This window comes from Heptranchias perlo, unplaced genomic scaffold, assembly GCF_035084215.1.
Source record: "Heptranchias perlo isolate sHepPer1 unplaced genomic scaffold, sHepPer1.hap1 HAP1_SCAFFOLD_53, whole genome shotgun sequence".
NCBI classification, from domain to species: Eukaryota; Metazoa; Chordata; class Chondrichthyes; order Hexanchiformes; family Hexanchidae; genus Heptranchias; species Heptranchias perlo.
The window spans coordinates 5247597-5319685 of record NW_027139548.1 but is presented as its reverse complement, the minus strand read 5'-3'; the positions used below and the strand labels follow the sequence as shown (position 1 = coordinate 5319685).

General features: G+C 43.0%; 1 pseudogene; it reads left to right on the top strand.

The window, feature by feature from the left end:
• Nucleotides 1-24097: 24097 nt before the first annotated feature.
• On the top strand, nucleotides 24098-58723 carry LOC137315041 (beta-1,3-galactosyl-O-glycosyl-glycoprotein beta-1,6-N-acetylglucosaminyltransferase 3-like; annotated as a pseudogene).
• Nucleotides 58724-72089: the final 13366 nt, after the last annotated feature.

Here is a 72089-nt window from a genome sequence, read left to right as displayed (position 1 = left end):
GATGGGATGAACATAGTGAGAGAGGAAGTATTAAGGGGATTAGCATCTTTGATCGTGGATAAATCACCAGGGCCGGATGAAATGTATCACAGGCTGTTAAAAGTAACCAGGGAGGAAATAGCGGAGGCTTTAACAATCATTTTCCAAACTTTACTGGATACAGGCGTAGTGCCGGAGGATTGGAGGACTGCTAACGTTGCACCGCTGTTTAAAATGGGAGCAAAGGATAGACCAAGTAATTACAGGCCAGTCAGCCTAACATCGGTGGTGGGCAAATTATTGGAATCAATTCGGAGGGACGGGATAAACTGTAACTTCGAAAGGTGCGGACTTATAAAGGACAGTCAGCGTAGATTTTTTAAGGGGAGGTCGTGTCTGACAAACTTGATTGAATTTTTCAAGGTGGTGACAAGGAGGATCGACGAGGGTAGCGTAACTGATGTAGTCTACATAGATTTTCCCAAGCCGTTTGTCAAGGTCCTACATGGCAGATTGGTCGAAAAACTAAAGGCCCATTTGATCCATGGGAATGTGGCAAATTGGATCCAAAATTGACTCAGTGGCAGGAAGCAAAGGGTCATGGTCGACGGGTGTTCTTGTGACTGGAAGGCTGATTCCAATGGAGGGCCGCAGGGCTCGGCACCAGGTCCTTTGCTTTTTGTGGTATACATAAACAATTTGATCTTAAACGTAAGGGGCATGATTGAGAAATTTGCAGATGACACAAAGATAGGCCGTGTGGTTGAAAGTGCGCAGGAAAGCTGTAGACTACAGGAAGATATCAATGGACTGATCAGATGGGCAGAAAAGTGGCAAAAGGAATTCAATCCTGAGAAGTGTGAGGTAATGCATTTTGGGAGAGCAAACAAGGCGAGGGAGTACACAATAAATGGGAGGATACTGAGAGGTGTAGAGGAAGTGAGGGACGTTGGCATGAATGTCCACAGATCCCTGAAGGTTGCAGGACAGGTAGATAACAAAGTGGTTAAGAAGGCATATGGAATGCTTTCCTTTATTAGCTGAGGCTTAGAATATAAAAGCAGGGATGTTATGCTAGAAGTGCATAAAACACTAGTTAGGCTGCAGCTTGAATACTGCGAACAGTTCAGGTCACCACATTACAGGAAGGATGTAATTGCACTCGAGAGGGTGCAGAGGAGATTTATGAGGATGTGACCAGGACTGGAGAATTTTAGCTATGATGACAAATTGGATAGGCTGATATTGTTTTCCTTGGAACAGAGGAGGCTGAGGAGTGATTTGATTGAGTTGTACAAAATTATGAGGGGCCGAGATAGGATGGATAGGAAGGACCTATTTCCCTTTGTGGAGTGGTCAGTAACCAGGAGGCATAGATTTAAAGTGATTGGGAGAAGGATTAGAGTGGAAAAGAGGACTTTGTTTTTACCCAGAGTGTGGTGGGGGTTTGGAACTCGTTGCCTGAGAGGGTGTTAGATGCAGAAACCCTCAACTCATTTAAAATACCTGGATGTGCACCTGAAGAGCCGTGACCTGCAGGGCTGAGGACCAAATGCGGGAAAGTGGGATGAGGCTGGGTGGCTCGATTCTCAGCCGGCACAGACACAATGGGACGAGTGACCTCCTTCTGTGCCGTTAATTTTCTATGATTCTATGATTCTATATTATGAAAATCAGTTAAGGTGACAGTGGAGATGAAGCAAAGCTGGAGAATATGGAAATGAAAATCAGGTTACGAGGAATCAGAGAGTGGGGAATAAGAAAAGTTGGGTAATTAGAGATTGAAAGTCAGTTAATGAGGAATCAGACAGTGAGAAATGATAACAACTGGGTAATTAGAGAATAAAAATCAGGAACTGAGGAATCAGACATTGGGGAAAAAGAACATTTGGAGAATTAGAGAATGAAAATTAGAGGATGAAATCAGAACAATAGTGAGAAAGGATATTGGCTCAGAAAATCGAGATGTCGAATTAGTCTGGGTGAAGTTAAGAAGCGCCAAGGGTCAGAAAACACTGGTGGGAGTTGTCTATCGGCCTCCAAACAGTAGTGGTAATATAGGGGATTGGATCAAACAGGAAATTAAAGATGAAAGTAACAAGGGTACCACAATAATCATGGGTGACTTTAATCTACAAAGAGACTGGTCAAACCAAATTAATAATAATACTGTGGAGCATGAATTCCTGAAGTGTGTACGAGATTTTTTTAGACCAGTACGAGGAGCCAACTCGGGAATAGGCTATCCTAGATTGGGTATTGTGCAATGAGTAGGTGTTAATTAATAATCTTGTTATGCGGGGTCCTTTATGGAAGAGTGACAATAACATGACAGAATTCATTATTCAGACTGAAAGTGAAGTATTCCAATCCGCAACTAGGGACCTAAATCTAAACAAAGGAAACTACGAAGGTGGGAGGAGTGAGTTGGCTGTGATAGATTGGGAAACTTCATTAAAAGGCATGACGGTGGATATTCAATGACTAACATTTAAGAAACGAATGCATGAATTGCACCAATGCAGGTAGACAGAGTTAAAGTGCACTCAGGCACGATCTAAGTCAATGACGGAACAGGCTCCATGGACTGAATGGCCTACTCCAATTCCTATTTCATTTGTTCCTCATTTTGACCCGTTCTCCGCAATCTGACCCATTTCCCGCAATCTGATCCACCTCCCCAGTGTGTCCCTCATCGCCACAATCTTTCCACTTCTCAATCTAACCACTTCTCCCCAATCTGGCCACTTCTCCTCAATCTGACGCATCATCCTCAACCTGACACGTTCTCCCCATTCTCTGTCAAAGAGCTGGCACAGTCAAGACGGAACGAATTGCCTCCTTCCGTGCCATAAGTTTCTATGATTTGGCAAGGCCTCGGCAGCTTTTCCCCTCAACCTCGAGGACTGTAACTTGTGAATTCTCCGGTCTTGTATTGTACGTGTGACTTTCTGTATACTTCGGATTGGTATTAATAATAGTTATCATTATAGTTGTGTAATTATTGGTAATGACAGTTATCATTGTATAAATATTTCCTATGAAGGCTAATACATGCCTTTGAAGCCGATTATGTTGTGTAGCTTCCCAGTTGCGGTAGATTTTTCTATATGACTATGAATAATAAGAAATAAATTCTGGTTCGTTCTTTGGCCTTGTTCAACTTTTGACATGAGAGAATATTAAAGTTAATGCTTTTTCCCAACATTTCTCTTCTTCCCCGAGATCACACTTTGCCGAAGCAGATTGAATTGTTTCTCAAAGGAACCTTGAGCCTTTATTGTCCGCTGTGTTTTGGATTGTGCCGTTGTTAAAGTGCTTGAAGTTGTTGGGAGGAAGAGTATTTTTGAAGTGAGGCCTGTGGCAGGCAGGGAGTGTGGGGAGTGGGTGAGAAATGAACTGCACAGGCGGAATTACTGCAAAAGGAAATGAAGAATGGGAAAGGGAATGTTCCATGTCAGCCAGTGAAGGTCGCTGTCCGAAACAGAACGAGAGCTCAGTCGGAAAAGCTTCATACTTTTAATCTGAGGGTCCAGAATTTAAATGCTTGTCCGAGATCTGCTTTCAAATCAAGTTTCTCAATTTTTACGAATTCTTGCAGCCGCATGAAACACAAACAATTTACATTGATCTTGCCAGCCGTCTCAATACAATGCATCAATATATTTTAAACATTTGCCACAAAACCTGATGTTTTTTTAAAAATAGAAGTTATTTTCTAATACTGGCACATTAAGGTGTAAAATGATTGGTGTTTTCATTGATAAAAGCAACGCCTAAAAAGGGACTTAAACTCTGGAGGGTCAGATTAAAAGTCTAACACACTACGGACTGAATAATCGGGGATCTGGAACGTGAGCAGGACAGCGACCCTATTCTTCAACATCCACTTACAGCCGCCCTGTGAACACACGCCCTGTCAGAAAATTGCTTCAGATCAACACCCCCTCTCAATTCAGATCAGCCACGATCTCATTGAATGACGAAGCAGTTTCGAGGGGAGAAATGATCGACGACTGTTCAGATGTTCCTGTGAAACTCAAACCGCACTGCAACCGGCGTCAATCCGCCCAAGTCGACTCCAACCTGACCCGTTCTCCTCAATCTGACCCGTTCTCCTCAATCTGATCCCTTCTCCTCGATCTCACCCATTCTCCTCAAGCTCACCACTTCTCTTAATCTGAACCCATTCTTCACAATCTGACCCTTTTGATGCATGGGATCACAGAATCTTAGAATCTTACTGTACAGAAGGAGAACATTTGGCCCGTTGTGCCTGTGCCGGCTCTTTGAAAGAGCTGTCCAATTTAGTTCCCTTCTCCACAATCTGACCCCTGATCCTCATTCTGACACCATCACCTTAATCTCACCGCCTCTTATTCCAGGAGGAGGCCATTCAACCATTCAACCCTGTGCCGCCATTCAATTAGATCACGGCTGATCTTCAGCATGACTCCATTTACCAGCCTTGTTTCCGTGACGTTTAATGTCCTGGCTGAACAAAAATCTCTCAAGGCCAGTTTTGAAATTTTCAATTGACCCCCAGCCTCAATAGCATTTTGGGGAAGAGAGTTCCAGCTTTCCACTGCCCTTTGTGTGAAGAAGTGTTTCGTGACATCAGCCCTGAATGGCCTTGTTCGAATTGTAAGTCTCTGCTCCCTTGTTCTGGACTCCCCCATCGTAGGAAATAGTTTCTCTCCATCAACCCTACAGAATCCTTTAATCATCTTAAACACCGGGATTGGATCAGCCCTTCATCTCCCATACTCGAGAGAATACAAGCCTTACTCTGTGCAAACTGTCCTTGTAATTTAACCCTTTTACCCCCGGTATCATTCTGGTGAATCAGCTCTGTGCCACCTTCAACGCCAATATGTACTTCCTGAGGTCCGGTGCTCAGAGCTGAACACAGTTACTCCAGATGGGGGTCTAACCAGAGCCCTGTACAGCTGCAACAAAGCTTCCATCCTTTTATATTCCAGCCCGCTTCAGATAAAGGTCGTCATTCCATGAGCCTTTTTGAATTACACTTTGTACATGTCCACTAGCTTCTAGTAATTTCTGTACTTTATTCCCTAAATCTCTCTGCTCCTCCACAGTTCCTAGCTTCTCGTCACATAGAAAATACTCTGATCTATCTTTCTTAGATCCAAAGTCAATGAATGTACACTTCCCAACATTGAACTCCCTCATCGAGTTTTTTCAATGAGGTAATAGAGAGATTAGATGAGGGCAATACAGTTGATGTGGTGTATATGGACTTTCAAAAGGCATTTCATAAAGTGCCGCGTGGTACGCTTATCATCAGATTTGCGGCCCGTGGAACAAAGGTGGCAGCAGCAACATGAATACAGAATTGGCGAAGGGACCGGAAACAGATAGCAGTGGTGAACGGTTGTTTTTCGGACTGGAGGGTGGTGTACAGTGCGGTTCCCCAGAGGTCACCATGAAACCCCACTATTTAAAAAATGGAGGGAGAGGGAAAATAGTGAACGACAGACTGGTTAGCCTGACATCAGTAGCAGGGAAAATGCTGGAATCTATTATAAAGGACGTGGTAACAGGACACTGAGAAAGTATCAACGGAATTAGACAAAGTCAACATGGATTCATGAACGGGAAATCATTTTTTACGAACCTACTAGAGTTTTTTGAGGATGTATCTGGTAGAATAAATAAGGGAGAAGCAGTGTATATGGTTTATTGGGATTTTCAGAAGGCCTTTGATAAAGTCCCACAAAAGAGGTTAGTGTAAAAATTAACGAACATGGGATTGGAGGTAATATACTGGCATGGATTGAAAATTGGTTAACAGACAGGAAACAGAGAATAGGAATAAATGGGTCTTTTTCGGGGTGGCAGGCAGTGACTAGTGGCGTAACGCGGGAATCAGCGATTGGGCCTCAGCTATTCACAATATATATCAATGATTTGGATGAGGGAACCAAATGTAATATTTCCAAGTTTGCTGACGACACAAAACTAGGTGGGATCGTGAGATCTCAGGAGGATGCAAAGTGGCTTCAAGGCGATTTAGATAAGTTGAGTGTGTGGGCAAATACATGGCAGATGCAGTATAATGTGGATAAATGTGAATGTATCGACTTCTGAAGGAAAAACAGAAAGGCAGATTGTTATTTAAATGGTGATAGATTTGGAAATGTTGATGTACAAAGGGACTGGGTGTCCTTGTAAAGCAGTCACTGAAAGCAAACATGCAGGTGCAGCAAGCAGTCAGGAAAGCAAATGGCGTGTTTGCCTTCATTGCAAGAGGATTTGAGTTCAGGAGCAAGGATGTCTCACTGCAGTTTTTTTATTATTATTATTCGTTCATGGGATGTGGGCGTCACTGGCGAGGACGCCATTAATTGCCCATCCCTAATTGCCCTTGAGAAGGTGGTGGTGAGCTGCCTTCTTGAACCGCTGCAGTCCGTATGGTGACGGTTCTCCCACAGTGCTGTTAGGAAGGGAGTCGCAGGATTTTGACCCAGCGACGATGAAGGAACGGCGATATATTTCCAAGTCGGGATGGTGTGTGACTTGGAGGGGAACCTACAGGTGGTGTTGTTCCCATGTGCCTGCTGTTTTGCCTTCTAGGTGGTCGAGGTCGCGGGTTTGAGTGGGGCTGTCGAAGAAGCCTTGGCGAGTTGCTGCAGTGCAGCCTGTGGATGGTAAACACTGCAGCCACTCTGCACCGGTGGTGAAGGGAGTGAATGTTTATTGTGGTGGATGGGGTGCCAATCAAGCGGGCTGCTTTATCTTGGATGGTGTCGAGCTTCTTGAGTGTTGTTGGAGCGGCACTCATCCAAGCAAGTGGAGAGCATTCCATCACACTCCATACAAGGTCTTGGTGAGACCATACCTGCAGTATTGTGTGCCATTTTGGTCTCCAAACCTAAGAAAGGATATACTTGCCGCAGATTGAGTACAGCGAAGAATCACCAGACTGATGCCTGAGATTGCAGGACTGTCGTATGAGGAGAGATTGGGTTGGCTTGGCCTGCATTCACTCGAGTTTAGAAGAATGAGAGGGGATCTCATTGAAATGTATCACATTCTGACAGGGCAAGACAGACTGGATGCAGGGAGGGTGTTTTCACTGGCTGAGAGGTTCAGAACGAGAGGTCACAGTCTCTGGACACGGCGCAGGATATTTAGGACTGAGATAAGGAGAAATTTCTTCACTCAGAGAAGGTGAACCTGTTAAATTCTTTTCCACAGAAGGCTGTGAATGGCAATTCACTGAATATATTTGAGAAGGAGCAAGATGGATTTCTAGATACAAAAGGCATCAAGGGGCATGAGGAGAAACGGGAATATGGTATTGAGATAAAGCTTCAACCATGATCGTATTGAATAGCGGAGCAGCCTCGAAGGGCCAAATTGCCTACTCCACAACGTACTTTCTATGTTTCCATGCTTCTATCTCAGTTTTGGTACCACTGCTTTTCTTGATATATACTGATGACTTGGGCCTGAGTGTACAGGGCACAATTTCAAAATTTGCAGATGAGTCAAAACTTGGAAGGGCAACAAACAGTGAGGAGAGCGATCGACTTCAAAAGGATATAGACAGGCTGGTGGACTGGGCGTACTCGTGGCATGGGAAATTTAACGCCGAAAAATGCGAAGTAATACATTTTGGTAGGAAGAACAAGCAGAGGCAATTTTCCACGCTCAAGGAACGGTTGCTGAATTGACAGAAGTTTGAAAGATTATAGTTAGGGCATCTGCAATGTTGTCACCAACGGACTTTACAACCCTGGGATGGACATCATCTGGTCCTGGGGATGGTCATGCTTTAGTGCCATTATTTTCTACATTACTGTTAATTTGCTTACTTTAATTACGGTGATTCCCCGTCCGTCATTCAAAATTTTTTTCCGTCTTGCTGTCCTCTTCCTCTACTTTAAATACAGATTCTGTATTATTCCCAATAATCAGTCACAACTTTATCTATCTGCCGCTATTGGTGTCTCTCTGTGTCACTGTACTCAGTCTCATCTTTATCCATCTCCCTCTGCTGTTGTCATTCTGTATCGTAGTACACAGTCACACTTTCATCTCTCTCCCACTGTTGGTGTCTCTCTGTGTCACGGACTGTACCAAGTTTCATATTTAAGCATCTCCCTCTGTTGGTGTCTCTCTGTCACTGTACTCAGTCTCACCTTCATCTGTCTCCCTTTGTTGTTGTCTCTCTGTATCACTCACTATCCTCAGTCTCACCTTATTCTATCTCCCTTTGTTTGTGTCTGTCTGTATAAACTGTACTCAGTCACATATTTATCTGTCTGCTTCTGCAGGTGTATCTCGGTCTCACTGTACTCAGCCAAACTTTCATCTATCTCTCACTGTTGGTTTCTCTGTATCACACACTTTACTTTTTCACACCTTTACCTATCTCCCTCTGGAGAAGAGAAATGATAGCGTAAACGTAGAGAGGATGTTTCAACTTGTTGACGAATCCAAAACTTGAGGTCATAAATAAAATCAATAATAGATCCAATGAGGAATTTAGGAGAAACTTCTTTACCCAGAGAGTAGTGAAAATGTGGAACTTGCTACCACATGCAATAGTTGAGATGAATGAAATAGATGCATTCATGAGAAGCCAGATAACTACATGAAGAAGAAAGGAATAGAGGGCTATTTCGTAAGGGTGAGATTACGTGAGTTGGGAGGAGGCTCGAGTGGAATATAAGTACCAGCGTAGATCAGTTGAGTCGAATGGCCTGTTTCTGTGCTGTAAATTCTATCTAATTCTGTGTCATTTTTTTTAGAATCTCTCTCCCTATCACTGTACTCAGTCACATCTTTACCTATCGCCCTTTGTTGTTGTCCCTCTATCTCTGTACTCATTTACACCTTTATCTTAGAATCACAGAATGATACAGCACCGCAGGCCATTCGGCCCATCGTGTCTGTGCCGGCTCTTTGAAAGAACGATCCAATTAGTCCCGCTCACCTACCCTTTCCCCAAACCCTGCAATTTTTCCCTTTCAATTGTTTTTTTCAATTCCCTTTTGAGAGTTATAATTGAATCTGCTTCCACCGCCGTTTCAGGCAGTGAATTCCGGATCATAACAACTCGTTTTATAGCCAGTGGAAACAGTTTCTCATCATTTACTCTGTCAAAACCCCTCATCATTTTAACCTTATTTGTTCTAAAGAAACCAACCCCAGCTTCTCTAGTTTTTCCACGTAACTGAAGTCCCCCCTTCGTGGTGTCATTCCAGTACATCTCCTGTGCACGCTGTCCAAGGCCTAGAACTCCTTCCTTGCATGTTAGGAAAGCACATCCACTGGTTCTCCCCTATCTACTCTACCAGGTACCTCCTAAAAAAAAACAGTGAATTTGTTAAGCATGGTTTCCCTTTCATAAACCCATGCTGACATTGTCCAATCCAATTCATGCCTTCCAAGTGCTCTGTTATCTCATCCTTTACAATAGACTCTAACATTTTGCCCACTACTGATGTTAGGCTAACTGGTCTGCAATTTCCTGTTTTTTCTCTCCCTCCTTTTTTGAATAGTGGCGTTACATTTTCCACCCGGCAGTCTTTAGGAACTGTTCCAGATTCTATGGAATTTTGGAAGATGACCACCAATGCATCCATTATTTCCAGGGCACTTCCTTTTGTGCACTGGGATGTAAATTATCAGGCTCTGGGGATTTGTCAGCCTATAGCCACATTAATTTCCCGAACACTATTTTTTTTACGAACACTGATTTCCTTTAGTTCCTCCTTCTCTCTGGACCCTTGGTTCCCTAATATGTCCGGGAGGTTATTTGTCCTCCTTTGTGAAGACAAAACCAAAGTAAGTGTTCAATTGTTCTACCATTTCTTTGTTCCCCATTAAAATTTTCCACATTTCTGACTTTTTTCTTCACTAATCAGGACCCCAGTTTCTGATTCAACGACTTCACTCTCCATCATAATGAGCAATTACATCATGTCATGGGCGCTCTTCCGTAAGGGACCCCGCACAACAAGATTGTTAATTAATTCTTTCTCATTGCACAATACCCAGTCGAGGATCGCCTGTTCTCGAATTGGTTCCTCAACATATTGGTCTTGAAATCCATCACGTACACACTCCAGGAATTCCTCCCCCAGAGCATTATTGCACATTTGGTTTGACCAATCTACATGAAAATTAAAGTCACCCATGATTATAATTGTACCCTTCTTGCTTGCGTCTCTAATTCCTAGTTTAATGCCCTCCCCTACATCTCCACTTCTGTTTGGTGGCCTATTGAAAACCCCCACCAACGTTATCTGCCGCTTGGTATTTCTTAGATCCACCCATACAGATTCCACATTGTGATTTTCCGAGCCAATATCCTTCCTCACTGTTGCATTGATTTCCTCCTTTACGAGCAACGCTACCCCACATCCTTTCCATTTTTGACTGTCCTTCATAAATATTGAATACCCCTGGATGATCAGTTACCATCCTTGGTCACCCTGCAGCCATGTATCCGTAATCGAAACTATATCATACCCATTAGTATCTATCTGCGTTTTTAATTCATCGACTTTATTGTGAATGCTCTGCGCATTAAGACACAATGCCTTTAGACTTGTCATTTTAAGATTGCTATTCATCTTAGTGTTGTTTTGCACCATGGGCCTATTTGTTCATCGTCCTTGTTTTCTCTGTCTTCCACTATTGCTTCTTTCCACTCTGTCTGTTGTTTCCTTCAATTGTTCCCCATCCGCCGTCTCCCTGCTCAAGTTCCCAACCCCCTGCCATTCGAGTTTAAACCTTCCCGAACATCATGAGCAAACACACCCCGCGAGAACATCAGTCGCGGTCCTGCTCGGGTGTAAACCGTCCCGCTTATACAGGTCCCACCTTCCCCAGAACCGGTCCCAATATCCCAGGAATTTAAATCCCTCCCTCTTACACCATCCCTGCAGCCACGCATTCATCTTGTCTATTCTCCTGTTCTATACTCACTAGCACGTGGCACTGGTAGTAATCCTGAGATCACGACTTTTGAGGTCCTGCTTTTTAATTTATCTCCTAACACCTTAAGTTCACATTGCATTGATATATCCCAATCCACAGTGGTTCCCAATCCATTGGTACGTCCCAGTCCATTGTGTTTCCCAATCCATTGATACATACCAGTCCATTGACTTTCACGTTCCATTGATATATCCCAGTCCACTGACTTTGACAAAGCATTGATATATCCCAGTCCATTGTGTTTCCCAATCCATTGATATATCCCAGTCCCCTCTGTTTCCCATTCCATTGATATATCCCAGTCCATTAACTTTCCCAATCCATTAATATATTCCAGCAAATGCTGTTTCCCAATCCATTGATACATCCCTGTCTAAAGTGTTTCCCAATCCATTGATATATTCCAGTCTCCTCTGTTTCCCAACCCATTGATATATCCCAGTCAATTCTTTTTCCCAAACCATTGATATATCCCTGTCTACAATGTTTCCAAATCCATTTACATATCCTAGTCCACAGTGCTTCGCATATCCATTGATATATTTCAGTCCATTAACTTTCCCAATCTATTGATATATCCCAATCCATTGCCTTTCCCAATTCATTGATATATACCAGCCCATTGTGTTTCCCAATCCGTTGATATATCCCAGTCCATTGACTTTCCCAATGCATTGATATATCCCAGTCCATTCTGTTTCCAAATCCATTGATATATCCCAGTCTACTGAGTTTCCCAATCTATTGATGTATCCCAATCCATTGACTTTCTCAATCCATTGACATGTCCCAGTCCAATGACTTTCCTAGTGCAGTGAACTTTCAAAAGGACTTTGATAAGTTACCACTTAGAATACTCGTGACTAAGGTCAGAGCATTTGGAGTCAGGGGACAAGCAGCAGATTGAATAGCAAACTGGCTACAAAACAGAAAACAGAGTGTAGGGATCAAAGGTCGTTGCTCAAACTGGTGGAAGGTGGAAAGTGGTGTTACACAAGGATCCGTGCTGGTAACACAGTTGTTCACCATTTTCACAAATTATTTGGACTTGATAATCGTTGGAACAGAATAAAAATGTGCGGCTGACACCACGTTGGGCGATAGATTGGGAGATAGTTAATACTGAGGAAGACTGCAACAAAATACAAGAAGTGGTTAAGAAACTTGCAGAAGGGAAACGTAAATGGCCAATGAATTTCAACATATTGTGCGGTGTTGTGTTTTGGTAGGATTACTAACGAGACCACCGACTCCTCCAGAGAAGTTACGTTAAATTTGTATAGAACCTTAGTTAGACCACACTTAGTGTATTGTGCACAGTTGTGGACTCCATATTGCAAAAAGGATAGAGAGACACTGGCTGTGGTGCAAAAAAATATTTAGGAGGATGATACCAGGACTGAGAGATTATAACTAGCAGGAAGGACTGAAGAGGCTGCGGTTCTCTTCTCCAGAAAAGAGAAGGCTGAGGGGTGACCTAATAGTGGTCTTCAGGAAAGCGAATGAGTTTGAGCGGGTAGACATAGAGAAAATGTTTCCGTTTTTCGGGGCATCCAAAACTAGGGGCCGTAAACTTAAGATAGTCACTAATAAATCCAATATGGAATTTAGGAGAAACTTCTTTGGAAGTACAAATGTAGAACTTGCTACCACATGGAGTAGTTGAGGCAAATAGCATAGATGCATTTAAGGAGACGCTAGGAAAGTACCGACGAGCCGTCAGGACCCCGGCTCCGTGAGGGGGAGGTCAATTCAGATATTAACATTGAAAAATGTTTGACATCTGAGGCCATGTCTGGAGTAACCAAAAGTACGTGGAGACAGAGCAGTGTCCAAGCGGTACATCCTCAACATTGAAAAGTTAAGAGCGTGGGTTCACCCCTGATTTGGGCCTCTGTTCGTCTTTGAATATTTGAAGCGATGTTTACGCTACACCCTTTCCATGTATATTTTTCTTGAGGTGCAGTTCCCAAACCGAATGAAGTGCTCCTGATGGGGTCTGACCAAGGCTCTATACAACTGAAGCATGAATTGTTCCCCATTGTGTTCCAGACCGCTTGAGATAAAGGTCAACATTCCATTAGCCTTTTTGACTGGACCACTAGCAAATTATTTAACAAACATTAAATCGAATGTGTTCCGACAGGCCACTCGCAGCGTTTATTTTTAGCGATTTGTCGAGAAGTAGAGTGTGTCAGTATTTGAGATTTACATGGTGAGATTTCATTAACAGGACAAATCTGCTTTTAATTATATGCAGGGCTAAGATCGCAACTGATAGATTCTGAATTAAAATATCATCTAAACTACTGAAACTGTTGAATTGTAGCTGACATTAGCACCAGCAATTTAATTACCCTTTTCATGTTAATAATCTTCTGACAAACATACAGAGGCCCCAGGAACACACAGGACCTGAGTTTGATCGAGACATTACGGTTACTCCATTAAATAATGTAAAAAAAAGGACAAGCTGTTTCAGAGGACACAGGCTGGGCTTGAAGCGGGTAAATTCTCAACTAATCTGCGGAAACATTATTTCAGTGAGCGAGTGGCCGATCGATGGAACAGGCTCTTTTCCCAATCGATATAATTGACAATAGATGATAGTGGGATTTAGAGGAACACAGTAACTGCATGATCAGAAATAGACGCAGAGTAATTTAGGGGAAAACGAGCTGCTTAATTAGAAATACAATGAATGGCAATTTAGGAGGTTGAGTAAAGGTTTAGCAAGAAATACAGAACAGGGGAATTTAACGGAACACAGTAACTGATTAATAAGAAATGGACAACAGGTGAAATTAGGGGAACACAGCAATAATTTAATTGGTAATAGAGGTTAGCGGAATATAAATGAATATGACAAATTTTGATTTTGAAATAGAGGAAAGAGGAATATGAAGGAACGCAGCAACTGTTCAAAGAGAAACAGAATAAAGTGGAATATAGGGCAAACACAATAAATGTTCAATTTAGGATTGAGAACGGGGAAAATTGGGAGAATACAGCAAATCTTAAATTAGTAATGGTGACCACCTGAACACAGCCATTTTTTTAGAACGAGGCGACCCGGGAACATATTAACTGTTCAATTATGTATAGAAGAGACAGGAATGTCAGGGAAATACAATAACTGTTCAATTCGAAATCGAGCAACTCAAGCGAAAAGAACAGCAGTTTGATTCGGAACAGGGGGCGGGGAATCACCACCTTATGTGATTGAATTTGACACGGTAATGCAATGGTTTCCTTGATCATGACTTTGCTTATATATTACCTGTTGATTTTGGATGATGTGTTTGAATGCACATCGGCTTGTTCTGATTGTGACTGAGTGCAGATACGTCGCTGACTGATGGAATTAAAACCTCTGCCTGCTGCTGGACTCGTGCCTTAATTACTGTTGGTCGTCTGTATCCGGTTGAATGGAAAGGTGCCTATTACACTAAAATGCCCATAAGACACGGCCATTTCCCCACGACATCGATGCTAGTCTGATAGGCACAGACTGGGATCCAAGGGGACCTGCAACCATGTGGAGATTGGATTTTGGACAAGCTCAGGATCAACTGGAACGTTAAGAATTGAAGTGTAAAGGGGGCACTGATTAATAATTAATAAATGAAGTCCGTTCACAATGAAGGTACTAAGGCTATTGTAAGGGAAATGTTAAAAATAAGGTTCTTGAAAATTGAAGGGAGTTGTTATTGGTTTATTAAGCACACGGTGCATGCGATGGCATTTAAACATACACTTAAAAAGTTGCACTTACATCCACACCTGATGATAGTTAGTTGGGGATTCAACCGTGTTACTGTTCTGAGCTCAGTATCTTAGAATTTACCAATCCGAATACTCATTACAAACAGACAGTTTTTATATATTTTCTCACTGCCTGCAACTGGAAATACACACAATTACGGATCACATAATTATATGGGACTCCCGGCGGATAAATCCCCTGGACCTGATGGCTTACATCCTCGTGTCTTGAGGGAAGTGGCAGTAGGGATTGTGGATGCTTTGGTAATAATTTTCCAAAATTCTCTGGACTCGGCAAAGGTCCCGGCAGATTGGAAAACTGCTAATGTAACACCCTTATTTAAAAAGGGTAGTAGGCAGAAGGCTGGAAATTATAGACCAGTTAGCCTAACATCTGTGGTGGGTAACATTTTGGAGTCGATTATTAAGGAGACAGTATCGGAACATTTGGACAAAAATAATTTAATAGGACAAAGTCAGCATGGCATTATGAAGTGGAAGTCATGTCTGACAAATTTGCTTGAGTTCTTTGAGGACATAACGTACAGGGTGGGTAAAGTGGAACCAGTGGACGTAGTGTATTTCGACTTCCAGAAGGCATTCGACAAGGTGCCACATAAAAGATTATTGATCAAGATAAAGAATCACTGGATTGGGGGTAATATTCTGGCATGAGTGGAGGATTGGTTATCTAACAGGAAGCAGAGAGTTGGGATAAATGGTTCATTCTCGGACTGGCACCCAACAGCCAGTGGTGTTCCGCAGGGGTCGGTGCTGGTTCCCCAACTCTTTACAATCCATATTAACGATTTGGAGGAGGGGACCAAGTGTAACATATCTATGTTTGCAGATGATACAAAGATGGGAGGGAAAGTAGAGAGTGAGGAGGACATAAAAAACCTGCAAGGGGCGATAGACAGGCTGGGTGAGTGGGCGGAGATTTGGCAGATGCAATACAATATTGGAAAATGTGAGGTTATGCACTTTGGCGGGAAAAAGTAGAGAGCAAGTTTTTATCTTAATGGCGAGAAACTGGAAAGTACTGCAGTACAAAGGGACCTGGGGGTCCGAGTGCAAGAAAATCAAAAAAGTTAGTGTGCAGGTGCAGCAGGTGATCAAGAAGGCCAAATGAATGTTGGCTTTTATTGCTCGGGGTATAGAATATAAAAACAGGGAGGTATTGCTGCAGTTATATAAGGTATTGATGAGACCGCAACTGGAATACTGCATACAGTTTTAGTGCCCATATTTAAGAAAAGACAAACTTGCTCTCGAGGCAGTACAAAGAAGGTTCACTCGGTTAATCCCGGTGATGAGGGGGTGGACATATGAGGAGAGGTTGAGCAGATTGGGACTCTACTCATTGGAGTAAACAAGAATGAGAGGCGATCTTATTGAAACATATAAGATTGTAAAGGGGCTTGATCGGGTGGATGCGGTAAGGATCTTCCCAAGGATGGGTGAAACTAGAACTAGGGGGCATAATCTTCAAATAAGGGGCTGCTCTTTCAAAACTGAGATGAGGAGAAAATTCTTCACTCAGAGGACAGCGGGTCTGTGGAATTTGCTGCCACAGGAAGCTGTGGAAGCTGCATCATTAAACAAATTTAAAACAGAAATAGACAGTTACCTCGAAGTAAAGGGAATTAGGGGTTACTGGGAGTGGGCAGGAAATTGGACATGAATTTAGATTTGAGGTTCGGATCAGATCAGCCATGATCTTATTGAATGGCGGAGCAGGCTCGAGGGGCCGATTGTCCGACTCCTGCTCCTTTTTCTTATGTTCTTATGTTCTTCTAATCTAACTCCACATAATGAGAATGGAATTGTCTTATCCTTTATCAATAACGGTAGTTATATTTTCAAACCGAGCTCTTTTTCTTTTCGGCTAACAAGTTTAATTCCCTTACTTCGTTATATCATCGATAGTTTCTCCCTTCATCCATAAACATGTAATTCTGCCTCTATTAATAAGTCCATTCTTGTTTCTGTATCACTCACACCAATTCAATTGGTTATGTATGCCTAGATGTTTTTGTTGAAGAACTAACTGCTTTTCCACACTGTTATCAAATGATTAAAATTCACTGAAATTATGAATCAGTCTGTAATGATCACTCTTTAATGAAGTCTCTTATTATTTCATCCTGAAACTGTCCATTGCTGCAGGGTCAGCCCTGGCCCAACAGCCCAGTGAGACTTTACATTGACGTATACTTCCCTGCTTCAGAAGCAGAGGCTAAAAGTTAACATTACTACAACAGAAGGAGAAACCAATACAGTATGACATTAGCACACTTGAGGACAGTGTGAATTACCATTTCCTTGCAGTGCCCCCTTTGTTGGCGTTACCGTATTTGAGGCCAACACTGAACAATATCTCATCAGCATTATTTATCTGTCTCGATCTATTCTATTGCACAGATCTCTACCCATTGGTTTTACATACCGTCCAGTGCCACATTAACCATTTCATGTCGTGGTGTTGTCAGCGTGACTGACCATGTCTTGGGCCCGTTCTTCAGTGCAGCTTCATCACAGAATTACATGGAATTATATCGAAAGTACAGCACAGAAACAGGCCATTCAGCTCAACTGGCAGATACCGGTCTTTATGCCTTACACGATCCTCATAGAGTCATAGAGTTATACAGCACGGATCGAGGCCCTTCGGCCCATCGTGTCCACGCCGGCCATCAAGCCCTGTCTAATCTAACCCCATATTCCAGCATTTGGTCCGTAGCCTTGTATGCTATGGCATTTCAAGTGCTCATCCAAATGCTTCTTGAATGTTGTGAGGGTTCCTGCCTCCACAACCCTCTCAGGCAGTGAGTTACAGACTCCAACCACCCTCTGTGTGAAAAAGTTCTTTCTCAAATCCCCTCTAAACCTCCCGCCTTCTACCTTGAATCTATGCCCCCTTGTGATAGAACCCTCAACGAAGGGAAAAAGCTCCTTAGTATCCATCCTATCTATGCCGCTCATAATTTTGTACACCTCAATCATGTCCCCCCTCAGCCTCCTCTGCTCCAAGGAAAACAAACCCAATCTTCGCAGTCTCTCTTCATAGCTGAAGCGCTCCAGCCCTGGTAACATCCTGGTGAATCTCCTCTGCACCCTCTCCAAAGCGATCACATCCTTCCTGTAGTGCGGCGACCAGAACTGCACACAGTACTCCAGCTGTGGCCTAACCAGTGTTTTATACAGCTCCATCATAAACTCTTTGCTCTTATATTCTATGCCTCGGCTAATAAAGGCAAGTATCCCATATGCCTTCAGCCCTCTTCATCTAACCCTCTCAGCATAACCTTCTATTATTTTCCCCCTCATGTGTTTATCCAGCTTCCACTTCCATGCATCGCATGCTGGTTGCTTCACGGCCAACACGTCACTTCTGTAAACGCAGCGATATCCGAAGATCAGGCAGCAGGAGGAATCCGAGACAAGCCATTCCTGCCCTTTCCGGCTCTCTCTCAACAGTTCAGGGCGTCCGGAGGCGTTTGATTGGAATCTCTCCCTGCACGGTCCCAATGTTTCGGGCAGTGGCGAAGCTCTCAAATCCATTCTTCTCATTGTTCAGTTTAAGCAAGGACACCACCATCTCCAAGAGAAATATGTCAATTAACTGTCTTAACTACACGTTCTGAATTTTCACCAGATTGTGTATTGATACCAGATTGATATCTTGTGGCGAGACGTTTCCAGGTGATTTAAGATAAGAATGGACGGGACAGGATATATAGAAGAAGAAAGCTTCCATCAGTTGAGGGATCAAGACATAACGGTTATGGATTACAAAATAAATATAAGAGATTTCGGACTGAGGGTGGGAGAAACCTCTTTACATGGAGAGATGCGAAGATGCAGACATTTTAGAAGCAGAAATCATGTCCATTTTCAAGATTGAATTGTACAGATGTGTGAAAAAAATAGGTTGAAGGGATTTTGAGGCTGGGCGGATAAAGTGGTTGGAACTATTTTCTCGAGTGGACGGAAAACGCCGACAACGACTGGTTGGGCCAAATGGTCTGTTATAACATTCCAACATTTTGATGATCAATTGATATTTTAATAAATATCTGTTAACAGAGATGCCTAACGTCACATTGACGCGTCAATTTCCTGAATCACTTATCAGGATACAGGGGTCACATTCCATTGGGCCAGGAGAAAATGGGGAGCGGTGTCTGATGGGGGACCAGCGCCTGCAACATTCACACCAAGATTACAGATTAATTACAATTAACCATGAATCTAACACCCTTCAATGTTTCTACACTAACAAAAACTTTAACTATTAATTAAACTGGCGCGTCCTATTCCAGTACCAAGACTGTAAGACAGTTAACGCTTCCGCCTACATGCTCTGCCCACATGCTGAAGCCCGATGATGACTGCTCTCTTTGAATCTTGAGCAGGAACTGCGCTTTATTATAAGGAAACTATTCTGATCACCCTAATGAAGCAACAGATGTCAAACTCAGGGCATAAAATAGAAGAAATATTTTCTGATCCATGATCACTTTCACAGCAAAGAAAGACGTCCTTTCTAAAATGGAACACGGACTGTAATTGAGCAACAGTTAGGACAGGAAGCTTTGGTTTGACTTTTCATTGCTTCTACCAAAATCAGAATAAATGTCCAAGGAGATTTCACCACCTTCTTCAGCTCTTCCCTGAATTTCGTTTGGGTAGCTGCATAAATGCACGTGTTTGTACATGAACTCAAATACATGAGCATATACCCGGTTTCAGTGGCGATATAGGCAGGCGCTGTATCATCGGGTCGGAACTGCTTGACCAGACCGATTGCTAAATAATTCACCGCAGCTGTCAGCCACAACAGTAGAAAACTACCAGATACAGTGAACAGTAAAATAATAGATTTCCTTCGGTTCGCCACCTCTGGATCGCTCTTATTCTGACTAATGTGACTCCGGAGGCCCCTGCGGGCTCTGCTGGCCACTAAAATGCGTCTGACTGTCAAACAATTAAACAGAAAAATTAAAGCAAAAGGAATCCATGGAATTAAAATACTTTCTAACCATGTGAACATTACACCTGCAGGCGATGAAAAAAAGGCCAATCTGGGGCGGAGACCCCACTGAACATTGTTAATTATTTGTGCATGTTGATATGAAAACCAATAGGGGATGTTTTCTAAACAGATCAGGAAAGAGAGCGTTGTTAAAACCGCAGCCGCAGTTCTCACTGTGCAATATTTTGTTTGAAACTTTTGACAACATTTTGATACAAATCGGTCAAATGTGAACGAGACTGTGAACCACACCGACAGATCCAGGTTGGTACAATTAATGTAGACCATGAACTTACGAATGACAGTGTAGGACAGGAATGGAAGTGGAAAGATTATAGTGAACATTTGATACTCTATTGCATTGAAGATGATGACCAGTAGATCTGCTGTTGCCATGGCCACCATATATATAGAGATACATTTGGAAAGACCGCAATTTCCTCTGGAGAGAATCACGATTGTCACTAGGTTCGCTGTAAGAAAGAGGGACAAGAGGTAAGTAACGGGGATGCTCATAAATCTCACAGCATATTGGGGGGAAATGTTCCTTTGTTTTCCTACTCAGGGTAATGCACGTGGATTTTTTTTAATATAGGCGAGCGATGACGACACTTTATTGAAAAGAAAGAAAATATGAAACACTCAATATCGAGGGACTGACAATCCGCCGTCCTTCCAGCTTATTTCAGTCAGACTTTGTCAAGGCAGCGGGGAGAGTGTCTCTCGGAATCAGTCTGGGGATTGGTAACGGAGAGCGTCCGAACTACTACCGACTCCCAGGCACTGAAGAGTCAACGGGGGGATTTGGACTTTGAGCGATAGTGTAAAACAGGCGACATCGGATCATCCGTCCGTCATACATCTGTCCCGAATTTTATTTCCATCGCTATCGCCACTAACACTAGATTGAGGTTCCACTCACACTTTTACTGTGCGGTCCAGGCTAAACTGGAGCACCTCGCAGGGACGGGACAGGTGTAAAAAAAGCGCCCAGAAGGGAAACATTGGATGGTTCTCTAAGTTGTTAATTTTCGGCAGCCAATAAGTAAACGGATTTCCTTACATACGTCCAAACACATAATTCAATGCAGTGTTGAGCGCTAAAAGCATTCCGCCATGAGGTTTATACCCAAGTGATGTACCGACCCGATTTTATAATTTACTGCTGCGGCCCCATGGGAGAATAGATCGAAATTTACATTTAGTTCCTTCAGTTTCATTGGCGAGCGGGGTCTCGGGAGATGCCAGCAGTTTTCAACAGTTTTCAATATAATTTCACAGCGATTACTGGAAAGATATGAATTCAAGTAAAACATTCAGCAGAGAGAAAAGCTTCAATTTCTGTCGAAACTCTGGGCTTTTTCTCTTTACATTCGCCCCGAGGGAGCTGCTCGGTTAAAAAGCAGGAGCTGGTGGAACCGTGAAGGATCTTTGCAGCCGAGGGAAGGGGAACAGTTCCCGGAGCGGCAATTAGTTCTCAAATTATTTTTCAAAGTTTCCATTGGGTGGAGGTGGCTGCAGACCGAGGAATTTACAACTTAAAGTATACAGGAACCACGGTACAAATAAAATGATTATCAGGGGCATTGGGCAACACATTCTTTAATGATCTTTGTACTGTTAGTTGGGCAGGGGAATCACCCTGGTCCTCCCTCGCATAGGGAAGAAAGTTGATCGCCCGGTGCCCACGATCTACCGATCAGAGCAGCGCCTCTTCGGCGTCGCGGACTGCTCGGATTCCCACTGATATTCACCAAATTATCCCGGTGGATAAGTGACTCTGAAGTGAGGACATTCTCGGAATTTTTTACATCATCATTAACAGTGAAATAGTGAACAGCTTTGAAACAACAGGTTATATTGACTTACCGGGAATACCAAAGGATGCGAGAATCGGGTAGTAAATCTCCTTTATTTGAAGAAGTGTTGGCCTTTCCATTTTCTAGAAGAATGTGTGAATTCTGTCCGTCTTTACTCTTCCGATTGGAGTGTAAGTGAGATCCGTAAATACTCCCCCTTTATAGAACAATCGGTGCCCCGGTGAGTAAATCAGGTTGCACAATAATTGGCGTTAGTTACAGTCACTTAACAAACAAGGTGCGATTTTCCTCTCCTGGGCGCCCGGGACGTCAGTGGGGAAATTGTGCACCTCAGTCCATGAAACTCATTCCATTAACATCAATGAACGGAAAGTAATCCCTGACGAAATGCGAACCGTGATGGAACATCCCTCCTGGAAACTGCACTCGCTTCTTGATGCCTCAAGAATTCATTAAAATCTTCAAATCCATTACATAATTAAACGTGTTTTATGCTGTGATGATCATTGGCGATGCCTTGGCTCAAACATCAGGTGACCCTACTCTAACATTACTGGGGGTGGAGACTATAATCTAACATTATTGATAGTGACCCGAGTGTAACATTACTGATGGTGACCCTACTCCAACATTACTGATGGTGACGCCATCATAACATTACTGGTGGTGACCCTACTCTAACATTACTGGTGGTGACACTGCTCTAACATTACTGGTGGTGACCCTACTCTAACATTACTGGTGGTGACACTGCTCTAACATTACTGGTGGTGACCCTGCTCTAATATTACTGGTGGTGACACTGCTCTAACATTACTGGTGGTGACACTGCTCTAACATTACTGATGGTGACCCCATTCTAACATTATTGTGGTGACCCCATTCTAACATTACTGGTGGTGACACTGCTCTAACATTACTGGTGGTGACACTGCTCTAACATTACTGGTGGTGACACTGCTCTAACATTACTGGTGGTGACACTGCTCTAACATTACTGGTGGTGACACTGCTCTAACATTACTGGTGGTGACACTGCTCTAACATTACTGGTGGTGACACTGCTCTAACATTACTGGTGGTGACCCCATTCTAACATTATTGTGGTGACCCCATTCTAACATTACTGGTGGTGACACTGCTCTAAAATTACTGGTGGTGAACCTACTCTGACCGTGCTCCTTCTCTACTTTTGGTGTCCCGACAATTAGACTGGAGGTGTCCGTTCTCCTTCGGTACTAATGGAACGCTACACTTAAACTACGGGTGACCTTGCTCCTTCTCTACTAGTGGTGCCCCGACAGTTAAACTATTGGTGATCGTGCTGCTCCGGTTCTAGTGTTACCTCTACACGGAAACTAGAGGTGACCGGTCTCCTCCGCTACTACAACTAGTGGTGACCTTGTTCCTCCGGCACTGCTGCTACCCTTACACTTATACTAGATGTGACCGCACTCCTCCGGTACTCGTGGAACTTCTACACTTAGATTACCCGTGACTTGCTCGTCCGATATTCGTGGCACCATGAACTTACACGAGAGGTGACTGAGTTCTTTCGGTGTTATTGATATCTTACACTTATACTAGATGTGACCGCACTCCTCCTGTTCTTGTGGTACCCTACATTTCCAGTAGAGCTGACCGTTCTCCTCCAGTACGAGATTAGAGGTGCCCCTACATTTAAACCAGTGGAGACCTTGTTCCTCCGGTACTGGTGTTACCCCTACACTTACACTACAGGTTACATTCCTCCTCCGGTACAAGTTGCACCCGACACTTACACCAGATGTGACCGTCTACCTTCTGCAGGGAAACCCTACATATACACTAGAAGTGACTTTGCTCCTCAGGTACAATTGATACACTACACTTACACTGCAGGTGTCGATCCTCCTCTGGGACTAATGGTACACGCAGAATTATACAAGAGGTGACTGTGCTGCTCCGGTAGAAGAGGAACCCTCCAGTTACACTGCAGTTGACTGCTCTTCTGGTACTATGGGTAAACCTGCACTTTCACTGGAGGTGACGGTTCTCCTCCGGTACTAGTGGTACCGTAAACTTGCACCAGAGGTGACAGTGTTCCTTGGTTCCTAGAGGTGATCACATTCCTCCAGTACTAATGGCATACCGACACGTAAACTAGAGACGACCGTGCTTCTCAGGTACATTCGTTAGCCCTGCTCTTACACTAATCGGGACTGTGCTCCTTCTCTGCTAGTGATGTCTCGAAACTTACATTAGAGCTAACAATTCTGCTCCGGTACTTGTGGTACACTGCGCTTACACGAGGGGTGACCGTGTTCCTCTGCCATTAGTGGTATATACTACACTTACACCAATGTTGACCCTGGTCATCCGGTAGTAGTGTTAACTCTACACTTACATTTTGCGGTGACCTTATAGCTGTAGTGCTATTGGCACCCATTCGCTGAAATAAGAATTGATCGTGCTCCTCCAGTATTAAAGGTACCCCTACACTTGCACTAGTTGTGAACATGTTCACCTGGCAGTGGTGATGAACTTACCGGACGGACCACCCGGCATCGGACCACAAGGCACCGGACACAACAACGTCACAACAAGCCCACTCGACCCTGCAAGGTACTCCTTAATAACATCTGGGGACTTGTGCCAAAATTGGGAGAGCTGTCCCACAGACTAGTCAAGCAACAGACTGACACAGCCAAACTCACAGAATCGTAACTTTCAGCCAACGTCCCAGACTCTTCCATCACCATCCCTGGGGATGTCCTGTCCCACCGGCAGAACAGACCGACCAGAGGTGGCGGTACAGTGATATACAGTCAGGAGGGAGTGGCCCTGGGAGTCCTCAACATTGACTCCGGACCCCATGAAATCTCATGGCATCAGGTCAAACATGGGCAAGGAAACCTCCTGCTGATTACCACCTACCGTCCTCCCTCAGCTGATGAATCAGTCCTCCTCCATGTTGAGCACCACTTGGAAGAAGCACTGAGGGTAGCAAGAGCACAGAGTATACTCTGGGTGGGGGACTTCAATGTCCATCACCAAGAGTGGCTCGGTAGCACCACTACTGACCGAGCTGGCCGAGTCCTGAAGGACATAGCTGCCAGACTGGGCCTGCGGGAGGTGGTGAGCGAACCAACAAGAGGGAAAAACTTACTTGACCTCGTCCTCACCAATCTACCTGTCGCAAATGCATCTGTCCATGACAGTATTGGTAGGAGTGACCAACGCACAGTCCTCGTGGAGATGAAGTCCCGTCTTCGCACTGAGGACATCATCCAACGTGTTGTGTGGCACTATCACCATGCTAAATGGGATAGATTCAGAACAGATCTAGCAGCTCAAAACTGGGCATCCATGAGGCGCTGTGGGCCATCAGCAGCAGCAGAATTGTATTCCAGCACAATCCATAACCTCATGGCCCAGCATATTCCTCACTCTACCATTATCAACAAGCCAGGGGATCAACCCTGGTTCAATCAGGAGTGTAGAAGAGCATGCCAGGAGCAGCACCAGGCGTACCTAAAAATGAGGTGCAAACCTGGTGAAGCTACAACTCAGGACGACATGCGTGCTAAACAGCGGAAGCAACATGCCATAGACAGAGCTAAGCGATTCCACAAACAACGGATCAGATCCAAGCTCTGCAGTCCTGCCACATCCAGTCGTGAATAGTGGTGGACAATGAAACAACTAACGGGAGGAGGAGGCTCTGCAAACATCCCCATCCTCAATGATGGCGGAGTCCAGCACGTGAGTGCAAAAGACAAGGCTGAAGCGTTTGCAACCATCTTCAGCCAGAAATGCCGAGTGGATGATCCATCTCGGCCACCTCCCGATAACCCCACCATCACAGAAGCCAGTCTTCAGCCAATTCGATTCACTCCACGTGATATCAAGAAACGGCTGAGTGCACTGGATACAGCAAAGGCTATGGGCCCCGACAACATCCCAGCTGCAGTGGTGAAGTCTTGTGCTCCAGAACTATCTGCGCCTCTAGCCAAGCTGTTCCAGTACAGCTACAACACTGGTATCTACCCGACAATGTGGAAAATTGCCCAGGTATGTCCTGTCCACAAAAAGCAGGACAAATCCAATCCGGCCAATTACCGCCCCATCAGTCTACTCTCAATCATCAGCAAAGTGATGGAAGGTGTCGTTGACAGTGCTATCAAGCGGCACTTACTCACCAATAACCTGCTCACCGATGCTCAGTTTGGGTTTCGCCAGGACCACTCGGCTCCAGACCTCATTACAGCCTTGGTCCAAACATGGACAAAATAGCTGAATTCCAGAGGTGAGGTGAGAGTGACTGCCCTTGACATCAAGGCGGCATTTGATCGAGTGTGGCACCAAGGAGCCCTCGTAAAACTGAAGTCAATGCGAATCAGGGGGAAAACTCTCCAGTGGCTGGAGTCATACATAGCACAAAGGAAGATGGTAGTGGTTGGTGGAGACCAATCATCTCAGCCCCAGGACATTGCTGCAGGAGTTCCTCAGGGCAGTGTCCTGGGCCCAACCATCTTCAGCTGCTTCATCAATGAACTTCCCTCCACCATAAGGACAGACATGGGGATGTTCGCTGATGATTGAACAGTGTTCAGTTCCATTCGAAACCCCTCAGATAATGAAGCATTGCGAGCCCGCATGCAGCAAGACCTGGACAACATCCAGGCTTGGGCTCATCAGTGGAAAGGAACATTCGCGACAGATAAGTGCCAGGCAATGACAATCTCCAACAACAGAGAGTCTAACCACCTCCCCTTGTCATTCAACGGAATTACCATCGCTGAACCCCCACGATCAAAATCCTGGGGGTCACCATTGACGAGAAACTTAACTGGACCAGCCATATAAATACCGTGGCTACGAGAGCAGGTCAGAGGCTGGGTATTCTGCGGCGAGTGACTCATTTCCTGACTCCCCAAAGCCTTTTACCATCTACAAGGCACAAGTCAGGAGTGTGATGGAATACTCTCCACTTGCCTGGATGAGTGCAGCTCCAACAACACTCAAGAAGCTCGACACCATCCAAGATAAAGCAGCCCACTTGATTGGCACCCCATCCACCACCCTAAACATTCACTCCCTTCACCCCCGGCGCACTGTGGCTGCAGTGTGGACCATCCACAGGATGCACTGCAGTAACTCGCCAAGGCTTCTTCGACAGCACCTCCCAAACCCGCGACCTCTACCACCTGGAAGGACAAGAGCAGCAGGCACATGGGAACTACATCACCTGCACGTTCCCCTCCAAGTCACACACAATCCCGACTTGGAAATATATCGCCGGTCCTTCATCGTCGCTGGGTCAAAATCCTGGAACTCCCTACCTAACAGCACTGTGGGAGAACCGTCACCACACGGACTGCAACGGTTCAAGAAGTCGGCTCACCACCACCTTCTCAAGGGGCAATTAGAGATGGGCAATAAATGCCGGCCTCGCCAGCGACGCCCACATCCCATGAACGAATAAAAAAATATTACACTTGAGATGACAGTCCTCCTCCATTCCCAGTACTACCACCACACTTACACGAGAGATATCCCACCTCCTCCGATACAAGTTGTAGCTTATACTTACACTCGAGGTGGCCGTGGGCATTCTATACTCGTGGTAGACCTGCACTTACATTAAAGGTAACCGTGATCCTCTGGTACTAATCGTACTCTGCAGTTACACTGGAGGTAACCTCGCTTCTCAGGTGCTAGCGGTACCCCTAGGCTTACACTAGAGGTGACCGTTCTCCGCCTGTAGTAGATCTATCCTACAGTTACACTGGAGGTGACAGTTCTCCTCCAGTATCTGTGGCCCTAGTACATTAAAGTAGAAGTGACAGTGACCCTCCAGTACTAGTGGTGCCCCTACACTTACATCAGAGCTGACTTGCTGCTCCGCTACTCGTGGTATCATGTACTTACCCAATGGGAGACCGTGCTCCTTGGATAACCATAGCACCCTAAACTTACACTCATATATCCGTCCATTCACTTTCCAAATCACTTGATGGTATCCGCTCATTCACTTTCCCAATCCATTAATGGCTCCCATCCATTCACTTTCCCAATCCATTTATGATATGCGTCCATTCACTTTCCCAATGCATTAATGATATCCTTCCATTCACTTTCCCAATCCATTAATGGTATCCGCCCATTGACTTTTCAAATCCATTGATGGTTCCCGTCCATTCATTTTCCCATTCCATTAATGGTATCCGTCCATTTACTTTCCCAAACCATGAATGTTTCCCGTCCATTCACTCTCCCAATCCATTGATGGTTTCCCTCCATTCACGTTCCCAATCCATTAATGGTATCCGTCCATTCACTTTCCAAATCCATTAATGGTTCTCATTCATTCATTTTCCACAATCCATTAATGGTTCCTGTCCATTCACTTTCCCCAATCCATTCATGGTATCCGTCAATTCACTTTCCCCAATCCATTAATGGGATCTGTCCATTCACTTTCCCCAATCCATTAATGGGATCTGTCCATTCACTTTCCCCAATCCATTCATGGGATCTGTCCATTCATTTTCCCAATCCATTAATGGTATCCGTCCATTTACTTTCCCCAATCCATTCATGGTTCGAAACCATTCATTTTCCCAATCCATTAATGATATCCGTCCATTAAATTTCCCAATCCATTAATGGTATCCATCCATTCATTTTCCCAATCCATTCATGGTATCCGTTCATTCACTTTCGCAATCCTTTGAAGATATCCTTCCATTCACTCTCCTAATCCATTGATGTTTCCCCACCATGCACTCTCCCAAGAAGTGCAACACAAATACACCTTTGAATGTAGCACTACTGTTACTGCCTATAGTACATTTTAGGGGATACAAATAAGAACTTCATTGTTTTGCGCTATTTTGTTAAATTATATTTTTTTTATTGCAGGAAAGATGTGATTCTTCTCGAGTGGGTAGAAAGGAGGTTTACGATGATGTTGCCAGGACTGGAGAATTTTAGCAATGACATTGGAGAGGCTGGAATTGTTTCCGTCGGAACAAGCGAGGCTGAGGGAAGATTTTAATTGATGTGTATAAAATGATGACGGGACAACATAAAGTGGATAGGAAGGACCAATCTCCCTTATTAGATAGGTCAATAAACAGAGGGTAGAGATTTAATGGAATTGGAGGAAGGATTGGAGGGGAGCTGAAGAGATTTTTTTCAACCCAAAGTGCGATGGGGGTCGGAAACTCACTGTCTGAAAGGGTGGAAGAGGCAGAAACCCTCATCGCATTTAAAAAGTACTTACGTATGCATATGACGGACCATAACCTGCAAGGCTACAGACCAAGTGTTGGCAAGTGGGATTCGGCATGATAGCTTTTTTCGGCCGGCAAAGACATGATGGGCCAAATGGCCTCCTTCTGTGCCGTAAATTTCTATGATTCTATGATTTATCCTCGCAGTTATTTTCATGGCTTAGTCTGTGGTGCCTGTCCCTATTTTAACAAATTAACAGCTGGCCACCCAGTTAGATGCACACGACTGAATGCAAACGGAGGGCTTCTCATTGTATTACATAAGAGCATAAGAAATAGGAGCAGGAGTAGGCCAAACCGCCCCTCGAGCCTGCTCTGCCATTCAATAAGATCATAGCTGATCTGATCCTAACCTCCAATTTAAATTCATGTCCAAATTCATGTGTTGTTTTGAAGCGGCCCGTGCACAGCAACAGACACAGAATCTCCTGTGCTGTGAATTCGTGTATTTTCCAAAGTCATGGAGGTCCTGTTCTCGGAAAGCTGGTTTTGATATCCTGACAGATGTATGCCGAAGAACCAGGCGAATCTTTGGTTTCCTCCTTTAACAGCTCACTAATGATTGGTCTGGGCTTTTCCCTCCCAGTTATCAGGAGGGATGAATGTTGCCAGATTCGGCTCCTGAACTGTCCTATATTTAACCCAGTTCGGATCAAAACAAATGTAATTCACGAACCCTCGATTCGGTTATCCTAAAGCTCTTTCTTGCCAAACAATCAAGGAAGAAGCCAAGTCAAAGTCATGAACTACATACAGTTTGACGGTTACAAATCGCAACTTACAGTAAAATTTGGGCACAGGGACGCTTAATGGAAATGAACACGTAACCAGAGTCATGCAGCAATTGAATAGCAAATAACTACGGGCAGACTTCCATGACAAGGTTAAGTAGCAACGGTTTCACCAGCAATTCCACGGACCGTTTCAGCTCCAGCAACATGTGCCAGGAGCATGCTGAATGTATCGAGATAAACCGATTGGGTTAATCCGAGTCATGGAGCCGTTCATGTACCAGCATCTCATAATCAACCCACACTCCTTTGGTAACACAAGCATATAATTACACCACAGATATTCCACTAAGAGAGATGATTTTAGGGAGTTATAATAATTCTTCATGGCGACACCACAGATATTCTGCTAAGAGAGATGATTTCAGGGAGTTATAATAATTGCACATGGCTACACCACAGGGAGTTATAATAATTGCCCTTGGCTACACCACAGATATTCTAGTAACAGAGATGATTTCAGTGAGTTATAATAATTGCACATGGCTACACCACAGATATTCTGCTAAGTGAGATGATTTCAGGTATTTATAATAATTGCTCCGTACTGTTATTTACGAAGTTTTTTACGAATACTATGTGTATTTTCCGGGTGGACTGGAATCAAAAATCGTTAGCAAAACAGTAACTGAACAATGGGAGGCTTTCAAGGTGGAGATGGCTCGGGTACAGATTAGACACATTCCCAGAAATTGGAAAGGGAGGACATCCAAAGTTATAGCTCCCTGGATGGCTAAGGGTATAGAGAATACAATGAAACAGAAAATGGAGCCTCATGACAAATTTAAGGCACATAATACGGTTGAAATCGAGGCAAAATACAGAAAGTTGAGAGGAGATTTATCAAAAGGGTATAATATGGACAAAGGGAGAGCATGAGAATAGATTGGCGGCTAACCTAAAAGGGAACGCAAAATTCTTTTATAAAGGGGTAGTCAAAGGAAGGGTGTGACCAATTGGGGACAAAAGAGGAGATTTTCTTGTGAAGGCAGAGGGAATGGCTGAGGTACGAAATGAATATTTCACCTTGGTCTTGACGAGAGAAGAGATGCAGTCATTGTAGCATTAAAGGAGGATGCAGTAGCGATATTGGATAGGATCAAAATAGATAAATAGAAGGTACTTAAAAGAGTGACAGTTCTCAAAGTATGAAAATCACCCGGTCCAGATGGGATGCATCCTGTATTACTGATGGAAATCAAGGTGGAAATTGCATAGGGTCTCGCCGCAATCCTTCAATTCGCCTTCGGTATGGAACACGTGCCAGAGGGCTGGAGGGTTGCAAATGTCACACCCCTGTTCAATAAATGTATGGGGTTGAAGCCGGCAATTACAGGCCAGTCGGCCTACTGTCAGTGGTGGGGAAACTTTTTGAGACAATAATCAGGGACAAAATTAATTAGCACTTGGAAAAATAAGGGATAATAAATGAATGTCAGCAGGGATATGTAAAGGAAAATGATGTTTTAGTAACCTGAATGAGTTATTTGATGTGGTAACGGAGAGCTTTGATGAGTGTAGCGCGGTTGAAGTTGTGTATATGGATTTTCAAAAGGCATTTGATAAAGTATAACATAATAGACTTCTTATCAAAATTAAAGTCGGGGGGATTAAAGGGACAGTGGCAGTGTGGATACAAAATTAGATCAGTGGCAAAAAGCGGAGAGTCGTGGTGAACGGTTGGTTTCAGACTGGAGGGAAGTTTAGAGTGGTGTCCCCAATTGGGCAATATTAGGAGCACTGCTCTTTTTTGAAATCTATTAAAGACCTGGATTTGGGTATGTAGATTATAATTTCAAAGTTTGCTTTCTTAATGGGGACATAAAGTACAAAAGCAAGGAAGTAATGCAAAACCTTTGTAAAATTTTTGGTCTCCATACTTAAGAAAAGACATACTTGCTCTCGAGGCAGTACAAAGAAGGTTCACTTGGTTATTCCCGGGGATGAGGGGGGCGGAAATATGAGGAGAGGTTGAGTAGATTGGGACTCTACTCATTGGAGTTCAGATGAATGAGAGGCGATCTTATTGAAACATATATGATTGTGAAGGGGCTTGATCGGGTGGATGCGGTAAGGTTGTTCCAAAGATGGGTGAAACAAGAACTAGGGGACATAATCTTAGAATAAGGGGCTGCTCTTTCAAAACTGAGATGAGGAGAATCTTCTTTACTCAAAGGGCAGTAGGTCTGTGGAATTTGCTGCCCCAGGAAGCTGTGGAAGCTACATCATTAAATAAATTTAAAACAGAAATCGACAGTTTCCTAGAAGTAAAGGGAATTAGGGGTTACGGGGAGCGGGCAGGAAATTGGACATGAATTTAGATTTGAGGTTAGGATCAGATCAGCCATGATCTTATTGAATGGCGGAGCACGCTCGAGGGGCCGATTGGCCTACACCTGCGCCTATTTCTTATGTTCTTCTAAACGATTGGTTCGGCCTCAGCTGGAGTATTGTTTCCAATTCTGGGAACCGCAATTTCGGAACGATGTCAAGGTCTTGGAGGCTGTCCAGAAGAGACTAACTAGAATGTTCCCAGGGATGAGCGTTCTGTGGAGAGACTGGAGAAGCTGGGGGTGCTCTCCGTAAAATAGAGATGAATAAGAGGAGATTTGATTGACGTGCTAAAAATCATGAACGATTTTGATAGAGTAAATCAGGAGAAACTGTTTGCAGTGGCAGAAGGGTCGGTAACCAGAGGACACCTATTTAATATGATCGGCAAAAGATCCAGAGGCGACATGAAAAAAAAAATAGGCAGAGAGTTTCAATGATCTGAAATGTACTGACTGAAAGGTCGGTGGAAACGGATTCAATTATAACTTTCTGAAGTGAATTGTATAAACACTTGGAGGGGAAACATTTGCAGAGGTAAAAGGGAAAGAGCAGAGGAATGGGAACAATTGGATCGCTCTTTCAAAGAGCCAGGACGGAGACGTTGGGCCGAATGGCCTCCTCCTGTGCAGTAGCAGACTATGATACCACGATACCATGATTATAATGTTAGGAAGATATGATGGACAATCTACTCTCCCGCAACATTAAAACGTTTAAAAATGGAGGAGATATTTTTGCATTGATCACCTGGCCATCAAGCCTCGCCTGGGCTGAGCGCAGAGTCCGGAAAAAGTAGCGGGGTGCATCTGACGCTGGTGAGAGAGCCCGGCAGATTTTCCTTGTATTAAAAATAATGTCTGTTGTTTGTGCACACGGAAAATTGGAATATGCCTTTAAAACAATTAATATTTTTCTGATTGACAGCATTAGCATTCACAGAGGGCGCCACAGTTTGCTGTTTGTCAGACACGCCTTCCCGGCCCACTATTTTACTGAACTCAACAGGTGTGAGGAGAGGGATAATGCTGCATTACTGAATCGATAGTCAAACGTAATGAATTGTACTGAGACACTGTTGCATTGCAAGAGTTGTATTGCACACGTGAGTGAGACTCAAACTGAACAGGTGCATTCTGGGAGTCTGCGACTTTGCTGAGAATCTGGGTTGCAAAATTGCGACGGAATATAATGACCCGGCTGTAGAGAGAGAAGAAAGGTTAGCATTAAAAGTACAGGAGACATTTCTCACAGACAATTGCTGATGTTCTGGGGATGCTTCATCTCTATTCCAGTATTATTTTAATAGCACCGAATATTGGGCTCTGTCTATAACAGGCGGTGATGGAACCGAATATTGGGCGGGGCCTTCAACAGGTTGCGATGGAACTGAAAGTGGGACGCGCCTATAACAGGCGAAGATGGAACTGAATATTGAGCCATGCCTATAACAAGTGGCGATGGGTCTGAATATTGAGTCGTGCTTGTAACAGGCAGCAATGGAACTGAACATTGGGCCGTGCCTATAACAAGTGGCAATTGGACCGAATATTGGTCTTTTTCTATAACAGACGTCGATGGAACTTAATATTGCACCCTGCCTTTCATAAGCAGCGATGGGACTGAACATTGGCCGGGCCTATAACAGGCAGCGATGTGACTCAATATTGGGTCATGCCTGCAACAGACGGCGTTGGGACTTTACTGCCTGAGATGAATTTCTACCCTCTCCAATGATAAAGCACCTTTCACCGCCTCAGGAATCCCTGAAGCGCCTAACAGACAAGAAATGACTTTTGAAATATTCTCACCGTTGTAATGTCTGGAAATGTGGAAGTCAATCTGCGCACAGCAAGGTCCCTAAAACAGCAATGTGTTGAATGACCAGGTTGGTTGAAATTAGACATTGGCGGGGTCACAAAACGGGCGGGATCACATCGATCGCCTGTTATACGCTCGGTCTGATATTCATTCCATTGACTTCACTAAAACAGTATATCGACGTGTCCAATAACCGTCGGCAAATGCGATTCCACCTGTTTTGCTTCCATGCCGGTGTCCAATTTCACCCCTGATAATCTGTTATAATTCTGTTTGTTGAGGGATAAATACTGACCAGGACACCGGAAGATTCGAGATACCATCCAAGTTCGAATCGTGTAACTGTTAAGAACTCTTTAGCAAACTCTGAGCTCGATTACTGTTCTTCTCGTGGATCCTGACCCATTATTGACAGGCAATGTAAGAACTGTAACCTGAACTATCACTAGCCCTGCTCCCCTTATGTTCTCGTCGGGAATTTCCAGCACTGGGCGGAAAACAACGACATCAGGAGAAGTACAGACATCCGCAAGATGGAAGACACGGCGATAAAAATACAAACCGGCTGTCCAAAATAAAACATATGGAAAGCAATAAATGTAAAATAAATTTAAACCAGCACAGCAATCAATACATGTCGTGCCCATCAATCACAGAATGTGTGCAAAGATCGAGCGGACTCAGAGCTCGCTGTATTCCATGTGAAACTGATTATACTGAATAGAGCAGTGGAAGCAGTCAGAGACATCTCCTCTGATGATCTTACACACCCTGCAGAGTGAACGGTGGATTTGATCAGTCCCAGGAGCAGCCTCTCCTCGAAATCTTCCAATCTGTCACCAATACACTGCAGGATAATTTGGAAAAAAGTTTCTTCCGAAGCAGAGAAATTGGCGGGCGGACAAGTATTGAGGGAATTGTCTCAAGTCTTCATCTGATGCCTTTGTATCGATAAACGCTCTCAAATCCAGGTCTGAAGTGGTACCGAGCGGTAGAGGCAGAAACCTCCAAAACATTACAAAAGTCCTTGGATGTGCAATTGAAGTGCTGGAACCTACAGGGGACGGAGCAAGCGCTGGAGAGAGGGATAAAGATGGAGAGCTCTTTTTCAGCCGGCACGAACAAGATGGGCAGAATGGCTTCCTTCTGTGCAGTAACTTTCTATGATTGTATGATTAAACTGCCACTAAATTTACGCCTCAAACCATCATTAAACACTAGGCAGCTAAAGTCTACCGCCCAAAAAAATAAATATCGCTCAGCTGTATAATCATTCATTGAACAGTAGCTGCTTAAGGAAGTCAAGGATGAGTCAAAAGAACCGCACTGGCCCAAACAAAGCTTCTTTACCAGTTTCAAAATGCTGGAAATATTACCCTAACCCTAAACCTAACCCCTGTTCATTCGGCTTTCATTCTATGCATTTCACATTCTATCAGCGATTCATGATTATTTCTCCTGGAGATTAAAGAGATTATGTTAAAAATGGCCAGGCAAACAACATTTCAACAGTGAAAGCAAGTGATGAACATGGGGATCAGGAGCACGCCATTCAGCCCCTCCAGCCTGAACCGCCATTCAATCAGATCGTGGCTGATACAGACCTTAACTCCATTTAAACGCGTTCATTCCATTACACTTGATAGCCTTACCTACATGGGAGCATAGGAACACTGGAACAGGAGTAGGCCATTCAGCCACCCGTGCCTGCACCGCAATTTGATAAGGTCATGGCGGATCTGTGATCTCACTCCATATACCCCCCTTTGGCCCATATCCCTTAATACCTTTGATTGCCAAAAAGCTTTCTATCTCAGATTTAAATTTAGTACTTGAGCTAGTATCAATTGCAGTTTGCGGAGGAGAGTTCCAAACTTCTACCACTCTTTGTGTGTCGAAATTTTTTCTAATCTGGCTCCTGAAAGGTCTGGCTCTAATTTTTAGACTGTGTCCCTTACTCCTCGAATCCCCAACCACCAGAAATAGTTTCCCTCCATCCACTCAATCTGTTCCCATTAATATCTTATAAACGTCCATCAGATCACCCCTTAACCTTCGAAACTATGGAGAATACAACACCAATTTGTGTAATCTCTCCTCGTAACTTAACCATTGATGTCCGGGTATCATTCTAGTAAACCTACGCTGCAGTCCTTCCAAGGCCAATATGTCCTTCCGAAGGTGCGGTGCACAGGTGCGGTCTAACCAGGGTTTTGGAGAGCTGCAGCATAACTTCTGCCCCCTTGTACTCTAGTCCTCTAGATATAAAGGCCAGCATTCTATTAGCCTTCTTGATTAATTTTAGCACCTGTTCTTGAGACTTCAATGATCTCTGTACCTGTACCTCCAAGTCCCTTTGGACATCCACTGTTTTTAACTTTTTACCATTTATAAAGTACCCCGTTCTATCATTTTTGATCCAAAGTGGATGACCTCACTTTTGTCTCCATTGAATTTCATTTGCCACAGTTTTGCCCATTCACCCAATCTATCAATATCGCTTTGTAATTTAAAGTTTTCATCTACACTGCTTACAATGCCACCAATCTTTGTGTCATCGGCAAACTTATATATGAGAATTTCTATGCCTTCATCTAAGTCATTAATAAATATTGTGAATAATTGAGGCCCCAAGACAGATCCCTGCGGGACTCCACTAGTCATATCGTGCCAATGTGAGTACCGACCCTTTATCCCTAATTTCCGTTGCCTTTCGCTCAGCCAACTTCCTAAACAAGTCCATAGTTTTCCCGCGATTCCATGGGCTTCTATCTTAGCTATCATTCTCTTATGTGGGACCTTATTTAATGACTCCTGGAAGTCCAAATAAAGACCATCCATTGGCATTCCCCTGTCCACTGCTTTAGTCACCTGTTTAAAAAAAATAATCAGGTTCGTCAGGCACGACCTACCTTTAACAAATCCATGCTGGCTGTCTCTGATTAACTTAAAATTCTCGAGGTGTTCAGTCACCCTATCCTTAATTATAGACTCCAGCTTATTCCCCACAACAGATGTTAGGCTAACTGGTCTATAATTCCCTGGTTCCCCTCTCTCTCCTTTCTTAAAAAGCGGAGTGACATGTGTAATTTTCTAATCTAGAGGGACAGTTCCTGAATCAGTTCGTAACAGGTATCTATCGATCTTAGTCCTGAAATCCCAATTGTCCTCCAGCATTCTAAGCCAATTGACGGAAGAGATTGACAGATTTCCACTACATTTGTGATCAAATGTACTTCCTGATTTAGCTCCTGAATGAGAAGAAGGGGACAGATGGAGGAGAAGACAAACATTTTGGAGATTGGGTCGGATTGAGGAGAAGGGGTAGAATTGAGAATAAAAGAGAGATTAAGGAGAAGGGGTTCGTTTCGGAACAAGGGGTGAGATTGGGGAGAAGGGACCACATTGAGAAGAAGGGATCAGATTGCGGAGAAGCGTCAGATCGGGGAGAGGGGTCAGTTTGAGGAGGAGGGGTCAGATTGTCGAGAACAGGTCAGATTGATGGGTAGCGAGAGATGGAAGTTGGTGGAGACTCGGTGCAGGTTGATGACGGTTGGACTGCGGTATGTTTGAGGTGGAATGGGCTGTGAAGAAATGTTGCGATGAAGCAAACTTGTGATGGTCCCTGTGTGGCCAGGGCGGCTGCGAACGTGAAGTGAACCTACCACAGCCAGTCAGGGTCACTGTCTCCTTAGAGATTTGGAGCCTGGTCCAGCATCGGACTTTTAACCTGTGGGTCCAGTGTTCAGGTCCTTGTTCAGGCGCTGCTTTTATCAGAGAAAACTACATTCAATTTACACCTTAAAGCTCCGCCATTAAACGTTAGGCAATTAAAATCTACAGCAAAAAAAAATATTAATATCACTGAGCAGTATATTAATTCAGTGCACAGGAACTGCCCAGTGAAGAGGGAGCTGAACGTCATTCACGCAAAGAGAACGTCTTTAACCACTTGAAAAATGCTGGGAAATCTGTGCCCGTGTCCTCTTCCATCAACCCTGTTCCATCATATTTCTTTCTCTTCATGTCCTATCCTATCGGCGGTTCATGATTATTCCTCACGGAGATTGAAACCGAGCATGTTAAAACTGGCCGAAGGACAGTCAACATTTGAATAGAAAAGGCAGGTGATGAATAAAGGGAACAGGAGGAGGGCATTCACATCCTCGATCCTGTTCCGCCATTCAATTCGATCAAGGCTGATTAGACATCAACTCAATTCACCCGCCGTTGTTCCATGTCGCTTGATCCTTTTACCCAACAAATAAGAACAACATAAGAACATAAGAAATAGGAGCAGGAGTAGCCCAATCGGCCCCTCGAGCCTGCTCCGCCATTCAAGAAGATCATGGCTGATCTGATCCTAACCTCAAATCTAAATTCATGTCCAATTTCCTACCCGCTCCCCGTAACCCCTAATTCCCTTTACTTCGATATACATCGATCTCAGTCCTGAAATTGCAATTGACCCCCAGCATCCACAGCCTTTTGGGGGAAGAGGTTCACAGATTTCCACGGGAATTTGTGTGAAAATTCTCCGACAGATTTCGTTCTTGGATGTCCCAGCTCCAATGGGTAGATTGAGGAAAAGGGATCAGATTAGGGAGAAGGTCAGATTGGTCAGAGGGATGTGATTGAGGAGAAAGGTTCAGGTTGAGGTGAAGGGTGAGTTCAGGGGAGGCGTCAGTTTGAGGAAAAGGTGTCAGATTGTGGAGCCATCTCACTTTGCCTGCCACCGTCAAAGTTGTGTGCACATGCACAACCAGGTCTCTCTGTTCCTGCACCCTTTTTTACAATTGTACGATTTATTTATTTTGCCCTTCGTCATTCTTCCTACCAAAATGTATCATTTCGCACTTCTCTGCATTAAATTGCATCGACCATGTGTCTGCCCATTTCAACAGCCTGTCTATTTTCTCCCGCAGTCTGGTACTATCCTCCTCACTGTTTCCTACATTTCCGAGCTTCTTGTGAACCCAACGTTTGAAATGATGCCCTATATTCCTATGCCCTATATACCAATGTCCATATCATTAATATGTAGAAAAAGAGAGTTTTCCGAATACCGACCACTGAGGGATCCCACTGCATACTTCCCTCCAGTCTGAAAACCAACCGTTCACTACTACTCTTTGGTTCCTCTCCCTTCACCAATTTAATATGCATGCGACCACTGTCCATTTAAGCCCATGGTTCACTTCTGAATTAAGAACCCGACATTTCTCTAAAAAACTCTTTTTCCGTTTTAATGACTTGGATGAAGCAATAGAGTTTTGTATCCAAATCTGAAGACGAGATTCAGTAAGGGGGGATCAGATACAAAGATCAATAAAGGGTCACAAAACAGTAAGAGCTACAAAAATAAAGTATGAAAAGAAACTTGCAAGGGATATCAAAACCAATAAAAAGAAGTTTTATAGTTATATTCGGAAAAAAGAGGGTGGTCAGGAGCAGTGTTGGCCCCTTAAAAAACTGGAAGTGGGGATATTGTCGTTGACAATGGGGAAATGGTGGAAATGTTGAATAATTACGTTGCGTCAGTATTTACAGTAGAAAAATAGGATAGCATGCTGGAAATCCCAAGAAAACTAATATTGAATCGGGGACAGGAACTCAATAAATCCCCAGGACCAGATGGTTTCCATCCCAGGGTTTTCAAGGAAGTCGGTGAGCAGATTGCAGATGCCCGAACTATAATCTTTCAAAGTTCTCTAGATTCAGGAACTGTCCCTCTAGATTGGAAAATTGCACATGTCACTCCGCTTTTTAAGAAAGGAGAGAGAGGGAAACCGGGGAATTATAGACCAGTTAGCCTAACATCTGTTGTGGGGAAATTGCTGGAGTCTATAATTAAGGATAGGGTGACTGAACACATCGAGAATTTTAAGTTAATCAGGGAGAGCCAGCATTGATTTGTGAAAGTAGGTCGTGCCTGAGAAACCTGATTGAATTTTTTGAAGAGTTGACTAAAGTAGTGGACAGGGGAATGTCAATGGATGTTATGTATATGGACTTCCAGAAGGCATTAGATAAGGTTACACATGAGAGACTGTTAGTTAAGATAGAAGCCCATGGAATCGACGGAAAAGTACGGACTTGGTTACGAAATTGGCTGAGCGAAAGGCGACAGAGAGTAGGGATAATGGGAAGGTACTCACATTGGCAGGATGTGACATGTGGAGTCCCGCAGGGATCTGTCTTGGGGCCTCAATTATTCACAATATTTATTAACGACTTCGATGAATGCATAGAAAGTCTCACATCTAAGTTTGCCGATGACACAAAGATTGGTGGCATTGTAAGCAGTGTAGATGAAAACATAAAATTACAAAGTGATATTGATAGATTAGGTGAATGGGCAAAACTGTGGCAAATGGAATTCAATGTAGACAAATGTGAGGTCATCTACTTTGGATCAAAAAAGGATAGAACAGGGTACTTTCCAAATGGTAAAAAGTTAAAAACTGTGGATGTCCAAAGGGGCTTCGGGGTTCAGGTAAATCGATCATTGAAGTGTCATGAAAAGGTGCAGAAAATAATCTAATGGAATGCTGGCCTTTATATTTAGAGGACGAGAGTACAAGGGGGAAGAAGTTATGCTGCAGCTATACAAAACCCTGGTTAGACCGCATCTGGAGTACTGTGAGCAGTTCTGGTCACCGCACCTTTGGAAGGACATATTGGCCTTGGAGGGAGTGCAGCGTAGGTTTACTAGAATGATACCCGGAGTTTAAGGGTTAAGTTACGAGGAAAGATTGCACAAATTGGGATTGTATTCTCTAGAGTTTGGAAGGTTAAGGGGTGATCTGAACGAATCGGGTGGATAGAGAGAAAGTATTTCCACTGGTTGGGGATTCTCGGAGTGGGTGGGGGCACAGTCTAAAAATTAGAGTCAGACTTTTCAGCAGCGAGATTAGAAAGCATTTCTACGCACAAAGGGTGGTAGATGTTTGGAACTCTCTTCCGCAAACGGCAATTGATACTAGCTCAATTATTAAATTTAAATGTGAGATAGATAGTTTTTTGGCAACCAAAGGTATGAAGGGATATGGGCCAAAGGCAGGTATATGGAGCCGGATCACAGAGCAGCCATGATCTTATCGAATGGCGGATCAGGCACGAGGATCTGAATGGCCTAATCCTGTTCCTATGCTCCTTTGTTCCTATGCAGACACACTGGAGTTACAAGCTGGGTGTTGCGCACTGTATAATAAACTGCATCAAATTAATCATGTTATTCCAACACTTGTGTACAAAACTTACTCATGTACGTCTTGTTACAAATTATGCGTGAGATGAAAAGAATCATAGAGGTCTACATTAGAAAGCTCAGATATAAACATTAATTGAATAATGTAATTGTAGGTATTTATTCAGAATAAGAAGAATAATAAGCTTCTATACGAAAAGAATGAAATATGATCGGGACAATTCAAAGAGGTGTATGAAAGATATTGTGATGTAACATTTCCAAAACGCTCATTGAATCCAATTGCCTTTCCAGATTCTATGTATTCATAATTCCCGAACTACTAACTCTTAAATATTCCCTTGAAAAAGTAGCACTATAGCCCAGTGGGGTTATCACTCAAAACTTTACATAAACGCCAATGCGTTGAGGGTTAAAGATGTCTATACTCCCGTTACCGGCACCAGCCGAGGACACATCGAATCATAGCATCATACAGGTCATTCGGTCCATCGTGTTTTTGCCGGCACTTTGAAAGAGTTATCAAAATCGACCCACTTCCCATAGGCCTGCACATTTCTCCTTTTCAAGTATTTATCCAATTCCCTTTAAAATTTACTGTTCAATTTGCTTCCACAACCTTTCAGGCAGTGCATTCCAGATCATAACAAGTCGCTGCTGAAATAAAATTCTAATAACCTACACCCCTTGGTTTTTGCCAATTAACTCAAAACAAAATTGAACACAATACTCTTGCTGAGGCCAAACCAGTGATATGTAAAGTTTGACCATAACTTCCTTGTTTGTGTTCTCTAGGCCACTATTTACAAAGCAAAGGGTCCCATTTTCTGTTTAACAGCCTTCTCAACTTGTCTTGCCACCTTCAAAGATTTGTATATGTGAACCCAATCGTCTCTCTGTACCTGCACCCCTTTAAATGTGTTCCTTTTAATTTATATTGCAAGTCCTAATTTCTCCCTTCCAAAATGCATCACTTCACATTTCTCTGCATTAAATTTCACCTGCCATGTGTCTGCCAATGTCAGCCTTTATGCTCTTGAAGTTTGTAACTATCCTCTTTATTCTTCAATACATTTCGAAGCTTTATATCATCTGCATTCTTTGACATTATGCCTCTTATACCGAAGTCGAGGACATTAATATATATCACAAAGAGCAGTGGTTCTATATCGACCTATGGGCACAGCGCTGTATACTTCACTCCAGTCTGATAAACAACCGTTCCCCATACTCTCTGCTTTCTGTCTCTTAGCGGACTTCCTGTCCACGTTGTCACTGCCCCTTTAAATTTGTTAACACGTCTATTATGTGGTACTTTAATAAACGCATTTTGAAAGTCCATATACACATCAACTGTGCTCCCTTCATCTATCCTCTCCATTATTTCATTGAAGAACTCGATCACGTTTGTCAGACACGATTCGCTTTTAACAAATCCATGCTGGCTGTCATTTATTAAATTTTGTTCTTTCAAGTGACAATTATTTTTTACCCGGATTATGGTCTCAAGAATTTTCCCCACCACCAACGTTAGGCTGACTTGTCTATACTTGGTTCATCTATCATCCCTTTTTTGCACAGGGGAGTAACATTTTCAACAATCTTCTGACACCATTCCCATATTCACAGAGGAATGAAAGATTATGGTCAAAGCCTCCGCTATTTCTAACCTTACATACCTCAGCAACCTGGGAAGCCTCCAAGCTGGATCGGGTTAATTTTCTAATTTGAGCGGTGCCCGCCGATGAAGTACCTCTTGTTTATCGATTTCTATCTGATCCAATTGATCCACCCTCATTCCATGCTGAGACATTGGCAGCATCGTCTTCTTTCGGATAGATACGTCTGAAGTATATGTTTATAAAACACTTTAATGTTCCATTTTCCGTTAACCGTTGTCGACATGGTTTGGCCTGGTGGGGGAGACCCGAATAATTCAATAACTTTATGAAACATTCCGCAATATTAAAGAAACTTACATAGACTACAACTAAGAATCTGCAATATGATCAGATTCTAAGATTACAATTTATTGAACAAATATTAATGAACTATTAATCTGTAAGGACAGAGATCTTCTCGGCACCTGTCCAGATAGTCAAAGGACGAATAGACGATGTATCGGAAAAAAATTAGATCGTCAGGTGCAAACCGTGAGTCGAGCAATAATCGTGTCGCGCAGACTCATGGAACAGAGTTACATAATTTACAAGATGACTTAATGGATTAACCATTTACTTACGAATTAACAATAACCAGATCATGTTGACATGTTATCATCACGTTAGCAAGACGTTAATAAAACCAGAATAGGCACAATACTCAAAAAACTCAGGGGATTTGAACTTCCAGCTTTGACCAGTGTAAGCAGATTAGAACTGCGCTCTTACAATCCATTCTGATGGGTCCTCCCGTCAGTAAGTGTCTGTACCGGTAATCTCACGGTCACTTTATGGAGTGGGCAATAGAACTAAAAAACAGTATTCAGACCTTTCAGAGTTTCCTTGTTCTCGAGCCTGTTTAAAGATGTCTGGATGCGGGTTATCCTGCTAAACCCCAATGTATACTTCGAATATTCGGGGGGCAAAAATCTAAGATAATTTAGGGGTAAAAGGAAAACGAATTGTACAAATAACGACTTCCAACTAATAAATGTTTTTTTCCACCAGTTCCGGGTGATCAAGTGCTGGGTCACTTTGCTCTTGTGTCCGATATGGGCAGGTTCGGTGACGAAAATCTCCACCCCAGTAATCATAAGGTGTCGGCCCAGCAATCGAACAGGGTCAAGACCCATTTATCATTGTATGAAACGCAGCAACTGAGGGAGCGAGGAGTCGTGGCCGAGTGTTTAAGGCGATGTACTAGAAATTTATTTGGGTTTTCCTGCACAGGTTCGAATCGTGCTTTTTATTTCTAATCTGGAAGTTTATAAAGACTGTGGTGGGGTTAGAGCCTCGGTTAGTGATAAACATGGAGCTTTTGGTGAAAAATCTGGAACATTTGATGCTAAATATGGAACTTTTGGTGCTAAATATGGAACGTTTGGTGAAAATATGAAACATTTGGTGATAAATATGAAAGATTCGGTGATAAAAGAGGAGGATTTGGTGATAAATATGAACATTTGATGATAAATATGGAACATTTGGTGATAAATATGGAGCATTTGGTGATAAATATGGAGCATTTGGTGATAAATATGGAGCATTTGGTGATAAATATGGAGCATTTGGTGATAAATATGGAACATTTGGTGATAAATATGGAACATTTGGTGATAAATATGAACATTTGGTGATAAATATGGACCATTTGGTGATAAATATGGAGCATTTGGTGATAAATATGGAGCATTTGGTGAAAAATATGGAACATTTGGTGATAAATATGGAACATTTGGTGATAAATATGGACCATTTGGTGATAAATATGGAACATTTGGTGATAAATATGGAACATTTGGTGATAAATATGGACCATTTGGTGATAAATATGGAACATTTGGTGATAAATATGGACCATTTGGTGATAAATATGGAACATTTGGTGATAAATATGAACATTTGGTGATAAATATGGAACATTTGGTGATAAATATGGAGCATTTGGTGATAAATATGGAACATTTGGTGATAAATATTGAGGTTCCACTCACACTGTAACTGTACGGTCCAGGCTAAACTGGAGCACCTCGCAGGGACGGTACCGGTGCAAATAAACGCGCCTGAAGGGAACCTTTGGATGGTTCCATAAGTTGTTAATTTTCCGCAGTCAATAAGTTAACAGATCTTCCACAAATCCAAACACACATTTCAATACAATGTTGAGCGCTAAAACCATCCCGCCATGAGGCTTTTACCCATGTGATGAACCGACCCAATTTTATAATTTGCTGCTGCGGCCCCATGGGAGAATAGATCGAAATTTACATTTAGTTCCTTCAGTTTCTTTGGCGAGCGGGGTCTCGGGAGCTGCATCAGATGTCAGCAGTTTTAAATATAATTTCACAGCAATTACTGGAAAGATATGAATTCAAATAAAACATTCAGCCGAGACAAAAGCTTCAATTTAGGTCGAAACTCTGGGCTCTTTCTATTTATAATCGACCCGAGGGATCTGCTCGGTAACAAAGCGGGAGCTGGTGGAACCGCGAAAGTTATTTGCAGCTGAGGGTGGGGAGCAGCTCCCTGAGCGGCAATTAATTCTCATATTTTTATTCATTCATGGGATGTGGGCATTGCTGCCTAGGCCAGCATTTATTGCCCATCCCCAGTTCCCCTTGAGAAGGTGGTGTTGAGGCATCTTCTTGAACCGCTGCAGTGCGTGTGGTGAAGTTTCTCCCACATTCCTGTTCGGTTGGCAGTTCCAGGATTTTGACCCAGCAACAATGAAGGGACGGCCGATATATTTCCAAGTCGGGATGGTGTGTGACTTGGAAGGGAACGTTCAGGTGGTGTTGTTCCCATGTGCCTGCTGCCCTTTTCCTTCTCGGTGGTCGAGGTCGAGGGTTCGGGAGGTGCTGTCGAAGAAGCGTTGGCGAGTTGTTGCAGCGCATCCTGTGGATGGTACACACTGCATCCACGGTGCGCCAGTGGTGAAGTGAGTGAATATTTTTAGGGTGGTGGATGGGGAATCAATCAAGCGGACTGGTTTGTCCTGGATGGTGTCGAGCTTCTTGAGTGTTGTTGGAGCTGTATTCATCTCGGCAATTTGAGAGTGTTCCATCAAACTCCTGACTTGTGCTTTGTAGATGGTGGAAAGGCTTTGCGGAGCCAGGAGGTGAGTCACTCGCCGCAGAATACCCACAGTATTTATATGGCTGGTACAGTTAAGTTTCTGGTCAATGGTGCCCCGAGGATGTTGATGGTTGGGGATTCGGCGATGGTAATGCCGTTGAATGACAAGGGGAGGTAGTTAGACTCTCTCTTGTTGGAGATGTTCATTGCATGACACTTGTCCATGGCGAATGTTACTTGCCACTTATCAGCCCAAGCATGCATATTGTCCCGGGTCTTGCTGCATGCAGGCACGGACTACTTCAGTATCTGTGGGGTTGTAAATGGAACTGAACACTGAGCAATCATCAGCGAACATCCCCATTTCTGACTTATGATGGAGAGAAGGTCATTGATGAAGCAACTGAAGATAGTTGGGTCAAGGACACTGCCCTGAGGAACTCCTACAGCAGAACTGGACACAATAGTTCAGTTGTGGCCGACCCAGTGTTTCATAAAGGTTCATCATGACATCCATACTTTTGCACTCTAAGCCTCTATTTAGAAAGCCCAAGATTCCGTATGCTTTTTAACGTCTTTCTCAATCTGCCCTGCCACCTTCAACGATTTGTCCACATATACGCCCAGATCTCTCTGTTCCTATACCCCTTTTAGAGTTGTGCCCTTTGATTTATACTGCCTTTCCTCGTTCTTCCTACTGAAATGCATCACTTCGCATTTTTCTGCATTAAATTTCATTTCCCACGTGTCTGCCCACGCCAACAGCCTGTCGATATCCTCTTGAAGTCTATCACTGTCCTCCTCACTGTTTATACCCTTCCAAGTTTTGTGTCATCTCCACATTTGAGTTGATGCACTGTACTGGCAAAGTCCAAGTCATTTATCTATATCAAGAAAAGCAGTGGTCCCAGTACAGACCCCTGAAGAAAAACACAGTGCACTTCCCTCCAGTCCAAAAAACAACCGTTCACCACTACATTCTGTTCCCTTTAACTTCCACAATACTGTATCCATGTTGTTACTGCCCCCTTTATTCGATGAGCCGCAATCTTGATGCTAAGCTTACCATGCAACATTTATCAAAAGCCTTTTAGAAGTCCATATATAACACATCAACTGCATTGCCCTCATCTCCCCTCTCTTGTAACTCATCAAAAAACTCTGTCAGGTTAGTTAAACACGATTTGTCTTTGGCAATCCGTGCTGGCTTTCTCGAATCAATCCACCTCGTCCAAGTGACTGTTAATTCTGCCCCGGATTATCGTTTCTAAAAGTTTCCCCGCCACTGAGATTAAACTGACTGGCCTGCATTTGTTTGGTTCATCCTTACACACTTTTTTTGAAGAAGGGCGTAGCATTTGCAATTCTCCGATCCTCTGACACCACTCCCATATCTATGGATGTTTGGAAGATTATGGCCTGCAGCTCCGCAATTTCCACCCTTACGTCCCTCAGCAACCAAGGATGCATCCCATCCGTACCGGGACTTATCCACTTTAAGTACAATCAGCCTATCAAATACCACTTCTTAATCATTTTTAGCAAACCTGTATATAAACTATATCTTCCTTTACTGAGAGCCTGGCACTATCACTACATGGGCAATTTTTGTATCATCTGCAAACTTCTTAATCATGCCCCTTACATTTCAGTCTAAATCTATAATATGTACCACAAAAAGCAAGGGTCCTGGTACAGAGCCCCGTGGAACCCCACTGGAAACAGCCTTCCGGTCACAGAAACAACCGTCGACCATTAGCTTTTACTTCCTGTCACTGAACCAATTTTGGATCCAACTAGTCACTTTCCCTTGCATCCCATGGGCTTGTACTTTTTTGACCATTCTGCCTTGTGCCTCAGGGATGAGCTCCTGCAAGGTGAATTGAAGGAGTTAAGAGATAAATTAAAAAGCAGGACCTCAAAGGTCGTGATCTCAGGATCACTACCAGTGCCACGTGCGAGTGAACAGAGGAAAAGGAGAATCGATCGGATGAATGCGTGGCTGCGGGGATGGTGTAGGAGGGAGGGATTTCGATTCCTGCGACATTGGGACTGGTTCTGGGGAAGGTGGGACCTGGATAAGCTGGACGGGTTACACCCGAGCAGGACCGGGACCAATGTCCTCGAGGGGGTATGTGCTCGTGTTTTTGGGGAAGGTTTAAACTAGAGTGGCAGGGGGTTGGGCAACTGAGCGGGGTGTCAGAAGGGAGTAAAGTTGAGAGCAGCAAGAGAGGGGAAGAATCAGGGGAAATTTACAATACAAATTGTACAAACAGTTGTTCAAGAACAAGTGAAACGGAAAAGCGTAGAGCGGCAGAAAGAAAGTGTACTTTAGCCTTCACCTAGATTGGGAAAAACAGACTCGCAACTGTAAGAAAGGTAGTGATTTTCCTGAGTGTGTCCAGGATAGTTTTCCACAGCAGTATGTCCTACAAGCAACAAGGGGGCAAGCCATACTCGATTTAGTAATGAGTAATGAACCAGATTTAGTTAACAGCTTAAATGTGCGTGAATATCAAACCAATAGCGATCATAACATGATCGAGTTCAAGGCAGTTTTTGAAAGGAAAAAAAAAGTGAATTAGCTGCTAAGATTCGAGACTTGGGTCAGGCCGACTTCAATGGGATGAGCTGGAGACTGTCCACAGTGAACTGGGCAAATCTGTTAATGAGTAAAACGACTGATGATCAGTTGGGAATGTTTAAAGAAACATTTAACGAGATACAGAACCGGTTTATGCCCCTGAGCGGCAAGAACTCGACTTGTCAAAAAAAAAGCCGTGGACAACTGAAGAGGTAAGGACAGTATAAAGCATTAGGAAAGGGCATACAAAAAGGCAAAACATGACACAGATCCTGGCGAATGGCAAGATACAAAGATTGAAAAAATGGTCACAAAACAGATAGCGAGAGCTAAAAAAAGAGAGTATGAATTGAAACTTGCAAGGGATATCAAAACCAATACGACGAACATTTATAGTTATAATGTAAAAAGAGGATGGTCAGGAGCAGTGTTGGCCCCTTAAAAACTGAAATGGTGAAATGGCGGACATGTTGAATAATTACTTTGCGTCAGCAATTACATTCCGGAAATCCCACGAAAACTAATATTGAATCGGGGAAAGTGACTCAATAAAATTAACATGAGTAAAACAATATGAATGAAGAAAATAATAGCACTAAACAGTAACAAATCCCGAGGACCAGATGTTTTCCATCCCGGGGTTTTAAAGGAAGTAGGTGAGTACATTGCAGATGCCCTAACTATAATCCTTTAAAGTTATCTAGATTTAGGAACCGTCCCTCTAGATTGGAAAATTGCACATGTCACTCCGCTATTTAAGAAAGGAGAGAGAGGGAATTCAGGAAATAATAGGTCAGTTAGCCTAACATTTGTTGTGGGGAAAATGCTGGAGTCTATAATTAAGGATAGAGTGAATGAACACCTCGAGAATTTTCAGTTCATCAGAGAGAACCAGGTCGTGCCTGATCAATCTGATTGAATTTTTTAAAGAGGTGACTAAAGTAGTGGGCAAGAGAATGTCAATGGATATTATTTACATGGACTTCCAGAAGGCATTTGATAAAGTCTCACATAAGAGACTGTTAGCTAAGATTGAAGCCTATGGAATCGAGGGAATAGCACGGACTTGGTTTGGAAGTTGGCTGAGCGAAAGGTGACAGAGAGTAGGGATAATGGTTAGGTACTCACATTGGCAGGATGTGACAAATGGTGTCCGGCAGGGATCTGTCTTGGGGCCTCAATTATTCAAAATATTTATTAACGACTTAGATGAAGGCATGGAAAGTCTCATAACAGTTTGCCGATGAAACAAAGATTGGTGGTATTTTAAGCGGTGTAGATGAAAACATAAAATTACAAAGGGATATTGATAGATTAGGTGAATGGGCAAAACTGTGGCAAATGGAATTCAATGTACACAAATGTGAGGTCATCCACTTTGCACCAAAAAAAGGATAGAACAGGGTACTTTGTTAAGGGTAAAAAGTTTAAAACAGTGGATGTCCAAAGGGACTTCGTGGTTCAGGGACATAGATCATTGAAGTGTCATGAACAGGTGCAGAAAATAATTAATAAGGCTAATAGAATGCTGGTCTTTATATCTAGAGGACTAGAGTACAAGGGGGAAGAAGTTATGCTGCAGCTAAACAAAACCCTGGTTCGACCGCACCTGGAGTACTGTGAGCAGTTCTGGGCACCGCACCTTCGGAAAGACAGATTAGTGATGGGCCCTCCTACCTGTTGGTTATTCGAATAGATACTTTTAATGTATAGATTAATGATGGGCCCTCCTACCTGTTGGTTATTCGAATAGATACTTTTTATATAAAGATTAGTGATGGGCCCTCCTACCTGTTGGTTATTCGAATAGATACTTTTTATATAAAGATTAGTGATGGGCCCTCCTACCTGTTGGTTATTCGAATAGATACTTTTAATATAAAGATTAGTGATGGACCCTCCTACCTGTTGGTTATTCGAATCGATACGTTTTATTTAAAGATTAGTGATGGGCCCTCCTACCTGTTGGTAATTGGAGTAGTTACTTTTTATTTAAAGAATGTTTTCCTTTTTTCCCCATTTTTCTCATCGGAGTAGATATTTTTTCGATAAAGATGAGTGATGGGCCCTCCCACCTATAGGTCATTCAAACACTTACTTTGTATATAATGATTAGTGATAGGCCCTCCTACCTGTAAGTAATTTAAATAGTTTCTGTTTACATAAAGATTAGTGATGGACCCTCTTACCTGTAATTCATTCAAACACTTACATTTTGTCTAAAGATTCGTGATGGACCCACTTACTTTGAGGTAATTCGAACACTTACATTTCATGTGAAGATTAGTGATGGACCCTCCTACGTGGAAGTAAATCGAACACTTACATTTTGTATAAATATTAGTGATGGGCCCTCTGAACCTTAGGTAACTCGAATGCTTAATTTTATATAAATATTAGTGATGGACTCTCCCACCTGTTTGTAATTTGAATAGATACTTTATATATAAAGATTAACGATGGAGCCTCCCAACAATTTATAATTCGAGTAGCTACTTTTTATGTAAAGCTTAGGAATGGACCCTCCTACCTGTTGGTTATTTGGGAGGTTACTTTTTATATAAAGTTCAGTGATGGGCCCTTCTATCTTTTGCTAATTTAAGAATTACTTTTTATATAAAGATTAGTGATTCCCCCTCCTACCTTTTGCTAATTTAATCATAACTTTTTTATTTAAAGATTAATGATGGGCCCTTCAACCGGTTAGAAATTTAAATAGTTAATTACATAAGACCTGTGACCAGGCTCCTCTTATCTGTGAGGGAGATCGCTTCTATCCTGTGGTCGGTTTTCATCTAACACATTTCTGAGCTCAATTTATCTCTAAAGGCAACGACCCCTCCTTGTTTTATTAGTTGAGTGAGTTTGATAGATAAACGCCTCATTAACATGAACTTATTTCACCAAAAACAGAAGCTCCTGCTTGATTCTCCCAGCGAATTCACGTCCTTTTCCAACTGACCGAAACTGACATTGTGGTGTGAATCAGTAATTCATTATTTTAATTAATCGGGGTGAACATTTTTGTCGGATCTTTCTTCGATCCTGTGATTGGATCGGGTTCGGTCCGGCCTCATGTCACCAGAGGCTGATTGTCCAGGTGCTCGGCAGAGAGCGATGAGCCACCAGTGCGAATGTATTAACCCTTTACTAAGCTGAGCTACGTGTTCAGTGTGAACTGCTGGTCCCGCCTTTGATTCGTTCAATAAAAAAATATTGGGCACAAAAATGTTGATTGAGTGTTACAGTAAAAATCCGCAAGAAGTGACAAGGACAGGTTCCAATCCCTGTCTTTCTGAACTGCAATTTCTAAAGTAGGAAGGAGGCGCAACTGGGGCAGGATGGGGTAAATCTACAAAGTTCGTGTTCCTGCTTTCTGTCCCACAGCCGCTCTTAAAATGTGTCCGTGTGGAGACTGGTGGGGACCAGGAGTGGGTTTATCCCTGATATGTCCGGTGTAAAGTGGACTCCCCCTGAGATCACACACTCACAGAATAGTCGCATCCCCGGCTCTGGAGAACACATCAGACCGCGGGAAATAGGCTTCAGAGAGAAAGGAGAACGGGAGGAATGAAAGAATAAAACACAGAACTGAAGTTGAGAGTCGACATGAACTTAACTTCACCCAGCAATGATTTTCTGCTTTTTTATTTCCTTGCAGATTTTGAAGGTTATATCCTTGTTATTTCATCACAACCAATTGGATACAGGTTCCTTTTTTACAATTTGGCAAGTCACAAATTAGGAATTTGATGTGACCCTTGTTGTGAGTTTCAGAGTGATATTTGATCTGACCCTTGTTGTGAGTTTCAGAGCGATATTTGATCTGATCCTTGTTGTGAGATTCAGAGCGATATTTGATCTGATCCTTGTTGTGAGATTCAGAGCGACATTTGATCTGACCCTTGTTGTGAGATTCAGAGCGATATTTGATCTGATCCTTGTTGTGAGATTCAGAGCGATATTTGATCTGACCCTTGTTCTGAGATTCAGAGCGATATTTGATCTGATCCTTGTTGTGAGATTCAGAGCGATATTTGATCTGACCCTTGTTCTGAGATTCAGAGCGATATTTGATCTGACCCTTGTTATTTGAGAGTCAGCGCGATATTTGATCTGACCCTTGTTATTTGAGATTCAGAGCGATATTTGATCTGACCCTTGTTATTTGAGATTCAGAGCGATATTTGATCTGACCCTTGTTATTTGAGATTCAGAGCGATATTTGATCTGACCCTTGTTAATTGCGATTCAGAGCGATATTTGATCTGATCCTTGTTCTGAGATTCAGAGCGATATTTGATCTGACCCTTGTTATTTGAGATTCAGAGCGATATTTGATCTGATCCTTGTTGTGAGATTCAGAGCGATATTTGATTTGAACCTCGTTATTTGAGATTCAGAGCGATATTTCCTTTCTCTCTCTCATTTCCCCTTTGTTTTTTGACCAGGATTGAGGATTTACTCGGGCCGGAGACTGAGCCTCATGCGGCGGCCCCAAACTTCCCCCAATATTTATTTTGAAGTGAATTCTCCTGCCCAGAACTTCCCTTTTTTTCTTTACTCTCCTCCCCAAACTTACCCTTGCTCTGGACTTGCTGAAAATCTTTAACTCTTTTCAAATCTTCCAGTTCTGACGAAAGGTCTTCGACCTGAAACGTTAACCACAGATGCTGCCTGACTTGCTGAGCTTCTCCAGCATTTTGTGGTTTTATTTCAGATTTCCAGCATCCACAGTATTTTGCTTTTGAGCACGTGTTCAGATAAGTCTTCAGATAAGTCGTAGTTTGTATGGATGGGGGACATGGGCAGCACGGTGACATCGGTTGGCATGTATTAGCACGGGGCATAGTTTGGCACCGGTTGGCATAGGTTTGTACGGGGGTCGTCAGTAATGGTGGGAGGGATCTGGCGTCAGATCGGCGGGTGGTGGTCGGGATCGGTGGATATCGTGGGTGTCCCCGATCGTCGGGAGCGGGGTGGGGGGAATCGTGGGTCAGTGTCGGGGTCCGCGATCGTTGCAGGCGGGTGGTCTTTGGGTTCTGCGGTCCGCGATCGGCTTGTTGGGTTGAATAGAAAACTCCCATCTTAAAGCATCGATAGATGGAAACAAGCAAGAAGGAGAAGGTCTGTGGCGGGAGAATTCTAGTCGGAAAGAGGTCTGTGGCGGGAGAATTCTAGTCTGATAGAGAAGGTCTGTGGCGGGAGAGTTCAAGCAGGAAAGAGAAGATCAGGGTACTTTCTATATGGCAAAAAGTTAAAAACAGTGGATGTTCAAAGGGATTTAGGGGTTCAGGTACATCGATCATTGATTGTCATGAACATGTGCAGAAAATAGTTTTTAAGGCTAATGGAATGCTGACCTTTATAACTAGAGTACTGGAGTACAAGGGGGCAGAAATTATGGTGCAGCCATACAAAACCCTGGTTAGACCGCACCTGGAGTACTGAGAGCAGTTCTGGGCACCGCACCTTCGGAAGGACATATTGGCCTTGGAGGGTGTGCTGTGCAGGTTTACTGGAATGATACCCGGACTTCAAGGGTTAAGTTACGAGGAGAGATTACACAAATTGGAGTTGTATTATCCAGAGTTTAGAAGGTTATGGGATGATCGGATCGAAGTTTATAAGATATTGAGGGGAACAGGTCGGCTGGATTGAGATAAACTAATTGGGGATTCTAGGACCAGGGGGCGCAGTCTAAAAATTAGAGCTTTCAGGAGTGAGATTAGAAAACACTTCTACACACAAAGGGTGGTCGAAGTTTGGAACTCTCTTCCGCAAACGGCAATTGATGCTGGCTCAATTACTAATTTTAAATCTGAGATAGATAGCTTTTTGGCAACCAAAGATATTAAGGGATATGGGCCAAAGGCAGGTACATGGAGTTAGATCACGGAACAGCCATGATCTTATCAAATGGCGGAGTGGGCTCGAGGGGCTGAATGGCCTACTCCTGTTCCTATGTTGCTATGTCTGTGACGGGAGTGTTATAGCAGGAAAGAGAAGGTCTGTGGTGGAAGAGTTTGTGGCCGACGCTTGAACCTCTGTCTCGGGCCCGAGTAAATCCTTAATCCGGGTAAAAAAAACAGAACAGAAATGAGAGAGTGAAAGGAAATATCGCAATACATCCCTCGGAATTACCACCACAATCTTTCCTCAAACATTGTCTCTTTTCGGGCACTTCCATCCTGTGGAGGGGATTTTGATTCCTGTCTGATAACCAAGCTGAAAAAGAGGAAAATCCAATCTTTATAACGACTGTAGCACAGGAATGAGCTTTTCTGTGTTTAACAATGTGACGGGTGTATCTAATGCAGATTTACAATGATAAATGAAACTATGGAATGTCAGTAATCATTCCCCCAGTGGATGAGGCGATTGATGCTCAGGGATAGTTTAATTCACCGGTTAAATGGTTAATGTCCTCACCGACAGAAACAGCTCAGCTCACTGACAAGACACCGGCTCTTGGGCCCTGTGTTGAAAGTGCAAACATCAGGAAATCGCTTGGACTTTTAGCGAACAATGTCCCAGATAGAAATGTAACAATTTCTTTCGAACTATGTGTCTGTTTTACAGAACTTCACTGGAACAAGAAGAGAGAAAGTAAAATTGAGAATAAACTTTGTTCACAGTGGAAGCAGCAACGAATTGTCAAATCGGTTCGATGTGATTTCGTCAGAGAGGCCGCTCCTTATTCTGAAACAATTTAGGAATGTTTTAGTTGAAAACCATCCTGAGGTGCGGCATCTTCTTTCACACAGAGAGGGAACTCTGAATCTCATAAAACAAGGCTCAGGTCAAACTCCAAAGTTGGGACTTGCCAAAATAAACAAGGAAATTCTGCCTGACTGGTTGTAAGGGAATAACATGAAAAAACCTGCAAAATCCACAGGGTAATAAAGAAACTGCCAATCATTGCCGGATCGAGAAAAGGTTGATGTCGTTTCGAAGCTTCAGTTCCGTGTTTTATTCTTTCATTCCTCCCGTTCTCCCCTCTCTCGAAAGCTTATTTCCCGCGGTCTGATGTGTTCTCCAGCGCCGGGGATGCGACTGTTCTGTGAGTGTGCGATCTCAGGGGGAGTCCATTCAACAGCGGACATTTCAGGGATAAACCCACTCCTGGTCCCCACCAGTCTCCCCACGGACACATTTTAAGAGCGGCTGCTGGACACAAAGCAGGAACACGGAGCTAGTGGATTTACCCAGTTCTGGTCCAGTGACGCCTCCTCCCGACATTAGATTTTGCAGTTCAGACAGACAGGGATTGGAACCGTGTTCTTGTAACTCCGTACGGTACTGATGTAGCCCTGCACTGTCGGAGGGGCAGTACTGAGGGAGCGCTGTACGATGCGTGATGCCGTCATTCAAATGAGAGTCTGCCCTCGCAGCCCGAAGTTTGTTATTCCACTGCCCCGGTGTACCGGCCAATATTTGTGCCTCAATCAACATCACTGAAACAGTTTATCAGGTCATTATCACATAGGTGTTCGTGGGATCTTGCTGGACACAAAAGCAACTGTTTCCAACATTACAAATGTGACTACACTTCAAACTACGTCATTGGCCGTAAAGCCTCTTGGGACATCCTGAGGTTATGAAAGGCGCTGTGTGAATGTCAGTCTTTATTTTTTTTTTTCTCGTCCATGTTTGACGCTATGCTCTCTTGTTCTGGACTGTGTTGTCGCTTTCCTCGTCCTTTTCGTTTAGGGTCTTGAATCTTTCATGAGACCCGCCCGAGCCTTCTCCTGCCTTCTTCAAGTAAAAGTGTACGGCAAAGCCGAAGTTACGAAAAAGGCAATAGAGAATGTGGAAACTGTGCACGAACTGACAGCGGTTACACGAGGGAGAAACCTATTACAGGGACCTTTGTGAAGTGAAAATTGAATCTCTGCGACAAGAAATTGAGACGCTAAGTGCCACCAAAGCGCAAAGAGCGGAGAGAGTGAGGGAGTGACTGATTGAGAGAGTGAGGAAAGGTGCAAGGTCTGACCGATCACAAAGGCACACTGGAAGGGGGACAAGACACCAGGAGCAGGTGCGACCTGTCCAACAGAGCTGACAGCTGAAACCCAATGAAGCCACAATTGCTGTTGTCATCCGCGAGCATCCGATTTGAATTCATTGGTGCCTGAAAATTCGGTGCCAAATTTATCCAAATTCCTGGAACAAAGTGCCTCCTTGTCAAGAGCACAATTCCTCAAAGTTTATATTTGCATAAGAATTATATCTGGAAATCGGATCACAGATTTACGTTTTAAATACTCGTGAAAGGGCAATGATGATATTGGCATGGTGTTCTTACAGGCGGGCGGTACTGATGTCAACCCTGTGCGGACTCGCTGTGACTTTTCTTGGTGGATATTTTCCCGGAGAGGAAATCTGTTGGTGAACTATTGGAAACTAGTTAAACTAAAAGCAGGTTATGATGAGCGAAATGCATCTCTCGATCTGTCAGAAATGAACTCGAGTTGCTGGAAGATAATTAGCGGTGACCCGGAATCCATTGTAAAAGCTCTTATCAATTCGATTACAATCGCAAACAAACACAACGTCTTCACTGAAATCGATTACTTAAGAATGACCCGAGACTGCGATTCTTTTGTTAAAAACCGCAAATACAACACTTTCTCCTTAAGCACCGAGGAACGCGATTTCCCTCTGGCCTATTCGATGGTGATCTATGAAAAGATCGAGATGTTTGAGAGGCTCTTAAGAAACATTTACGCTCCTCAGAATGCGTACTGCGTCCACGTGGACAGGAAGTCTCCAAAACAGTTTCACTCGGCCGTCCAGGCCATCGCCTCTTGTTTCAGTAATGTCAGTAAATTAGAGACGGTGACGTACGCGTCATGGTCCAGGTTCAGTCTGATCTGAATTGCATGGAAGAGCTGCTGAGGAGCTCAGTCCCGTGGAGATATCTCATCAATGTGTGTGGACAAGACTTTCCAACGAAAACCAACCGAGAGATGGTGAACAGTCCAATGGCCATGAACGGCTCAAATGTGATAGATTCGGACCCTCCACCGGGATATAAACAGGTAAATGCGCCAGCTTCATGTCTGCCCAGCCGCCAAAGGGGGGCAGTGGAAGCGGTTATATGTAATCAAAAGGAACTGAATGGATATTTGAAGGAGTGGATGATTGGAACTTGCTCATCATCAAACTGCAGTGACACCACACGTTACCTGAAGCACAAGGGGTGTGACATTACCTCCTGCCGGTGGTCTCACATCTCCTGCTTCACTGCATTGGAGAGTCAAGTGCTGACTTGAACCTCGAGTTCGGCGGCGTCATGCCCCAAATCGTATGTTTGAAATCACTCGGTTTGGGCACGAGAATCGAAGGATAACTTCATAGGAACATAGCAACATAGGAAGATGTAGAACAATAGAAGAATAACTTCATATTCATCGTATTGGGCCTTCTTCCCAGGCAACTGGCAGATGATCATTTGCTGCTTAATACATTGTTTTCAAAGCCTTGACACACTTTTCTTTCAGATGCGATTGTTGATTGGCTTATTTTATTTCACCTGTCTAAATTCCATACTTGTGGGTGACCAGAGCAATTCTAAATAACCAATCTGACCTAATCTGCTGACATCTCACATATCATTTCCCTTCAATCGGCCATTAGTAGCTGTGCAGTGAGCCTCCACCTTATCATTTCTGCTAGATTTCCTCATTTGAGCTGCTCTATGTATCAGAATTTTATATGCAAAATTTATAAAAGCAAATAAACATTATCTAAAGTCTAAATTTATTATTAATCGATACTGCAGTTAGTTATGTTGCGGTTGAAAAAAAATAGGATGACGTTGGAAAATGAGAAATGATTGCTCTTTTCTTGACTTTCAGAGACGATGGAAGTTTCATTATGATATCCGTGGAACTGTGGCCTTAACAGATCGAGAGAAGAGCCCCCCTCCCATACGCAGCCCCATGTTTGTGGGGGCCGCATACATTATGGTCACCAGAGAATTTGTGAGTAATTTATTTGTGAAATCGGAAATCAAGGTGTTTTTCAAGTGGTCGGAGGAGACCTACAGCCCCGATCAACATATCTGGGCGACACTGCAGAGAATGCCCGAGGTACCCGGCTCCATTCAAGACACTCCCAGGCACCGTAGGGGTGACCCACCAATTCTAACTCGAGCAGTGAAGTGGTCTTTTGAGGCTGGTGATGTTGAGAAAGGTGCCTTATATCCGCCTTGTACAGGAAGGTACCGCCATCAAGTCTGTGTTTACGCTTCTGCAGATCTGCACTGGATCTTCCAACAGAAACCCTTGTTCACCAACAAGTTTGACCCTGAAGTGGACAACACAGCTGTGCAATGTATGGAGGAATATGTTCCACATAGAGCGATTCACGGAACAGGAAGTTAACAGTGAATGGGGAGATATAGTCCCCAGGCAGAAGGCAGGGCTGTCGCAGCGAATCGATAAGTATTTATGATGAAGCAATGTGCTGAATAATAATGGGGGGATCTGTTACACCTAAACAAAAACAAATAACAGGGGATCTATCGTTAGCTCAAAGAGGATCATTGTAATCAATATGACCATGACAGCGGATGTATAATTAATTCCAACGAGAGCATAGTAACTAATGGGACTGTAATAGTGGTTGCATCAATCGTTCAAACTGGAACATTGCAAATAATGGGATTGTAATCGTGGTTGCATCAATCGCTCCAATTGAAACATTTTAACAAAGGGGACTGTAATCGTGGCTGCAACAATCGTTCAAACTGGAACACTGTAACCAATAGGACTGCAATAGTTCCTGCATCCATCGTTCAAACTGAAACATTGCCATGAATAGGACTGTAATTTGGGGCTGCATGGATGCAGCTTTGCCTGTGTGAAAATTAGGATCAGGCAGTGTTGCTGTGGATTGAAGCAACTGTGGAGGTGAATCACGTGTTACAGTGAAAGTCTGCAATCGACAGAATAATGAATTTAAAAGTCACAGACTTTTACTGCCCAGGAGGAAGACATTCGGCCCATCGTACCTCTGAAGGATATTTGCCCGTTCAAGGAAATAATTTCTCTCGACCCACCCTATCCACTCCCTTTAACTTTTTGAACACCTCTCCCCTCAATCTTCCATAATCAAGGGAATACAAGACAAATTATGAAACCTACCTCCCTAACAATTTCTAACCCAAGTGCAAAGGCTGCCTCCAATTCCATGCGCTCATATTGTTGCCAATTATTTTTGTGAGGAAACTTATCAAATGTTTTCTGGAACTCCACATCGAAAAATTCCATAGATACCCTTTTGTCTACTTTATAAGTGAGCTCCTTAAACAATTAAATTAGATCAGTCAGACCTGTGTTACCTTAAAAAAAGCCATGCTGGTTCTCTCTGTTCAGTTCATATTTGCTCAAATGCTCTCTCACTCTATCCTTAATGACCGATTTTAGTAACTCCCCCTCAACCGATGTTAAACTGACAGGCATATAATTACCTGGTTTCACTATCTCACCCATCTTAATTTCCCCGTCTGATGGCACAATTCCAAAATGAAGAGAGCTTTGAAAGATTACAACTAATGCAGCTGCAATTCCCACCCCTACTTCTTCTAAATCCCCTTTGTGGAAACCATCAGCTTCTGGAGATTTATCTATCCTGAGTCCCATCATTTTCTCCATTTATCATTATGAATAAAGTAGTTTACTCCCTTTGATTTATTTTTAGTTTCCCTCATATCACTGGTATTTTGTCCTCTTCCTCTACTGCGAAAATGGATGCAATGTGTTTGTTGAATAAATCCGCTATTCCCTTGTAAGCTATTACCGAATCACATTTGTCTGCCTTTAATGGACCCACCTCTTTTTCAGCTACTTTCTTGCTCCTAATATATTTTTACTACTAGCCGTTCGATAACTTGCATGTTTTGTTTCGTATTCCCTTTCTGCAGCTCTTAATATTTTCTTTGTGCCCCTTGGTTGTTTTCTATATTTTCCCAGTCCCCTGAATTACCGCTTTTTTTACATTTGTGTGAGTCACTTCCTTCAGCTTTATATTGAGCCTTACCTCACGTGTTGACTATGGTTGCTTGACAGTACAAGTGGAATTTTTGCTCTTTAGATAAATGTTTTTGTTATGTTCAGCTATGTCCTAGCCACAAAATTATGGACGGACTGAATCCAACAAGTTACCGCCCCACCAGCCACCTCACAATGATAAGCAAAGTGATGGATGGACTCATCAATAGCGCCATCAAGCAACATTCACTCAGCAATAACCTGCTCACCGACATTCAGTTCGGGTGGTGTTTCAATCCTCGTCCGACTTTACACAAATACAAGAGTTAAATGATAAAGTGATAGCGGTTACTCCGCTTGGCAAAACGGAGGCCTTTGCCACGGTTTGGCACCAAGAAGCCCTCGCATCCTGAGGTCACTGCGGGTCAAAGCGTAAACCTCCCGGAGCTGGAAACATTGGATTTCGGTGATGATGACGGATTCTGTATTTTGTTGAAAAGCCTCGACCTCTAACTTTTTGATCATAAACGTGTCACAAACAAGAATTACATTTGAATATGACGTACAACAGTAGAATTTTAGCGTTTGAGTTTGCATTTGGAAGTTTTTTTCTGTGAAATGGCGCTGCTTCCATTAAGTTATTTTATTTAAAAAAAACAATCCTTTCTTACCTGATCCAACAACTTTTCAATAACATCGAATTACTGCACAAATAAACGGCGATGCGTCCATTCCGTTAAAATAAAAGATAATAATCGAGCTTACTATATTCCAGGTCCTTACCTTGTGCTGTGGATCTTGATACCAGTTCAAGTTCCAGGGGAAGTTAGTGTTGTGAGTTCTGCACATCAATGAACACACCTTGGGTAAACATCATTTCCTCATCACAGGCATAAACACGATTGATGAGTACAATCCCTCACTGCCCTGTTCTCTAGAGCAGAGCTCGATCTGAATCACACACGGTCACATTGAATCTGAATTGTTCGCATGAATTATTGATCTTTTAGCTTGGTGTGCAAGTTCACAGATCCCTGAAGGCGGCGGAACAGGTAGATAAGGTGGTAAAGAAGGCATATGGGATACTTGCCTTTATCAGCCGAGGCATAGAATATAAGAGCAAGGAGGTTATGATGGAGCTGTATAAAACACTGGTTAGGCCACAGCTGGAGTACTGTGTGCAGTTCTGGTCGCCGCACTACAGGAAGGATGTGATCGCTTTGGAGAGGGTGCAGAGGAGATTCACCAGGATGTTACCAGGGCTGGAGCGCTTCAGCTATGAAGAGAGACTGGGAAGATTGGGTTTGTTTTCCTTGGAGCAGAGGAGGCTGAGGGGGGACATGATTGAGGTGTACAAAATTATGAGGGGCACAGATAGGATGGATACTAAGGAGCTTTTTCCCTTCGTTGAGGGTTCTATAACAAGGGGACATAGATTCAAGGTAAATGGCGGGAGGTTTGGAGGGAATTTGAGAAAGAACTTTTTCACCCAGAGGGTGGTTGGAGTCTGGAACTCACTGTCTGAAAGGGTTGTGGAGGCAGGAAACCTCACAACATTCAAGAAGCATTTGGATGAGCACTTGAAATGCCATAGCATACAAGGCTACGGACCAAATGCTGGAATATGGGATGAGAGTAGACAGGGCTGATGGCCGGCGCGGACACGATGGGCCGAAGGGCCTCTATCCGTGCTGTATAACTCTATGACTCTATGACTCTAAAGGTCATTAATTCGCTGTGTGATAACAGTCATTACATTTCCCCGAGCTCTTCCATCTCTGGTTCAGAAGACCACGGAGAGAACTTGCGTTCTGTTGACGGTATCAGTTCCGTGTACTCATTTTGATTTTATTGATCACCATAATATTTCTTAATTATCGGAACGTAAAGATAGCAAGTGGCATAGATAGCTGTATGTTTATTTGGATCAAAAAGCAAAGGGAAGGGCACAGTGAACTTTCACCGAATGCTGTGAGTTTATTGGGACCAAACAGCAGCGGGAAGGACACAGTGAACTCTCACAGATTGATGTGAGTTTATTTGCATCAAACAGCAGAGGGAAGGACACAGTGAACGCTCATAGATTGTTGTGAGTTTATTAGGATCAAACAGCAGAGGGAAGGACACATTTAACTCTCAGTGGTTAATGTGAGTTTATTGGGATCAAAGAGCAGACGGAAGGACACAGTGAACTCACTGAGTTGAAACTTTAAATGTTTGGAATTATCTTCCCTTTCGAACATTGGCTGTTTGTTTATCCCGATTCTAACTCTGTATAATTTAACTGCATTCTGATCCCGGCTCTATTAACCTCAGTATCAGGCCTTTTGTGACTCCAATCTATTCCTTATTGGCCTGAATTTATACAATTGCAACAGAGCAATGATTGTAATATCCGCCAGACAGTCTCCAGTTAATGAGTCACAGTTTCGGCCTTTTGATCAGGATCTTCACACAAATTGGTATCTGGCTCCAGGATTCACTTCCAGGAAATGAAACAACAAATGTTTGTGGCAAACACGTGACATTTCTGCTTCATTGGCCTTTTTGAATTCGAGTTGTTGTCCTGTAAACTCATCTTTTCATTTAATCTTTAGATTCTAGTAGTTGTCCTGTAAATTCACCTTTTTATTTAATCTTTAGATTCCAACTGTTGTCCTGCAAATTCAGCTTTTCATTTAAACTTTAGATTCAAGTTCTAATGCAAATTAACCTTTTAATCTAAACGTTAAATTCTGGTTGTTGTCCTGTGAATTCACCTTTTCATTTAATCTTTCAATTCTAGTCCTTGTCCTGTAAATTCACTTGTTCAATTAAACCTTAAATTCTTGATGTTGTCCTGTAAATACACCTTTTCATTGGATCTTTCAATTCTAAATGTTGTCCTGTATATTCAACTTTTCATTCAATCTTTAAATTCTAGTTGTTGGCCTGTCATTCAACTTTTCGTTTACTTTTTAAACTCTAGATGTTATCATGTTAATTCTCCTTTTCATTTAATCATTAATCTTTAGATGTTGTCCTGTAAATTCACCTTTTGATTTAATCATTAATCTTTAGATGTTGTCCTGTAAATTTACCTTTTCATTTAATCATTAATCTTTAGATGTTGTCCTGTAAATTTTCCTTTTCATTTAATCACTAATCTTTAGATGTTGTCCTGTAAATTCTCCTTTTCATTTAATCACTAGTTTTTAGATGTTGTCCTGTAAATTCTCCTTTTCATTTAATCACTAATTTTTAGATGTTGTCCTGTAAATTTACCTTTTCATTTAATCATTAATCTTTAGATGTTGTCCTGTAAATTCTCCTTTTCATTTAATCACTAATTTTTAGATGTTGTCCTGTAAATTCACCTTTTGATTTAATCATTAATCTTTAGATGTTATCCTGTAAATTCACTTCTTCATTTAATCTTTAAATTCTAGTTGTTGTCCTGTAAATTCACCTTTTTGCCTGGCCAGTTATAACATCATCTGTTTAATCTCCAGCAGAAATAATCATGAATCGCTGATAGAATGAGAAATGCATAGAATGAAAGCCGAATGAACAGGGGTTAGGTTTAGGGTTCGGGTAATATTTCCAGCATTTTGAAACTGGTAAAGAAGCTATGTTTGTGCCAGTGTGTTTCTTTTTACTCATCCCTGAATACCTTAAGCAGCTGCTGTTCAATGAATGATCATGCAGCTGAGTGATATTTATATTTTTTTGGGCGGTAGACTTTAACTGCCTAGCGTTTAATGATGCTTTAATGTGTAAATTGAGTGGCAGTTTAATCATACAATCATCACTGCAGAGAATGAAGCCATTCTGCCCATGGCGTCTGTGCCGGCCGTAAAAGAGCGATCGAGCTTCATCCCACTGTCCAGCACTTGCTCTGTCCCCCTGTCGGTTCCGGCACGTCAAGTGCACATCCAAGGACTTTTTCAATGAGTTGAGGGTTTCTGCCTTCCCATCCTTTCAGGCAGTGAGTTCCAGACCCTAACCACGCTCTTGGTGATAAAGATTCTCCTCAACTCCCTTTTAAATCTTTGCCCTTTGGCCACTGACCCGTCTACTATGGGAAATAGGTCCTTCCGATCCACTCTATCTGCACCCATCATTATTTTATATACATCAATTAAATCTCCCATCAGCCTCATTTGTTCCTAAGAAAACAACCCAGCCTATCCAATATTTTCCCACAGCTAAAATTCTCCAGCCCTGGCAACATCCTCGTCAATCTCCTCTGTACCCTCTCTATTGCAAACACATATTTCCTGTATTGTGGTGACCAGAAATGTACGCAGGACTCATTGGCCTCAGCATTATTTAATACAGTTCGAGCATAACCTCTGTCATCTGATATTCTCCGCCTCGGCGAACAAAGGAAAGTTTCCCGTATGCCTTTTAAATCACTTTATCTTCGTGTCCTGCTACCTTCAGGGATCTGTGGACATGCGCTCCAAGCTCCCTTTGTTCCTCTACACCTCATCAGTATGCTCCCATTTATTGTGTGTTCCCTTGCCTTGTTCACCCTCCCCAATTACATGCCCTCACACTTCTCTGGGTTGAATTCCATTTGCCACTTTTCTGCTTACCTGACCAGTCCATTGAAATCTTCCGACAGTCGACAGCTTTCCTCCTCACTGTCAACCATACGGCCAATTTTTGAAGCGAAAGAATCACAGCGACCCTGACTTGCTGTGATAGAGAATTACATTCCGTTCACTTCACGCTCACAGCTTACAGTCCCCTCACTATATACTTACAGCTGCCCTGTCAACACACGTCACGTCACAAAATTGCCTCAGCTGCAACGCCACTTCTCAGGTCATTCCATCATAAACATACGACACTCCAACCGCAAACAACCTGCAACGAGCCTCTTCAAACCTCATCTGTCCCTTCTCCTCAATCTGACCCCTACTCCTCAATCCAGCCCCTTCTCCCCAATCTGACAACTTCTCCTCAATCTGACACCTTCTCTCCAATCTGACACCTTCTCCGCAATCTGAGACATTCTCCCCAATCTGACACCTTCTCCCCACTCTGATCACTTCTCCGCAATCTGATCTCTTTTCCTCAACCTGACGCGTTCTTCCCAATCTGTCCCCTTCTCCTCAATCTGATACCTTCACCTCAATCTGGCCCCTTCTCCTCAATCTGACCCGTTCTTCCCAATCTGGCCCCTTCTCCTCAATCTGACCCGTTCTTCCCAATCTGTCCCCTTCTTCTCTACCTGACCCCTTATCCACAATCTGACCTCTACCCGACCCAGATCAGGATGCTCAGCACTTCTCTTATTGTTTCTGGCTGAGAGCCGTTTGCCTCTTCAGACTGGCGGTAGTTAGGAGTGGGGCGTGTTGTCAGGTTTGGCAGGCTGGCGAGGTTACTCGCCTTCTTCCATCTTTGAACATCCAAGGCGGCGTTTCTGAGGTCCAGACCTGAAAAATACTGGGGAAGTAGCAGGGCATATCAAAGAGTAGCCAGAGTGTCTATTCACACCATCGTTTCAGCCAATGAGTTGGAGGCATGCGGGATTTCCGGCAGGACACACAGCAAAGTGTGTATTTTACAGCAAACAATATCTATTTACTGAGCAAACAGAGCCTGTTTAAACAGTGGACTACATCAAACAGTCTACAGTGTCTATTTTAAAAGAATCACTGCAAACTACAGCAAACAGAACTCATGACCGAAACTAGAATCTCCCGATAAAAGCAAGGTCATTTCTCCAGCAAATTTGCAGTAAGTGGAGGACAGTTACATAATACAAATGGATTATTTCTCCAGCAAAATGCATTGAGTGGGTAATAGTTACAAATTGGTGGCCGTAAATATAAGATAGTCACAAATAAATGCAATAAAATAATCAGGAGAAACGACGTCACCCAGAGAGTGGTGAGAATGTGGAACTCGCCACCACATGGGATGGTTGGGGCGATTATCAGAGGTGCATTCAAGAGGAAGCTGTGTAAACACACGAGGGAGAAAGGAAGAGAACGATATGCCGATAGAGTTTGATGGAGAGCGGTGGGAGAAGGCTGGTGTGGAGCATAAACACCAACACAGACCTGTTAGGCCGAATGGCCGGTTCCTGTGCTGTTTATTCTAAGTTAAAATAAACTGGAACAGGCGCTGATGGAGTTTTTTCCGGATTTGCAACTGTTAGTCATGGATTAAAATTTCAATTCTGTGTTTACAGCCACAGTAATGGGACAAGAATCGCAGACACCTCAAGAAGGGCAGAGAATGTGTGCGCTCCAATTCCGCAAATAATGGAAAGCAGGATCGGATTGGCAACGGCAATAAGGGCACTGATCATATTCATCATCAGATACACCTCCAACTTCGAAAGAATAAGCAATAGTTTATTGAGATGTCCGTAATTGGTGATACCAGGAACCAGAGAGCAGTTAGCTTAACATCGGTGGTGGGAAAGATAATAAGATGTTTACTCAAGGATGAAAGAGAAAAACATCCAGAAACCGAAAATAAAAATAACGAGTCGTCAGCACGGATTTCAAAAGGGGCGGTCACGATAGAACAACGATGTTAAATTATTGAAAAAGTAACAGAAAGAATAGGGAAGGGTAAAACATTGGAGTTAATACACTTGGATTTTAAAAAGGTCTTCGATAAGGTACCATATCTCTCGGGATTTTTATTTCCACTTGGCAAAACGCAATGCTCCACACGAGCCTCCTTCCACCTGACTTCATCTCACTCTATCAGCAAATCCTTCTGCTCCTTTTCCCCTCATTTGTTTATCCAGCTCCCTCTTAAAGACATCTATTCTAATCGCCTCAACTATTTCTTGTCACTGCGAGTTCCACATTCCCACCACTCTCTGGGGAAAGTGGTTTCTCCTGAATTCCTTATTTGATTTATTGGTGACCATCTGATGTTTATGGCCCCTAGTTTTGGACTGCCCCACAAGTTGGGAACGTTTTCCCTCTGAGAATCCCTGCGTGGTCAGTTTTTGGTAAAACATTAAAATGCCTACGTGGCAAAGAAGCAGAATGCAAAATGGTTAGAAAGGGTTAATTAGTTCGTGACTGAGATTGGTAAAGGTGGCCTGGCCTCCTGCTGGGCCATATGTTTGCGTAGTCAGCAGGTTTGCATTGTCTTATCCATGTGGAGTCTTTGATGTGATTCAAGGACTGGTCTGAATGTCTCCATGTTTATGGCAGATCAATTTAGGTAACGAGCTTAGCCAAAGTTGAAAGACATTCCAGGTTGGGAGATAAGGAGCAGAAGGAACAGGGAACAACATTCCAAGTTGGAAGGTGAGGAAGTATCCCCTTTGATGTCTGACAGCAACATGGTCAGCACATGGGCGATCTATGATTGGCCGGCAATAATGTAACCTCGCATGGCAACCTGTGCCCGGCTTATGATTGGTGTTGACTCTTGTGTAATGATGTTCCAACCCCTATCGATCTGTATAAAGGTATGAGTTTTTGTCTTTGTCTTTGTCTCCTTATTCTGTTAGAATCGTTCGGATTCTCTCAGGAATCTGAATTGAAGCTGCAGACTAAGACCTGCTATTAAAGTTGTGATGAACTTTAAAATGTATTCGACTTCAGTTTTTACTGAACCAGACTGAGGGGAAAGAATCCAGATCGTCATTTGGTGGCCCGTACGGGCATCTTAACGGTCGTTCACCGAGAGTTCGCGGAGTGAGAGGCGGATTGTCTCAGACACGGAGGAAGGAAATGGCGCCCCGATGTCAGTGGTCTTAATTTACTATGTCGGTTTTCCTCCAATCCATCAGTCTGACGACGAATCGTCCGATCGCTAACACTCGTGTGACGTCCTTACAAGATTCAGGTCAGTCTGGCGAATACACAGAAATTGCAGGAAGAGGTCAGTGGTCGAATATCACTGAGGGTCAGCTCCGACTGAGTGAATAACTTGTAAGCGGTAGGTTAATATCACTGAGGGTAGTCAGGGTTTAAGTTCCTGGTGATTGGATATAAACGGAACTATTGATCAAAATATCACTGAGTCAGGGTTCGAATTCCTGGTGATTGGGTATGAACGGGAACTTCGAGTCCCTGGGGATTGGGTATGAACGGGAACTGATTGCTTGTGCTGATCGACTACAGAAGGAAGTGCCTGTCTCAACGCGCAGCCTTAGACTGGTTGTTAAGAGCGGAAATCCCCCACGCGAAGGTCAGGACCCTGAAGTGGGCTTCGGGACCAAGGGCAGTTCGGATTGTGAGGCACAAGCATCAGTACCGTCCTCAAATTCTGTAATAAGCAACTGAGTGGCGATAATACGGTTGTGTTGACTAGTTGAATAAGAATAAAAGACTGGGGAATGTCAATGGCCATTGGGAGGAACTAAAAACTTAGATGCCGCCAAAAAGGCTCAGGAATTAATGTGGAAAAATAACAGAGGTACCACAGCCCAAGAACTAATTGCTTTATGGAGACAGTACTGTAAAAAAAATGGATAGAATTAAGTTACTAGACAAATGTTTAAAAGACAGAGACCCGAAAAAGAAAGGTTTTGTTGTTTAAGTGTACTGTCCCTTTAAAAAGCCTGTCTTGATCAGTGTTTTTTTTTGTCGGTGGTGTGGGCCTAGTCCCTCTCTCGCTCTCTCTCTGAAGCACGCAGCCTGTCTGAAATAAACACTGTCTCTCCCACATACAGATGTACGCAGGGCTGCAGGCTGGCATTTCTAACTCCAAGTCCTAATCTCTGTGTTTTCAAGATGTAACCACATTAAGCAGGTATCATTAGCAGCCGCCTGCTAAGATACGTTATATTCCTCTTTTATTAATTTATTAATGGTTTGGGCATGTGTTTCTAGCACTGTAGCTATCCTTTGCAAATATATGGTCAGCATTTGATCCTCAGACAATTCCTTATCTGTATTTTCATTTATCTTTTAATATATCTTTAATGCGAGGCCCTAAATCTCTGACCTTTTGATCTAATGTTGTCAAATCAATGGTGTTTACAACTGAGGCAAAGGCAGTTGCTATATCACTTATCACAGATCTTTACGTCTCCATATTTGCCTATCTCTTTTTACGATGTCCACCTCCATTCCATGTCGCTCTTTGTTTTAACACTTGAGTTAGGAGGTCTTGATCTAATTGTTGAGTTTTCTTAGCATTCTCAATGCGAGTTATATAATTTGTCAGGGAAGGTCTCCCCTCTTTGGTCAGATCTTGTATTCTACTATTAATTTCAAATAAAATTGAATAGCCCCAGAACTTGTCAAAACTTCCTTATCATACTGTGGCAGGGTAAAACTGATAGGTGTTTAGTACCCTGTGTCAGTACATAACTCAAGTAATGGACTTCCTTTTCATAGGATTTGTTTTACATTCCTTTCTTATCAATTTTTCACTGTAGCGTGAAAACTTATATCTCAGTCAATTGTTGCCTTTGGCATTTCCGAGTGATTGGGACAATTTTACTAACATAACCTATACCAATTATTACCTCATGTTCACCTGTGTTCTGGGCAAGCCTCAGACAGTTCTCAACAAACTGGGTCATTTCTATCTGTTTGAACTGCTCTTGGCATGACAGCCTGGCTTTTTGGGATGGAAGGTGTTAATATTAACTTGCTCTTGTGGTAGGAGTAACTTGATCCTTCTCCCTTTGAGATTAAGTTTCCACCTTCAAAATTTCTCGGACCAGGCAATTTCTTTCTCCTGTTTTGTTTTCTGAATTTGTTTCGGGTAAAGGGATTATTCCTTTGGATAAATAAATAATAAATGAAGATTTGACAAATTAATCACTTGGGCTCTCAAGAAGAGACGCAATTGATTCTCTCTTTCTTTTAAAACAGGTGACCCTGGTATTTTTTGGGGGACCACGTGAGTGTTGATGGTGCAGGATTACCAAGAGTAGTTACAAAGTTACGGTGCAACCTTTGCTGGAGAAATTTGGTGCAGGAAACGATCCAGTGGTGTTAAAGATTTAAGACTTTAGCTGCAGACATCAGCGGATACCAAATGTCACAGCCTGGTGATATCAACCTGATTCTCTTCTTTCTTTAAACATTTTGATTTGTTTTGTTTTAATCTATTTATTGTCTTCCGAGACAGAGTGCTCGAGGTGGGGAGATGTGGGAGTTGCATCCAAAAGTAATTACAAGCACTTCATCTCTACTATAAAACCACAAAGCCTGGACATAATTTGTTTCTGAAATTGGAATTCATTAGACAAATTTATATAAGTTGCTATTTGAGCCCTCGAGAAAGGAAAAAAAATACTTGTAATTTAAGGGGATAATCAAATTATATTTTAAAATAAAGGAAGTCCAGTCTAAATGGTTCCTATTGAATGCGGTGTATCAAAGAATAATTCTTTTCGAGAGGGAAGAAAATTTTACATTGACAAGTCCTGTCAGTCCAACAATACTGCTCTCAAGTTGGGATAATTGTGAAATTAGAGAAGGGACTCGGGCACAATGTAGTGGGATATTTTGGGAAATGTAAAGCGGTTCAAGAAAAATTACGTAAGATGAATAAATTTTGGGATATTGGACCGGACTGTAAATATTGTATCGGACAGTAACGTTCCTCCAGGGCTCATGATAGGTAATATAATGGGTTATGTAAAATTGGATGAGAGGAAGTGATTGAGAATTGAAGTAAGAAACAGAGAAATTGCACCAAATGGGAATTTCTCTAAAGTCATTGAATTGGGCATGATAAAAAAATCAATCTGGCATAAATATACAATCTAGTGGAAGTCAGGAAAGTGTAGTTGAGAATAGTAAATTGATAGCTTTCTCGTGGAGATATTTGTGTCCTTGACTATAATGAATAATGAGAAAACTACACTCAATAGCCTGGCCACAACCCTGACATCGGGACCATGCAGGGGGAGATAAGCACTCTAGACACCCCTGATCTTTTTGATAATATAACCTGAAAATCTAAGAATGGCTACAGTGGACATAAAATATACAAATGTATGTTGCCATCATCTGAAACGGAGATCAGGATGAAGAACATGATTACTAAGGCCTATGGCCTGGTGAGCTATTGCAACCACTCTTTAAACAAACCAGTTGCTTTTACAGGACTGAATCCTACAGGACATATGATGTGTGCCATGGAAAATGTTCGGAAATACCATGAGGAAGAAGAGACTGGCCAGCAGAAAGTTAATATCCAAGAACACTAAGCTCATTCCTATTTGATGCTGCTAGTATGCGGAGATACATGAAGAAGATACAGTGAGGAATGAGTCTCAGACAGGCTCAGTTAATTGACAACAGCACAACAGGAAAATGGGTAATGTGGTCCAGGCGAGTCAGAAATCCTTTTAAACAAGGCACTGACACATGGTCCATAGAGAAACCAACTAATTAATGAAACAGTCAGGAAACACTGGTATCAATCAAAAGGACTGAAATTAAAGTAAAGAGGGACACAGTAATTTGGATTTCCAAAATTCCGGGTTAGGTTCCCATCAGTTAACAATAAAATTGGGAGAAACAATATTTAGAAGATATCCGCACGATGGATACAAAATTACAAGATTATGAGGGGCCCAGATAAAGTAGACAGGAAGTACATGTTTCCCCGAGCAGAGGGTTCAAGAACTAGAGGACGTATATTTAAGCTGATTGGCTGGAACAAAATTAAAGGGATGTGTTACGAGACATGTTGTCACTGTATGTCCACATAGTGTTGGACACAGCCTAGAAGTAAAGTTTGGGTTTAATAATACCGTTACCAATCCGGATATTAACTGTACCATGGAGGCCCTCGAGGCGGATCTAAAACCCACTTAAGT